Source organism: Musca vetustissima, unplaced genomic scaffold (genome assembly GCF_032173495.1).
Source record: "Musca vetustissima isolate MV318-11 ecotype Yass unplaced genomic scaffold, APGP_CSIRO_Mvet_v1 utg2717, whole genome shotgun sequence".
In the NCBI taxonomy this organism is placed as follows: Eukaryota; Metazoa; Arthropoda; class Insecta; order Diptera; family Muscidae; genus Musca; species Musca vetustissima.
Window position 1 is genome coordinate 247,176 of NW_026880900.1, and position 72,089 is coordinate 319,264.

Sequence of the window (72,089 nt, forward strand, 5' to 3'; positions counted from 1 at the left end):
TCTTCTTTGGCCTTAAACGCCATATACATTAGAACTTTTTACCGGGTTAACCTACTTTATGAAGATTTATTTGACATATATTCAAAGGAATTGACAATTGAAGCCCACTGGGTTTACGAAATCCGGTTAAATGTAAACGTACCGTTACTTCAAATCAGCTATTTGTGTCAAGCGAGCAATACAGTTGAAGAAAATGGAACACAAACCTTAGTATCTATTTAAAATTTGTTTTTAAGGACGTTTTATCTTAATTTTGTGATTTTAAACGAATTATACGCAATAATAACAAATTATTCTATCATCATGTGCAATTTTTATTTCAAAAAAGATTTTCTTTTATATAGAAAAACATGAATACACCCGACTCTCACTATGAAAATGTAAGTGTAAAGAATACACCTCAAATGGGTGTAAAGTGTGTTACAGAACACCTCGGCGTGTGTTCGATACACTTCTGCCCTTGAAGTGAATGCCAGAACATGCCCGTATGTTTCCTACAGTTTCACAAGTAGTGGCTGGCAAATATCATCGACTACATCGCCGGTTATATTAATGCTCAGTGATAATTTGTAGTGTCTCGGACCTTAAGAATTTAATAGTTAAATTTTCAAGAAAATAATTACGTGAATTAATTCATAATATTGGATTTTTTAATTCTATCTGCAACAATCTCCCCACTTTTGTTTGGTGGAATTTGCGCAGCGTACTGAATTGAGAGTATTGTAATGTATATTAAGACTGGTTGAAATATTTATGGCTCTTATATATAGTTCCCATATATACCCTCATTCGACTTTTTGTAATCTCCAAACTTCCAACATTGGTACAAGAAGTAGTAGTCCCATATATACCCTCATTCGACTTCTCCAAACTCCCGAAATTGGTACCAGAAGTAGTAGTCTGACATTTTCTATCATGGAAGAGATATTACGATGGTTAAAGTTTGGATTAAAACAGTTACTCCTTTTGGCAGTTACCGTACGACCCATCTATTCTTAAAATAAGATGTATGATGTATTTCTATAAGGTTTACAAGACTCAAACATATTCTTCATTGGAAGAATTATATTCCATCAATAGATCCACGAAAATCAGTGAAACATTCTATATTTGAAAATAACCCTAAAAAATTGTAATGACACTTCTCCAATGTGTCTTGTATGTGTATATTCTTATTTTCCAAAATGTACTTAAATATATACATAGTAAATAACATATATTAACAATTACATATTTTAAATTTAACAATAGACAAAGTCATATTTATTATTCTAGTGTCCCACATCTTCAGTTGCTTTTGTCGACGATGTTTTCTTTTCATCTTTCACCTTGTCCACATAAATGTTAAGAATTGCTTCAATGCCGGGATATAAAACGAAATTAGTGGTGCGTATTTTTTTATCTATTAAATATGAAGTTACTGAATCCGTATTAAATGCCAAATCTAATGCATCATTATGTGTAACTTTATCGATATGACTTCGTGGTATTTTAATACAACAATTTTCGAAGCCATTCACTTTAATGGCTAAGTCCAGTTGATAGTGTTGATCAATTTCAGGCCACTTTTGTGATAGAACATCATTGTCCCATTGTAATTCAGTTGATGAGGAATTTATCCGATTACTGGCAGATGAAAACTTGGACCATAATTCTGATGCGAAATGTGGAGCCATAGGTGCCAACATAATGATTTGTGACGCTAAGGCTCGTTCATATTGTTTGCTATAACGCATAACATGCTTTGGCACACGCTGGAAAAATCAAATCATAATTATTGTTAATACGATAAAATAATAACGAGCTTACCCTCAGCGAATTTGTCAATCCTTGCATTTTGGATATAGCTACACTTAGTTGATGAGTGTGGCGATAATTGAATGTGGCACCCTTAACATAGAAATTTCTGGCATCAAACATTTTTTCCTCTTCATCTTGAAATTCTTTGGAATTAACGTCAATCTTAGCTTCTTCTGGAGAAGATCGTAGTTCGCAGAATTCGTTAATGGTTAACCATAGACGTTTTTGCCAATTTAAAATTCCGGGGAATGCTGCAAAAAATAATAAATAAATCTAATATAATTCCAAAATCTCGATTTCTGTTTCTTTTTATATTAACAAAAATGTAATATAAAATCAGGTATACCCTAATTTCATTATTTTTATAAAACTTTTACTTTTAAACTACAAAGAAGGGAATATTTTACGTGAAATATAAGATGTATTTTAAAGAAGACAATATAGCCAAAACATTCAAAGAGAATACTATTACCAAAATTACATTACTTGCGGTCGAGAGAGGTGAAGTGTTGCAATTCCCAACAACTCTCTCTAACCTCGATTTCTTGTGAATCAATTAACGAATAATTTCATTTATTCTCGAATGAACAAATGTTTTTAGTCAATTTTACATCATTTAACTGCGAACGTGTACAATCAGTGTACAATAATCAGACCTATATTCTTAACCCTTTCAGTGTTTTTGTCGAATATATTCGACATTTAAAATTATTCCCTTCCTTTGCAAATTTTGGGTTATCCTATGTACCGTTACAATTGATGTCTTTGTTTTTGCTGAAAGACAGACAAAACTGTCCGAGGGTTAAAAGAAGAATTGCTTTTTTTTCTAAACTCTGTGCCTTCATACGATTTTAAATACAAAATTTTAGATTTTTATTCCGACAAAAAAAATTTTTGACACTGAAAGGGTTAATAATTCCGTTTGTCTACATCAGTAGTTACATCTACTTACTTGCACTAGACCAATTCCTATGTGAGGTAGGTGCTACATCTGCCAATATTATCAGTCGTGTGGTGTCGGTACCATAATCTCGAAACATATCCGTAGGATCAACGCCATTCATTTTAGATTTAGACATTTTTTCCCATGTCATAACCACAGGTTCTTTGGTTTCCTTAAGTACTGCTTGATTCTTTTTAGCATTAACAATATCCACTTCATGCTCTTGGACGTAACGTCCGCTACCTTTAACGCGGTACGAACGTCCCATTACCATGCCTTGTACTAGTAGCCGCGAAAATGGCTCCGAACAATTAACGAGACCTTGAGAATGAAGAAAATGGTTCATAAATCGGGCATAATACAAATGCAATACTGCATGTTCTTTGCCGCCAATGTACAAATCAACTGGCATGGCTTTCGATATTATGTTTTCATCGAATATGTTATTGGTATTAGAGGGATCCAAAAAGCGTAAATAATACCAAGAAGAATCTACAAAAGTATCCATAGTATCTGATTCTCTTTGAGCGTTAGGGTTTTGACATTTGGGACAGACACATTTTAGTGCCTCTTCACGGTTTTGATCAATCTTTGATTTCTCTGGCAAAATTACAGGCAACTCTTCATCGGGGACTGGTACCACGCCACACTTGTCGCAATGTATTACAGGTATCGGTGTGCCCCAATATCGCTGTCTTGATATCAGCCAGTCCTGTAGTTTTGATGATACTTTATAACCGCCTAGTTTTAATCTCTTAGCCGTTTCCAAAACATCTTGTCGCATTTGTTCTATATTTTTCTTGGCTATCTTCAAATCCTCGTTAGCAAAAAATGACAAACTTAAAGATTCTTGTAATTCCTTATCCTCATCCCGAAAACTTGGTGCAGCCAGATATACATCACATTTATCTGCAAATGTTGGCACGTCACTAAATATTAACGGCATTATGGTACCGGTGAAAGGGTTCTCAATGGTAATACTAAATGAATTTGTTTTGTCCTTTGCTAGATAGTGACTAGTTTTTAGTACAACAAAAGCATTTGGATCCTTAAAATGCTCCGGATTTGCCGTCCAGACTCTTAAGAGAGTAGAAGCGGATGTTAATAATTGAAAGCCGAAGCCATCACAATCTCCTATCCAATGTCTTTGTAAATTGATTATGTCGCGCCAATCGATAAGAGTGGGATCATCCAAGCCTTCCAAAAGCTGTTTAGCAAATGCTGTGGTTTTTATAAACCACTGTTTCAACAGTTTCTTTTCCACCTTCGCACCCGATCTCCAAGAACAGCCATTGGCGTCCACTTGTTCATCGGCCAAAACGGTCTTATCAACTGGATCCCAGTTAACCAAAGCTTCGTTTTGATAAGCTAAGCCCTCTTTGTGTAGCATAAGGAACAATTTCTGGGTCCATCGGTAGTACTCAGGGCTACAGGTCGACATTTCATGTTTCCAATCAAAAGAGCAACCCAAATCCTGTAATTGTTTTTTCATTTGTGCGATATTTTGTTCAGTCCACGCTTTCGGTTCTATGCCGCGTTGTATTGCAGCATTCTCGGCTGGTAAACCAAAGGCATCCCATCCTATTGGCTGGAAGACATTATAACCGCACATACGCTGGAAACGTGCCACTGTATCACTGATTGTGTAAACACGCACATGTCCCATATGCAGATTTCCCGAAGGGTATGGAAACATTGAAAGAACATAAAACTTATTGTCCAATGATTTTTTGTCAAAATTGCCATCGTTAAGCGAACTCCTCCAGTGCTGTTCTATGCGGTGTTTTACATCTTTTGTCAGTTCCGAGCTCTATAAGAGAAATATAGAAAAAAATAAATATAGATTGCATCACATAAATACTGTCGGCTTACTTTGGATTCCGTGCATGCCTGGGTCAACCATCTTCTTCGGAAGTTATTGTTGATTTGCAGTAGAATGCCTCTCCGCAAAAATATATTCATAGTTTTAAAAATTTAATTGATAATTTTCCAAACTATGACAACAAATTCAAGATTTTTTGATGAATGGCAAGCCGATTGAATATATTATGAATGCCATCAGCTGTTCCGAGCATATGTTTACAATTGTAATAGCTTAATGAATTCGGCTGAAATGTAGGTAAATATTAGCTGTGTTCCTTTGCGCACATCGTTTGAATTGTCAATTTTCTTCATAATAAATTCTATTGTTTCGTAATTGTTTTGCTTGTTTGTATTTTGTGTTATCGAGTGCAAATGTCAATATAGCGGAAGTCACGTAAAGGGATTTTACTGATGTTTCCATGGTAGGTTAATTTTTATCATATTGTGGTTTGCTATGGCAAAGTTTTTTGAAAAATATAAAGTAATATATAAAAATGGAGCAAGAAAAATGTATACTAACGCATCAATTGAGAACGGCTGGACCGATTTGACTCATAATTTCTTTCAATTGTCGGTAATTACAGTGGGAAGGTTTTTATGAAAGAAAATTTTGAAAAAAAATCCGCGAAAATCTTGCAAAAAATATTTAAAAAAAACGGCTGTACCGATTTGACTTTCTGTTAGTTGTCTATAATTGAAATGGAAAGGTTTTATTAAAAGAACATTTTGAGGAAAATCCGCGAAAATATTGCAAAAATTATTTTAAAGAAACGGCTGGGCCATTTGACTTAAAGTTTCTGTTAGTAGTCTTTAATTGAAGTGGAAAGGTTTTAATGCAAGAACATTTTGAGAAAAATCCACGAAAATGTTGCAAAAATATATTTTGAAAGATATTAGAATTTCCACGCATTTTATATCGAACCTTTATGATTTCATCTCTTCGTAGTTCTTCTTGGACATATTTTGGGCGAAAATTGGCAGCGTATAAAATTATTAAGTAATTATCATTTATGGAAAATTCTCAAAATATGTTAATTTTCTAACATCAATTGGATTGTCATTGCCTTGAAAAAACTATTGTATTACTATATAAAAATTAATTGCTGTTCGTTAGTCTCGCTAAAACTCGAGAACGGCTGAATGGATTTATCTGATCTGATTTATCTGATCTTGAAAACAGCGGAAAATTTGCAAAAAAAAAATATTATGAAGCATATTTGCATTTCCACGAATTTTGTACCAAGCTATTTGATTGCAACACGTCGTAGTTGCTTTTTGAGATATTTTGGGCTAGAATTGGTAGCAAGTCAATTCTATAAGCCTTCATTTTCAATTATTGAAAATTTTCCATTTCAATTGGATTGACATTGTATTGAAACTTTTTTTTTTGTGAGAATACAAAAAAAATTGAGAAGTATATAATTGAATGTACACGCGATCATTGTATGTACACGGTTTTCTATAAAATCCACGTAAATTTTGGGACAAATGCAAGAATGAAAATCAAAAGACAGTCGGAATAGAGTTCTGATTCTAAGATTCATGCCCTAGATTATTTTCTTGAAAATAATAATAATAGGGACATGTTGATCCTCAAAGTACCTAAATTGTTGCAATGTCACGAGAAATATCAAATCTTCTCCTAATCGTGGGTTAATGTCTTTGAACTTATAAACACAAAACTTCGCACTTTGTAGATTCCCTAAATCGGTGGGGACAATGTTTCAGCATTATGTAGTAGTAAGTTGTCCATGCTCTGAAAAAATAATGTTAAAAATTACAGGCATACCGATAATTAAACGGGAAATATTTATGGCACCTTTTGAATACGTTAGGCCAACCCAATTCGGTCAACGTCCTAAATAGAAATGGCCCTAAATAGAAATGTTTCCGCAAAAATGTGTTTTACCATCCCGGAATGATATATTACAGCTACTACAATGGGAATGGATATATTCCAAATTAATTATGCCGATTATATTTAAAAACGTGCCCAAATCCCCCATAGCATCGAAAATGTGGAGTACTATTATATAGGCGATATTTGGAGGCTTGGGCGAATATAAAATTACAGCCAAATACCGAATTTTAGGCAGCGTTCGAAAATAAACATTATGGTACCGTTCCATAGTGTTCTGTACCGTACCAAGGTGGATAGGTACACTAAAATAACGTACTGTACCGGTACACAAACACTAAAAATATTTTTAGCGTTACTGTTCCGGAGCAAAACGAAAATCTTAGCGTACCTGCTGCGGTACACTAAAAAATCGTAATGTACCGACAGCGGTACACTAAAAATCGTAGTGTACCGGCAGTGGTACACTAAAAACCGTAGTGTACCGACTGCGGTACATTAAAAATCGTTGTGTTCCACTGGACGGAACACTAAAAATGTTAGTGTTCCGCTGGTCGGAACACTAAAAATCTTAGTGTTCCACTTGCCGGAACACTAAAAATCGTAGTGTTCCGGCAGTGGTACACCAAAAATCGTAGTGTTCCACTGGTCGGAACAATACAAATCGTAGCGTTCCACTTACTTGAACTGTACTGGTAGTGCACCATACACGTCTTTTTTGGGGAAAATGAGATTAAATAATAAAAAAATAATTAAAAATAAAATTATTTGCAATTACAAAAGTGGAAATGTCCATTTGAAATAGGTATTTTGGCCAGTTTTTGTGACAAAATTATACAGCTTTGGATAAATGTTCGTTAATTTACACAACGAACATGATTTGTTCCATAATATTGGGAGATCTCCTTGTAAAATGTTAGTACGAAAATTTTTTTCTTAAAACAATTATACCTGAATCCATCTATGATTCATACTTTTAGGAAATTTTAGCAAAAATATTCAAGATATGGTGATTGTCACACAATCAACATAATTTTACCTGCTTATTCATTAAAATAAGTGTACAAATTACGCGGATATGAAAAACACATTTTTATGATTTTGGGATAAATATTTATGATTTTTGCACAAGTAGTCTTATGCAATACATTTTTCCGATCAGCGCAATCGATTATCAGCCAAAATGTAATCCAATGGAATTTTCAGTTGCGAGTTGGCATCAGATTGAATTTTCACTAGACGACAAATGTAACACTACGATTTTAAGTGTTCCTCCAAGTGGAACACTACGATTTTTAGTGTTCCGGGCAGTGGAACACTACGATTTTTAGTGTTCCGGCAAGTGGAACACTACGATTTTTAGTGTTCCGACCGCGGTACGCTACGATTTTTTAGTGTTCCGACCGCGGTACACTACGATTTTTAGTGCTCCGACCGCGGTACACTACGATTTTTAGTGCTCCGACTGCGGTACACTACGAATTTCGTTGTGCTCCGGAACAGTAACACTAAAATATTTTTTAATGTTTGTGTACCGGAACACTAACACTAAAAATTTTTTAGTGTTTGTGTTCCTGGTACGGTACACTACAATAGTGTACCGTTTTTTTGCGAACACTGATTTTAGGTATACCGTTATATGGGGGATATTCGAATTCTTGGGCCAATATTGATCATTTTAGTTAGGCAGTATTAGTAGTAGTATCCCTATTATTAAATTAGAATATCCAACGAAACTTTAGAAGACAAAAATAGCAAATAGCCCATAATGATAAAATTTTAGATAATGTTATTTTCTATGTGTTCGGGCAAATACCAATATTTTACAAAAATCTGTGGAGGGTATAAAAACTAACCTAAAATGACGAAAATTATAGATCAACTACATTGCTAGGCAAGACAACGTTTGCCGGGCCCGCTAGTAAAGTAATATATTCTAAAATACATTTGTTTACAGATGAATTTTACAACATTAGAAAGAAGAAATTTAAGATTTGTAGATGAATCAATATCTAAATCATGGGTTTTTAGTAAAATTGTATATATATACATATATATATCAAATGAACAGAACGACTTTTTGCATTTGTTTTCTTTTTTATTATTATTCTGACATTATAGCCCACAACGTAGAGGTGTATTTTTTCTTCGTTGACAAAAGATACCCGACCTTGTATGATTGTACCATTTCTCAAAAATGTCTCATGAAAATTTCATGTGAGAAGCTCAACAATTGTTGCATGTGAAAATAATTTTTTGTATAAAAATAAAAATAAAATAAAAAAAACACAACCGGCAGCAATTACCCGAGATGATGTGTTTGCTGCTGCCGGCCAGAAAAAAGTGAGCCGGATACAGTAAGCTCAGTACAGCGGTTGAGAAATTCATGCGTTGCCATCTGGTCTGAAATTTAGGCCTGGCAAATACAACCCTGTCGAGATGTAGGGATCAAGAGGTGAGATAAAGGAAAAATGATAAATGTCGGAAAATGCGCGAGAATCCCAGAAAAGTGGGAAAATGGCATCTGGCTGCGGGGGTATAAAAGACATAACGGGGGGAAAATTCAAGAAAATTTATTTGGTGTTTGGTCGAGAGACTATAATTTATAACAAATTTTCAAAACAAAAAAACAAAAATCCCCAAGATAAACAAAAAATCCCCAAAATTTATTAAGACTTGTGTTTGTTTTTTATTGTTGAGTGCCTTATGCCTGCGAGCGAACAAAATAAAATCCCGCCAACATCCTCATCAAATAAAAAGGCAAGCATTGGCCCCTCCAAGTCGTTGCACGGAGGAGGTCATCCGTTTTTTTTTTTTTTGGGCTTATTCGGCGAAAAAGATTTATGTGGCTCACGGTTTTAGCCGTAGAATAGTTGGCTGGAAGACGGTTAAGCCCAAAGTGAAGACAGCACGTCAACGCAAGCTTGGACGCAGTTGGCCAATAAATTGATTTGTCTGTCCGTCCAAAATAATCCTGGAAAATAAGTATCGGGAAACCAGGTAACCTTTGTCGAAATTTAAAATTGAGATACGAATGCCAAGAGCCTGAGCGCCGAGAGATCTGAAAGTAAAACAAAAAATGAATTAATAATCAAAGACCAAATTAGAACAAAAAAAAAAAATCACCAAATAACGAAAAAATTTAAAAAAAAACCAAACAAAATTATATTTGCTAAATTTTAAGTGTTAGATTAAGTGTGTTATGTGTTAGTATTTAGTGATTAATATCTAAGATTTGAAATTGTGAGAATTTTTAACGCCTAACAAATGCGACAAGTGTAGGGTTACCCCAAATATCTTATTGGAAATTTGCATTTGCTTATTTTGGGGACCAAATGGTAATCTCCCCAATAACGACTTAAGAGAGCTCTTTTAGGTGAGGTAATAGTATAATAGAGTGGCCAGAAGGAGCCGTTTCAATAGATTGTGTGGGTAGTCTGAAACAGTGACTTATCGATAGCTTTAGGTGTTAGGAATTCAGAATATTGACTAAGTGTTCATGTTAGGTTTAAGTAATCAAGAAATAATGAAATTAATAAATATTGTTTATGTGTAAATGTTTAGATTAATATGAATGGCTAGTTGTTTTCTGTGAGGGAGGAAGATAGGACGATGTTGCAGTAAGGTGAGTGTGTGTGGAAACAGGGGCCCTTTAAAATTAAGTGTTTATGAGGACGAAAAGGGTCAAGGTTGGGCGGGCGAAGTGCGGGAATAATGGACACCAAATTCCCTCGTTATGGTCGTATGTGTGTTGTCATTTTTGTATTGTTGTTTGTTGTTCTATTTCCGTTTTCCTTCTTGATTGTTCGACCCCTAGGGCTGATGGTGGTAGGGTTGGGAATTCACCCCTAAAGCGGTGCCCCGACTGAGCTGGTTGGAACCCCACCAGGAGCCGCAGTAGGCGGTACGCAACACAATTCTTGAAGATATATTGCTGATTCATTGTTTCAGCATCAAGCGACGACAACAGTGCTTCGATTCCAAGTTTTTGTATTCCCGGGAGCAAGGAATTGTAATTAAATTTATGTAATAATTATGTTTAACCAACGTATGTTAACGTTTGGCGCTGAATACAAATTTTATTGTAAATTTAGATAATACATTATAGTCTTAAATATTACTTGCTATTATTAGCACACTTTATGATAATAACGTTTTGAAAATAAGGCTCAATAAATCAAATTTGAATTTGATTCCAAGTTCTAAGAGGTTATTCTGGACCTACATCTACAAGAATGTCTCATTAAAATTTTCAAGTTAATTTTAGGTAAAGATGTAAAGATATTGCTGATTCATTGTGTCAGCATTTAGCGACGACAAGAGTGCTTAAATTCTAAGTTTTAAGAGGTTATTCTGGTCCTACATATCTATCGTATGAACTAGGATAAATTCAATCGTAAATATCTTCAAAACTTTCCAAAGAAATACCTTTCCTATGTCCGACATTTTACTAGTTTTCGAGCGATATCAATAATTTTAGTTCATACCAGAGCCAGATATATAGTCATTTGGCATAATTATACAAGGTACTCTCATGCAGTCATACGTTTAAAATTTTTTCATAAGTTTGCTTTTAACAACATTCAGTTTTCAAAATTTCAATGAAAATACCTTCCTTTGAAAGAGCAAAAAATGCTAAATCATTTATTTATAACTATTTTGAAGTTTTCCGTCTAAAAACATAAATATTAGGATGGTGAGTATGAAAAGACGGATTCTTAAGTGATTGTATAAAACTGCATATCTTTCTTCAAAAGCTGTTTATTCAATCAAAGTATGCTTCATTCGCTTTAATACACTTCTCCCAAAGAGATTTTAAAGCGGCATCGGTCTTAAATAATTTTTGTTCTTTAGAATTAATAAACTCTGATATCGAGTTTTTTAGACGGTCTTCATTTTCATAATGTTTGCACCTTAAAAACAGCTCTAAATGCCTGAAAAAATGAAAATCAGTCGGCTAGAGATCCGGTGAATATGGTGGATGCTACAAAACTTCATATTCCAGTTCGTTCAGTTTCGCAATTGTTTTGTGCGATGTATGCGGCCGAGCGTTGTCATGGAGGAGTAGCGGGTCATGCCGATTTACAAGCGATGGGCGTACAAATTTTAACTTATCGTGCATCTCATCTCAGTACTTTCATCCTGATAACAAGTTCCCTCGTGGATTCGGCTGGATACGCTTCCACTAGAGCCTTCAGGTCATCATTCTTCGCAGAAGTTTTGGGTCTTCCGCGCAGCATATTTTGCAGTAAAAATTCTCCAGTCTGAAAATTTTTGAACCAACGCTGCACTTTCCGATCGTTAACCTTATTCTCCCCAAACGCTTGGTTTATGTTGCGTGAAGCTTTTGCAGCACGATTACCATGTTTGTACTCTTTGTATAAGAATATGACCCGAATGTCGGCAGAATTCATATCGACAATAAACACAAAAGAAAAAAGGGGAAGACCTTCTAGAAAACCTATTTTGCTGAAATGAGTCTCTGGCAATGGACAATACGACAATGAATGAGGTTATGCCAAAGACAAAAGTATAACGAAAACAGGGGGTCAAACGTCGGCATGTAAAGAGAATCTGACATTTTACATACAATTTTATGGATTTTTTTCATCTTATTTGAAATTGATATATGAATTATATATTACGAAGGCTTGTCATGATCAATATCTCAAATGAGGCTACCTTCCATAAAGGAAAACGGGATCCAAATACATATTTGACTCTCTTATTGCATTGTAAAGCGTGGTTTTATATTTGTTGGGATCGGGATCGGTGTTGAGAGTTTCTCAGTGGTAAATTGTGAATTGTGTTGGAAAACATTACCACAGGTAGGAACAAAAAAGTACGAAAAGGTACCTAAAATTCTACTTGAAATCATAATAAATCATAATTATCGAGAAATATTTGCCAATATTTAAACCAGTTATTTGCATAAATAATATATGATATAATTTAAGCGTAAGGGTATTCACGAATAATAAAAAATCTAATTTTTGTTTTGGTACGTTTATGTCAATTCGTACCTTTTGTGAACAAAAAGTACGCTTGTTACAAAATTAAAAACAGCGCAACTCTAATTACTCTCTCAAGAGAGAGAAACTCTCAACACCGATCCCGATAAATATAAAACCACGCAAATTGACATTTAATCCAATGCTAACTTAACATGCCATGCCTATTATCCTCGTATGTATTTCTTAAGTTCTAAAACATTTCGTTTCCAGAAGACAAAACTCGGCCGTAAAGGGTTAAATTGGTAAAAAATGTATTATGTTCGGCAGAACAAAACATTTTATACCCGACAGTTCTTTGAAATAAAGAAGTAGGCATCACAGACTTAAATGGAAGGTTTCAGGGAGATTTCCATCATGACATGTTAACCCTTTAAGTGTTTTTGTCGAATATATTCGACATTTAAAATTACTCTCTTTCATTACTATTGATGTTTTTGTTTTTGCTGAAAAACAAAAACTCTGCGCCTTTATATGATCTTAAAAAAAATTTAGATTTTTATTCCGACAATTTTTTTTACACTGAAAGGGTTAAGTTGGCATTATTTAATGTAAAAGAATAAAGAAATCCCGCGTCCGAACTTCAATCTGACTCTGATATTCCCTTATTCTAATATTTTGTATTCTCATTCAAAATTTGTTGTATTCCTTATGATTTGTTTTTATTTTTTACTAGCAGGACCCGTGGCGCTTCGCTGCCTCTGAATTTTGATTTTTAATTTCTTGTATTAACAATACAGAAATGTGTGAAATATCTATGCGTTCTCTTGTCTTCCTATTGGTAACTGACGATATTTGTATAGAAGTTATTGAATTTTTCGCTGTTTTCTGTATTGGTGGTAATTCTTATTTTCGAGTCGATCTATAGACCACAAATGAAAGCCGAAGGAATCTGGAATCTGGACAATAGCTGTACTGAATACTCGAAATATTCGGAAAATATGTCACTGTGAGGTGCTGTTTACCTCTAATCGGGCAAGAGGGGGAAAATATCACGAAATTTTGCCCAGTCTCGGAATAAACATCCGGTCACTGGTTCTTCATAAATTGTTAGAGTATGTTAGGGTCTTCACTTCAAATACTATTTTCAATGAACTTATTCTCAATTAGTCCCAAACGTGCCATTTTTTATATATGACCAACTCTAATATTCGATATTAGGCATTGACATTTTTTCTATAAGAATAATATTGTTTTTGGCAAGGTGTATTTAATAAGGTGTATGCATCAGATACAACAACAAATATTTTACAAAAACAACATTGTTGTTATAGAAATTAAATTGTCATGCTGACAATAAGTTTTTGACAAAGATAAACAAAAACAATAATTAATTTATTTTTGTCAACAACTATTCTTTGAGGAATAATTAATGAATTTGTGTATTCTTGGGTTATTGGCGGTTTTAGGTGAATGAAAAATAAAGTTTAAGACCTGGTCGCGATTAATTTTAAGTTTCCGGCATGCAGCCCATGATTCCTTGTGATGTTGTTTATATTGTGAATTACAATCTATTTTTTCTATGGAGTGGCTTCAAATTTTGCCTTCTTAAAGAAAATTGTATGTCCTTCAATTTCAATCCCCGGCCAAAGATTAAATCATGGAAATTGTGTTAACCGTTTAAATCTTTCTATAGGCGATTTTACCTCTGCCGAGGATTGTGACAAGCACCAAGGGGCCGATTCCAATATAGGCTAACATAATCTCCTCGATTTCATAAGTAGTTGGGATTTATGGACTGATTTCCACCCATAACATAAGATATGTGAACCAATCGGCGAACGGGGTTATAACTGATTTAAGCGTATGTTTCCTTTCCGTCCGCCTCTATGAATGTATTTTCTTTAATTGTTATTATTAAAAATACTACATTTTAAAACCATTTTTGACATCGAAATGTTATATTGAAAATGTTTTTGACAATTTACTTTACAAACAATAAGGAAAAAAGTTTGAAACCATATGATTGTCACTTACACCTTATTAAATACGCCTTGGTTTTTGGTATTTTTTTTTTTTTTTTTTGTTCAAATAAAATTTTTCAAACTGACAAAAATGAAAAAAAGTTAATGTCAATTATTTCTTTCTATTTGCATTACAATACACATACATATGTACATATTTTGTATTTTATGTATTTTAAAATATATCCTCAACGTTCCAAAATCTTCGGATGATGCGCAATTGCAGCCATATTTCTGAAACAAATTTGAAAGTAGCTACATGCTACTAACATACATACAAACATATATTTTTACGCCGCATCCACGCGAAGTTTTAGGAGTTTATCTAACCTATGTTACTTCCATCGCTTGACGAACTCTTGGTAAAACTTTTGCAGTGGTTCTTAAGTCCACAAACAATATGCTTTCGATTTTCTATATACATATGTATAGATAGGAATGCAATGAGGAGTGCATTTTCCGGTTAAATGGATTATGCGTACTTACGCCCACGTTACTCAGACATATTTTGAAGTCGGTATCTGTAACCTTTCTTAGGATATACACAAATTACATGTTCATAATTTCTGAGGCATGAGTACGTTCGATGCTATAACTCCGCATACACGCCGAATCTTAGAGGTTTATATAACCTATGTTATTCCCAGGACATGCCATGACATTCTGTGAAAGTCTCAGTAAAATTTGTCCAGCGATTTTTGAGTCTACGAACGAAATGTTTTCTGTTTTCAATATGCAGATTTTGAAAATGCAGCAGCAAATGTACTTTACGTTGATCATACCAAGCTCGTTTTTGTATGGATGGTGTGTATTTACACCTACGTTATTCACACAAATTTTGAAGCCGGTATCTGTAACCGTTCTTAAGATATACGCATATTACATGTTTCGAAATTTTGAGGTTGGTTTACTATTGACGCTATGACTCTGCATCCACGCGGAATTTTAGAAGTTTAGCTAGCCTATGTTACTTTCAGGGCATGCCCCGACATACAGTGTAAATATCATTAAGAGTCTAAACGCAACCAGAGAGTCACGAGTCAGCGTCATACTTTTTCGCCGGCGTGAAAACCAAACGAAAGAGTTAGCGTTAGCGGCACAAAATGTCAATTATTTGTTTTCATTTTCTGACAGAAAATTTTACGTTGTGCAAACCAAAATCAATTTATTATTTAATAAACAATAATGTCAAGGAACTTGGATAAAATTATCAAAAAAAATATTTTTCTTCCATTTTATTATTAATTCGTTAAAAAACATCCACAATCATTGAAAATATTTGTTTTTTCAACAGCACTGCCATATGTTTTGATATAAATTCTCATTGAAATTTGGTAGCACTGTTGATTTTTACCTAAAATATGGCAACTCAATTGAGAGCAAGAGAGAAATTTTGAATATGACGCTGAGCAAAAATGAATAAGAGTCTAAACGCAACCAGAGAGTCACGAGTCAGAGTCTAAACGCAACCAGAGAGTCACGAGTCAGCGTCATACTTTTTCGCCGGCGTGAAAACCAAACGAAAGAGTTAGCGTTAGCGGCACAAAATGTCAATTATTTGTTTTCATTTTCTGACAGAAAATTTTACGTTGTGCAAACCAAAATCAATTTATTATTTAATAAACAATAATGTCAAGCAACTTGGATAAAATTATTGAAAAAATTATTTTTCTTCCATTTTATTAATAATTCGTTAAGAAACATCCACAATCTTTGAAAATATTTGTTTTTTAACAGCACTGCCATATGTTTCGATATAAATTCTCATTGAAATTTGGTAGCACTGTTGATTTTTACCTAAAATATGGCAACTCAATTGAGAGCAAGAGAGAAATTTTGAGTATGACGCTGAGCAAAAATGAATAAAATCTATTCTAGCGTCATGCCACTAGACGCGAACGTCAGCCGTCGCGATTTCCCGTTGCCTATAAGAAACACACGGCAAACGACTGTCGCTGACTCTAGACTCTATGGTTGCGTTTAGACTCTCAGCGTCATACTTTTTCGCCGGCGTGAAAACCAAACGAAAGAGTTGGCGTTAGCGGCACAAAATGTCAATTATTTGTTTTCATTTTCTGACAGAAAATTTTACGTTGTGCAAACCAAAATCAATTTATTATTTAATAAACAATAATAATTGAAAACCTTATTTTTCTTCCATTTTATTATTAAAACGTCCACAATCTTTGAAAATATTTGTTTGTTTAACAGCACTGCCATATGTTTTGATATAAATTCTCATTGAAATTTGGTAGCACTGTTGATTTTTACCTAAAATATGGCAACTCAATTGAGAGCAAGAGAGCAAATTTGAGTATGACGCTGAGCAAAAATGAATAAAATCTATTCTAGCGTCAAGCCGCTAGTCGCGAACTTCAGCCGTCGCGATTTCCCGTTGCCAATAAGAAACACACGGCAAACGACTGTCGCTGACTCTAGACTCTATGGTTGCGTTTAGACTCTAAAATCTATTCTAGCGTTATGCCGCTAGACGCGAACGTCAGCCGTCGCGATTTCCCGTTGCCTATAAGAAACACACGGCAATCGACTGTCGCTGACTCTAGACTCTATGGTTGCGTTTAGACTCTAACATCTGTTCAGCGGTTTTAGCGTCTATCGGGAACATACACACAAACAAACAAATTTTTTTTTTATTTTATATATATAGATAGATATTACAAAAAAGTTCGTGCTGTCACAATTTTATTTATTTTGTGCTCTCGACATATGTGTCAATTTATAAAAGAATATCAGAGTCAAGCTGGATTTCGGACGCCGGAGACAACTGGAAAAACTTTGACCGAGTTTGTTGAATTTTAGGTAAAGATAAAAAGAAGAATTCTGAACTTCTTTCGTGTGTCTTACCCTTTAGATTTCCTATGTTTACGGCATGAAATAAGATTACCAAATAATTCTAATCAAAAATAACGGCAATTCTTAATATGTGATTGTAAAAGAATACGCATAAACAAAATACAAAACCTTGCATATGGCAACTATTAGAAGTATAATTTTCTATGTTGCCACATTATAGCGTAAATTTTGTTGAAATGCCGACAACTTTGTTGTATTGCAGAAAAATATAAACTAAATAAAAAACTTTTCAAAATGCATTTTTAATTTATAACAATTAAAATATCAGATTTACATTTATTAACACTCTTTCCCTACTGTCCGTTCGTCATTACTTCGGAAAACATGATTATCAACAAAATCCCTCATTGTTGCCACTGGCAACAAATATTTGAGTGTGGTAACATACTTTCTAGTTTTCTGCACAGTCGATTGATTTTCACACCCAAGTGCGGACGTAATCAATCGACGCTCCGCAAAAAAATTGCAAATAGTAAAAGTTTTTGTCGGTCTATAAAAAAACACAATCTTATTAAATCTTATCATTGTAAAATTCTGAATTGTTATGGGTGATTCCTTGGAAAATCCCGATACATCGGTGGAGGCGGTTCAAAATGTTACCATCGTTGACTATGGAGCATTTGCCAATTACATACGCAAAGCTGTAACCATTCTATTGCCGGAGGAGGATGTGGTGCCACCGGCTCTAAATGTGGCTTTGGAAGATCCTGATAATCAAGAAAAAATTAAAAAGTTCTTGTCGGATCCCCAGGTTCAGGCTTTGTACATTCAAAGGAATTGCCTAAAAGGTATGACTTTTTTGTTCAGCTTTTGGCTATAACGGGACATATTAAGCGGTGATGGTGGTGACGCCCAAAGGTTTCTTTTGTTAGAAATGGCGTCAAATAAAATGTTGGTGTTTAAATCTTTAAACATCGGCATAAATTCTGAAGTATTGTTAACAATTTTATATTACATATAAATGAGTATACATATTTATTTTGTACAAATTTTGCATCGTGGCTAATAAGAAAAATCGATACATCGGTGGTTGCTGCAAATTGACGTCATTTTTTCTTTGTGATGAGTCATGCACTAACCTCTATTACAATTATATGACAGCGAATAAATCTATTACGTTTTATAGAATGGCGTTTGCCAAAACCGGTATAAATAAAAAACAGCTGATTTATGTCTGTTTACAAACATAGGTAATGTGGACACTAGGGTGGGTTATGACTTTTTCTCAAAAAATGATTTCCCATAGTTCGAATAAATGAACTTTTACCTATTAATGACTGAAATAAGGTATATTCCACTTAATTTTTTAAATAAGGAAAGTCAAATACGGATTGAATTTATATTAAAGAAATATTTGTGTTTTAATCATACAAACCCAGAACAGAAAGTATTTCAATTTTTATGACTTCCACAAAATATTAATTTTTGTTTATCTTGTAAAATCTTGTTATTCTCTTATAATTTTTTTTATCTTATGTTTTTACAGAAGATGAAAATGAACAACCTGCTGAGGGTGAAGAAGAAAAGGAGTTTGTCACCTATCAAATCAGCAATGATGTTCACTTCACCAACAGTCGTATGGCCTCGTTGGCGTGCATCAAACGCGGTACTGTCATCGAAGCCGACAAGTCTATACATTCCCAATTGCGTCTAATCAATTTCTCGGATGGTTCACCATACGAAACTTTGCATGCTTTCATTAGCAAATCGTTGGCACCCTATTTCAAGTCATACGTTAAAGAATCTGGACGTGCCGATCGTGATGGCGACAAAATGGCACCATCTGTTGAAAAGAAACTGGCCGAATTGGAAATGGGTTTGTTGCATTTGCAACAGAACATTGATATACCGGAAATTACATTAACAGCTCATAACACTGTTAATGCTGTCATTCGTAAGTGTGCCGATGAAAATCGAAAGGCCAAGGTGGCTGATTTTGGCGATAAAGTGGAAGATTCGTCATTTTTGAATCAACTGCAAAATGGTGTTAACCGTTGGATTAAGGAAATCAAGAAAGTTACCAAACTGGATCGTGATCCTTCATCGGGTACTGCTTTGCAGGTGAATATGCCGAATTGTTTTTACCAACATTAATTTAACCACACAAATGTTTTTTCTAGGAAATTTCATTCTGGTTGAACTTAGAGCGTGCTCTGTATCGCATTCAAGAGAAACGCGAAAGTCCCGAAGTAGCTTTGACTTTGGACATTCTTAAGCACGGCAAGCGTTTCCATGCCACTGTGTCGTTCGATACTGACACTGGCCTTAAGCAGGCTTTGGCCATGGTGGCTGATTACAATCCTCTAATGAAGGACTTCCCCATAAATGATCTTCTATCAGCCACTGAATTGGAGAAGATACGACCTGCTGTGCAGCAGATTTTCTCCCACTTACGTAAAGTCCGTAACACTCGTTACCCCATCCAACGTTGTCTTAAGCTTATCGAAGCTATATCACGCGATTTGTCCCAGCAACTATTGAAAGTTTTAGGCACACGTCGTCTTATGCATATTCCATTCGATGAATTCGAGCGGGTTATGAATCAATGCTTCGAAATCTTCAGTTGCTGGGATGATGAGTACGACAAACTCCAAGGACTGCTACGAGATATTGTCAAGAAGAAGCGTGATGAACACTTGAAGATGGTATGGCGTGTATCGCCAGCTCATAAGAAGCTGCAAACACGCATGGAACATATGCGCAAATTCAGACGCCAACATGAACAATTGCGCACTGTTATTTTGCGTGTTTTACGCCCAACTAAACAACAGCAGCAAAACGAAAGTAATGCTGGTGAAACCAAGCAGCCCTACAGTTTGGAAGCTGATGATGCCAACGCCATTGAAGAAGTCAACTTGGCTTATGAAAATGTAAAGGAGGTAGACTGCTTGGATATTTCCAAGGAGGGCTCAGAAGCATGGGAAGCCGCTGTAAAGCGTTATGAAGAACGTATTGATCGTGTCGAGACACGTATCACAGCCCATTTGCGTGACCAATTGGGCACGGCCAAGAATGCCAATGAGATGTTCCGAATTTTCTCTCGCTTCAATGCTCTATTTGTTCGACCTCATATTAGAGGAGCTATACGTGAATATCAAACTCAGCTTATTCAAAGAGTGAAGGATGATATTGAAGCTTTGCATGAGAAGTTTAAGGTAAGATGACAACATAATTTATTTTAGCTGTGTTTGAAATTTTTTATGTCTTATAGGTCCAATATCCACAATCGAAAAGTTGTCGCCTTTCGACAGTGCGTGATTTGCCTCCCGTAGCTGGTTCCATCATTTGGGCCCGTCAAATCAACAACCAACTTACAATGTATTTGAAACGTGTTGAAGATGTCTTGGGCAAAGGTTGGGAATCCCACATTGAAGGACAAAAACTTAAGGCCGACGGTGATAGTTTCCGTGCTAAGTTAAATATCGATGAAGTTTTCCAAGAATGGGCCCGAAAAGTACAAGAACGTAATTTTGGCAGTACCGGTCGTATTTTTACCATTGATTCCGCACGTTCTCGTTCGGGAAAAGGAAATATTTTGAAATTGCGTGTTAACTTTTTGCCAGAAATCATTACATTGTCCAAGGAAGTTCGTAATATTAAAAATTTAAGTTTCCGGTATGTAAAAATACGAGTGATGTGAAAAATCACTTAACCAAATATATATTTATTTTTCTTTTAGGGTTCCCTTGGCCATTGTCAATAAGGCACATCAAGCGAATCAAATTTATCCCTATGCTATTTCATTGATTGAAAGTGTTCGTACATATGAACGGACATTGGAAAAGGTATGCTTTTGAAAATTTTAGTTTATCTATTGACTACTTTCTGAGAGTGCAACAAAGGTTATTCAACATTGGTTTATTTTCAAACTGAAACATTTTTATTAAATGTTTTGTTTATTTTGAAAATGGTTTAAGTCCATTTTAGGTTCTGATACCTATATATTCCATCATATTTAAAAATTAGTACCACTTAATAATATTTTTTAAACAGATCAAACCTTTCAATATCTCAATCTGAGATAAATATACTGACACCACTTTCAAAACAAACGACTCAGTTATAACTTTTGTTATTGTTGTCGCTATTAAAGCAAATAATAATGTGTTGTGATGTGATCATCACAATAATGCGATATTCGAGATCAACAGTTTGAACAGATTATTTCCAAGCCCTGCCTCTAGTAAAATATTGTTATTTAACCTTTGTTTACTCTAACGAGTTTCCTATTTCAAATAAGCCCATTGCATTATACTATTTTATCACCTATACAAGAAACACTTGACACCATGTGTTGTTAAAAAAATTATTTAAATCATTTTCTTTTTGAATTTTGATAATTTCGATAATTTTTATGTAAACTTTAGTCGAGCATGCACCTTTCCATAAAGGCAGCATATAGCTTTTTTGCATTATGTTTTTATTTATTTTTTATTTTTTCGTTTACACAATTTCTACACTTGTTTCCACACGTTTTATACTAAATTCAAAAATTACGATTGAATATATAATACAACCTATATAAGGGTTTATGCATACTATTTAGCGAGCTAAAATTTTAATTTATAAATAAAATTTTGAATTTCGTATAAAATGCGTTTATTCTTTTACCAAAACACAATGGTTGATCCCTTATTTTATGAATATTCCTCCAAAATACCTTCAAACCAAACAAAAAACAATCCTTTCTTATTTACATGCAGCTAAATAATAGGAGTTTAGCACAAAATTCTGTCTTCAAGGTAGTAATAACAAGAGTTTTATAAAAAGTTTCAAGAAAATGTTTTTCATTTTTTTAAATACATTTTAGATGAGTAATTTTTTGTCTTTGTCATAAGTAAAAATACGGCATGCTTTTTCCATAGTTAACATTTCAATAGTTGTTACTTAGATCTAACAATTTTAATATTGACTTGGAATTATGTGTAACCTTTTTTCGTTTATGATCTGAAATGATAGATTGAAGATCGCGCCAGTATTGTCCCTCTGGTAGCTGGTCTACGCAAAGAAGTTTTAAATTTGATATCCGAGGGCATTGGATTAGTATGGGAATCTTATAAATTGGATCCATATGTATTGCGACTTTCCGAGTGTGTAACACAATTCCAGGAGAAGGTAATCGACACGATTATACATATACTAAAAATAAAGCAGCTACTAATGATTTTCATCTCAGGTGGAAGATCTTTTGGTTGTCGAAGAACAATTGGATGTTGATGTACGCTCCTTAGAAACTTGCCCCTACAGTGCTGCAACATTTGGAGAAATTCTTTCGAAAATCCAACATGCTGTCGATGATTTGTCATTGCGTCAATATTCCAACTTGAGCGTCTGGGTACAACGCCTCGATGAAGAGGTCGAAAAGAAGTTGGCATTACGTTTGCAGGCCGGCATTCAAGCTTGGACTGAATCGTTGACGGGCAACAAAAAGGAAGTGGATCTTTCAATGGATACCGATGCTCCAGCTCAGCCAACTCATAAACTTGGCGGTGAGCCGCAAATCCAAAACGCTGTTCACGAAATACGTATAACCAATCAACAAATGTATTTGTATCCATCGATTGAGGAGGCCAGATTCCAAATTATGCAACAATTGTTTGCCTGGGAGGCCATTGTTACTTCGCAAATTCGCTTGCAAAGTTCTCGTTATCAGGTCGGTTTGGATAAGCCTGTATCGCAAACTTATCGTAATTTACTTACCAAATTGCCGGACTGCAAAATTCTCGAATTGGCATATGATGCCATTGAAAGTAAAATCGGCGAGGTCCGCAGCTATGTGGATGAATGGTTGCGCTACCAATCATTGTGGGATTTGCAAGCCGACACTTTGTATGGTCGTTTGGGCGAAGATGTTAATCTGTGGATAAAATGTTTGAATGACATAAAGAAGTCGCGTACAACATTTGATACTTCTGACACTCGCAGGGCATATGGCCCCATAATTATCGACTATGCCAAGGTGCAGGGCAAGGTAACCTTGAAATATGACTCATGGCACAAGGAGGCATTGGGTAAATTTGGATCATTGCTGGGCAATGAAATGACCACTTTCCATGCTAAGGTTTCGAAGTCTAGAACTGATTTAGAAATGCAAAGTATTGGTAAGTTAGATAAAAACCAAATAAATAAATACGAACAAATTGTTAATGCGAAATATTTACAGAGGCTGCAAGTACTACTGATGCTGTTAGTTTCATTACCTATGTACAGTCGCTTAAAAAAGAAATGCTTGTCTGGGACAAACAGGTTGAGGTATTCCGTGAAGCACAGCGCATTTTGGAACGTCAACGTTTCCAATTCCCAAACAATTGGTTGCATGTCGATAATATTGAGGGTGAATGGTCAGCATTTAATGAAATCATTAAACGCAAAGATACTGCTATTCAAACTCAGGTGGCCAGTTTGCAAGCTAAAATTGTGGCCGAAGATAAGGCTGTGGAGACGCGTACACTTGATTTTCTCAAGGATTGGGAAGACAATAAGCCTACTGGTGGCAAGATTCGTCCCGATGATGCTCTACAACAATTGCAGTTGTTCGAAAGCAAATACTCTCGCTTGAAGGAAGAACGCGATAATGTTGCCAAGGCCAAGGAAGCTTTGGAATTGCAAGAATCTGCTGTGGCCAATAACAGTTCCGAGAGAATGAATGTTGCATTAGAAGAATTGCAAGATTTGCGCGGTGTTTGGAGTGAGCTGTCTAAAGTATGGACTCAAATTGATGAAACTCGGTAGGTTTATTTTCAAATTGAAATATCTATTTTTTTCTAACACCCTTTCATTTTTTATCAACAGTGAAAAACCATGGTTGTCCGTTCAACCTCGCAAACTTCGTCAACAGTTGGAGGCATTGATGTCACAATTAAAGGAATTGCCTGCTCGCTTGCGCATGTACGAATCTTACGAATATGTCAAGAAACTCATTCAGAGCTACATCAAGGTCAACATGCTAATTGTAGAGCTAAAATCTGATGCTCTCAAGGAACGTCACTGGAAACAACTGACAAAGGAATTACGTGTCAACTGGGTCATTTCCGATCTTACTCTGGGCCAAGTTTGGGATGTAAACTTGCAAAAGAATGAAAACGTCGTAAAAGATATTATGCGTGTTGCTCAAGGTGAAATGGCCTTGGAAGAATTCTTGAAACAGGTCCGAGATACTTGGCAAAGTTATGAATTGGATTTGATCAACTACCAAAATAAGTGTCGCATCATACGTGGTTGGGACGACTTGTTCAATAAAGTTAAAGAACACATCAATTCAGTCGCTGCTATGAAGCTATCACCATTCTACAAGGTTTTCGAAGAAGAAACCATAACTTGGGAAGAGAAATTGAATCGCATCAATGCATTATTCGATGTTTGGATTGATGTACAACGTAGATGGGTTTATTTGGAAGGAATCTTTTCTGGTAGTGCGGACATCAAATCCTTGTTGCCCCAAGAAACTTCAAGATTTCAAAGCATTAGTTCGGAATTCTTGGGTCTAATGAAGAAGGTGGCAAAGTCTCCTAAAGTTATGGATGTTCTGAACATACCAGCTGTTCAGAGGTCACTCGAACGTCTGGCCGATCTTTTGGGCAAAATCCAAAAGGCTTTGGGCGAATACTTGGAAAGAGAACGTACATCATTCCCACGTTTCTACTTCGTGGGTGACGAAGATCTGTTGGAGATTATTGGTAATAGCAAAAATATTGCCCGTTTGCAAAAACATTTCAAGAAAATGTTTGCTGGTATTGCTGCTATCATTTTGAACGAGGACAACACCGTCATATTGGGCATAGCCTCACGTGAAGGCGAAGAAGTTCGTTTTATTAATCCGGTATCGACTGTGGAACATCCCAAAATTAACGAATGGCTAACATTGGTTGAGAAACAAATGCGTTTTACCCTGGCTTCATTTTTGGCTCAAGCTGTGCAGGATATCAAACAATTCCGCGAAGGTCAAATTGATCCACAGAAATACATGGAATGGTGTGACAAATATCAAGCTCAAATTGTTGTATTGGCTGCGCAAATTCTATGGTCTGAGGATGTAGAAGCCGCTTTGCAGCAGGCTTCTGAGACGAATACAACAAAACCATTGCAGCGTGTTTTGGGCACTGTCGAATCAACATTGAATGTTTTGGCAGATTCTGTACTGCAAGAACAACCACCATTGCGCAGAAAGAAATTGGAACATTTGGTATATGCAAACGCTTCATCATTGGTATGAATATAAACTTTAATCTTTTGCTTTCTTTTTTAGATCAACGAATTTGTACATAAACGTACCGTTACCAGACGTTTAATAACCAATGGCGTAACTCATCCAAAATCATTCCAATGGTTAACCGAAATGCGATTCTACTTTGATCCCAGACAAACTGTGGTATGTTGCTACAGACATTTCTAATTGATCGTGGTATTCTACATCAAATGAATTTTTTCTGTTCTCCTTCATTTGCAGGTTCTTCAACAACTTACTATTCATATGGCCAATGCTCGTTTCTACTATGGTTTCGAATATTTGGGCGTACAAGATCGTCTGGTACAAACTCCATTGACAGATCGTTGTTACTTGACCATGACACAAGCCTTGGAGGCACGTTTGGGCGGTTCTCCATTCGGCCCTGCTGGTACTGGTAAAACTGAATCCGTTAAAGCTTTGGGCAACCAGCTTGGTCGTTTCGTGTTGGTATTCAATTGTGACGAAACATTCGATTTCCAAGCTATGGGTCGTATCTTTGTTGGTCTGTGCCAAGTAGGCGCCTGGGGTTGCTTCGATGAATTCAATCGTTTGGAAGAACGTATGCTCTCAGCTTGTTCACAACAGATCCAAACTATACAGGAAGCTCTTAAGTATGAAACCGATAGCAACAAGGAGAGTATCACGGTTGAATTGGTGGGCAAACAAGTACGCGTTTCCACCGATATGGCTATATTCATAACAATGAATCCCGGTTATGCTGGTCGTTCCAATTTGCCAGATAATTTGAAGAAATTGTTCCGTTCCTTGGCTATGACCAAACCAGATCGCCAATTAATTGCCGAGGTTATGTTGTTCTCACAAGGTTTCCGTTCGGCTGAAAAATTGGCCTGTAAAATCGTACCATTCTTCAAACTTTGCGATGAACAGTTATCGAACCAATCTCACTACGATTTTGGTTTGCGTGCTTTGAAGTCTGTTCTTATTTCGGCTGGTAATGTGAAGCGTGATCGCATTCAAAAGATCAAGGAAACACTGATGCAACGTGGTGAAGAAAATATCGATGAAGCATCTGTGGCCGAAAATCTACCAGAACAAGAAATTCTTATACAATCAGTATGCGAGACAATGGTGCCGAAATTGGTGGCCGAAGATATCCCATTGTTATTCTCCCTTTTGAGTGATGTCTTCCCCAATGTTGGCTATACTCGTGCCGAAATGAAGGGATTAAAGGAGGAGATTCGCAAAGTTTGCCAAGAGGATTATTTGGTTTGTGGAGAGGGCGATGAACAAGGTGCTGCTTGGATGGAAAAGGTATGTTTATTTATATTGTGGAAGGCCAGCAATGGTAAAATATTTCAACTGTGGTGGTTTGATAAAGGAAAGATTCTAATATAATGAAGATTAAAACTGTGCATACGATTTTTTTAATATTAAAAAACTTCCCTACGTCTTAAATGAATCAACAAATTTATTAAGAATGAGACTGAAGTCTAAAAATAGTTTCCGAATATTTATTGTCTATTTTAAAGGCATTAAGATGAAGTTTCGAAATTTATCGATGGCCCATATTTAACCATCCATTACCAAATTAGGGATTAATAATTTTATACCGTTTATATTTATTCAAATTTTACATCATTCTCCATTTTGCAAAAATGTAATTTCCAAATTTGATTAAAACAAAATCGATATATGCCCATTTATTATATTCCTTTATCAAATTCTTTTAATTACAAATGCAAAATAATATCACTTCAATATAATGTATAACACGTTCATATTTGAAACAAACAAAAAATAATTTAATTTTCCTTTACACGTATGTTTTAAAATACTTTTTATTAAATTTCTTCCTTATTAATTTCAAATTTCTCTTAAAAAATATTGAAAACGTGAACAAATATATTTGAAAAAAAACTTGCACAATTACCAACTGTAAAATAATGAACAAATTCTCTTTAATGAAAACAATGTATGAAAAAGGGATTTGGTGAAACTTGGGTTGATAAAGTAAGAAATTTTCTAAGTTCTTATTCATAACAGCTGTATAAATTGTATAGAAAACAAGTTTAAATTATGGATGTAAATATAAATAATATTTTCAAAACAATTTAGACTTGTTAATACTGCTTTCATTGTGATTCACTGTATATCTTTTTTGTTGGGAAGATGAATTATTTTTCTAATAAATATTTTTTGTTAATATTAAATTCCAAATATAGGTCCTACAATTATATCAAATTTCCCGACTCAATCATGGTCTTATGATGGTGGGTCCTTCTGGATCCGGTAAATCGACAGCTTGGCGTACTCTGCTTAAGGCATTGGAGCGCTTTGAAGGCATTGAAGGTGTCGCTCATGTTATTGATCCCAAGGCCATATCGAAGGAAGCATTGTATGGTGTCTTGGACCCCAATACACGTGAATGGACCGATGGTCTTTTCACTCATATTTTGCGTAAAATTATTGACAACGTACGTGGTGAAATCAATAAGCGCCAATGGATTATTTTCGATGGTGACGTTGATCCCGAATGGGTTGAGAATTTGAATTCAGTGCTGGATGACAACAAACTGCTGACTTTGCCCAATGGTGAACGTTTGTCTTTGCCACCAAATGTGCGCATTATGTTTGAAGTACAAGACTTGAAATATGCCACATTGGCCACCGTTTCACGTTGCGGTATGGTTTGGTTCTCGGAAGATGTTTTGTCTACGGAAATGATATTTGAGAACTATTTACTACGTTTACGTTCAATACCTTTGGAAGATACCGATGACGACTTTGTAGGTATTTCCAAACCAACCAAGGATAAAGAAGATGAAGTATCGCCATCATTGCAAGTTCAACGAGACATTGCCATGCTGTTGCAACCATATTTCTCAGCGGATGGTGTTGTTGTGCGCAGTTTGGAATATGCGGCCAATGAGCAAGAACACATCATGGACTTTACTCGTCTAAGGGCACTGAGCTCCTTGTTCTCCATGTTGAATCAGGCAGCCCGGTAAGATTTTAATTTTTATTTTTTACTTTAAAGAATTTTAATTTTTTTCTTTTAAAACTTTTTTTAGAAATATTTTGAACTACAATGCTACACACCCTGACTTCCCATGCTCCAACGATCAACTGGAGCAATATATTACCAAATCTCTGATTTATTCAGTTCTTTGGTCATTCGCTGGCGATTCTAAACTCAAAGTACGCACTGATTTGGGAGATTTTGTGCGTAGTGTAACCACTGTTCCATTGCCTGGTTCAACTGGTGTGCCAATTATCGATTATGAGGTTAGCATTAATGGAGAATGGGTTCCATGGTCCAATAAGGTACCTGTTATTGAAGTAGAAACCCACAAAGTTGCTTCGCCTGATATTGTGGTTCCCACACTGGATACTGTTCGTCATGAATCTTTGCTCTACACCTGGTTGGCTGAACATAAGCCATTGGGTAAGTAATTTAGTGTTTCTCTCCATACAAAACAAATGTTCAACAAATATTCTTTCTTGTTTAGTTTTGTGCGGTCCCCCCGGTTCTGGTAAGACAATGACTTTGTTCTCAGCTCTCAGAGCTTTACCCGATATGGAGGTTGTTGGCTTGAATTTCTCATCCGCCACCACTCCTGAACTTCTACTGAAGACATTCGATCATTACTGCGAATATCGCAAAACTCCCAACGGCGTGGTGCTTTCACCCGTACAAATTGGCAAATGGTTGGTCTTGTTCTGCGATGAAATCAATTTGCCCGATATGGATTCGTATGGTACTCAACGTGTAATATCCTTCTTGAGACAATTGGTTGAACATAAGGGCTTCTATCGGGCCAGCGATCAAGCTTGGGTGTCGTTAGAACGTATTCAATTTGTTGGAGCATGTAATCCACCCACAGATCCGGGTCGTAAACCATTGTCGCATCGTTTCTTGCGTCATGTGCCTATTATTTATGTTGATTATCCTGGTGAGACCTCATTGAAACAGATTTATGGAACCTTCTCTAGGGCCATGTTGCGTCTAATGCCAACATTGCGTGGTTATGCTGAACCCTTAACCAATGCCATGGTTGAATTCTACTTGGCTTCTCAAGATCGCTTCACCCAGGACATGCAACCACATTATGTTTACTCGCCTCGTGAAATGACTCGCTGGGTCCGTGGTATCTGTGAAGCAATTCGTCCTTTGGATTCCCTACCTGTCGAAGGTTTGGTTCGTATTTGGGCTCACGAAGCATTGCGTCTGTTCCAAGATCGTTTGGTCGAAGAATCGGAACGTAAATGGACCAATGAAAATATTGACACTGTTGCTTTGAAACACTTCCCTGGCATTAATTCCGAGGAGGCATTGGCTCGTCCCATTTTGTACAGTAACTGGCTCTCCAAGGATTACATGCCAGTCAATCGTGAAGAATTGCGTGACTACGTACGCGCCAGACTTAAAGTATTCTATGAAGAAGAACTGGACGTGCCCTTGGTGTTGTTCGATGAAGTTTTGGAACATGTTTTGCGTATCGATCGTATCTTCCGCCAGCCACAAGGCCATCTTTTGCTTATCGGTGTATCTGGAGCAGGCAAGACCACACTATCTCGTTTTGTAGCCTGGATGAATGGGTTGTCGATCTTCCAAATCAAGGTCCACAACAAATACACTGGCGAAGATTTCGATGAAGATTTACGTTCTGTCCTGCGTCGGTCTGGCTGCAGAGACGAGAAAATTGCCTTCATTTTGGATGAGTCGAATGTTTTGGATTCTGGCTTCTTGGAACGAATGAACACCTTGCTGGCTAACGGCGAAGTTCCTGGTCTGTTTGAAGGTGATGAATATACCACGTTGATGACTCAGTGTAAGGAAGGAGCCCAACGAGAGGGCTTGATGTTGGATTCTAGCGATGAATTATATAAATGGTATGTTGACGATATATTCCTTTTTTGTTATTTATTTCAAATTTAAATTTTTAATTTTTTTTGCAGGTTCACACAACAAGTCATGCGCAACTTACATGTTGTCTTCACAATGAATCCATCTACTGATGGTCTCAAGGATCGCGCAGCCACTTCCCCAGCTTTGTTCAATCGTTGTGTCCTCAATTGGTTCGGTGATTGGTCTGATTCGGCTCTCTTCCAAGTCGGCAAGGAATTCACCACTCGTGTTGATTTGGAGAAACCCGGCTGGACACCACCCGATTTCTTCCCATCTGTATGTCCACTGGTACCATCACAACCGTCTCATCGTGATGCTGTCATCAATAGTTGTGTGTATGTCCACCAAACTCTTCACCAAGCTAATGCACGTTTGGCTAAACGTGGTGGTCGCACCATGGCAGTTACTCCACGCCATTATTTGGACTTTATCCATCACTTTGTTAAACTGTACAATGAGAAGCGTAGCGATTTAGAAGAGCAGCAATTGCATCTGAATGTGGGTTTGAATAAGATTGCGGAGACTGTGGAACAAGTGGAAGAAATGCAAAAATCCTTGGCTGTTAAGAAACAAGAACTTCAGGCTAAGAACGAAGCTGCTAATGCCAAACTTAAGCAAATGTTCAAAGATCAGCAAGAGGCCGAAAATAAGAAGAAACAATCGCAAGAGCTCCAAAATAAGTTGGCCGAACAGACTATTAAGGTAGAGGAGAAACGTAAATATGTCATGGCCGATCTGGCCCAAGTTGAACCGGCAGTTATTGACGCACAACAAGGTATGTTTTCAGATTCCAATTTACACAATAGATTCTATTTTAAAATAAGTTTCAAACAACTTAAGTTAGTGCTAAGTCTATCAACGTAACTATGTTTAATTTTAATTTTATGAACAAATCTTTAGCTGTTAGCGGCATTAAAAAGAAACAATTGGCTGAAATTCGTACCATGGCAAATCCACCGCCACCTGTTAAGTTAGCTTTGGAATCGGTGTGCGAGCTACTCAATGAGAGTGCACCCGACTGGAAGACAATGCGCGGCATTATTGTTAGAGATACCTTTATATCATCCATTGTCAATTTCCAAACCGAAAATATCACGTACGACCCGTTTATAAACTTTATTACATATATATCTCTTGCATACATACATTTACCTACATCCATGTTTATATTGTCCTAATATCGTATCGCCATTACTTCCTCATTCTAAACAAAATATCCTACTAGCAATGTCCTAATATTTCTAATCCATTTTTAAAAGACCCCATTCTGCTAATTCATCCTGTAATCAAAATTAACGTCTCTGTTGTCTGATGATGAAAATGGTTCCAATACCTAATTGAGTACTTTTATTTGGCTAGGCTGTACATATTTCGTTTAATAATTCTTTCACATTTTTATTTTATTTTTAAAATGCGGATCTATAATGTGGTCTCTTCATACTGAATTCATAGAAATGTATTCCTTTCCCAATTCCTTCAATTCTAAAAACCAACCATCATATGTACTTAAACTAGACACCCATCACCAAATTATGCCAAAGCAAATGCCGTGCACCGAAGTCTATTTTATTATAATATTTTTATTGTCTAGCTAATGTTACAGTTTATGTTTAGCAATATAATTTTTGTTTTATATTAATAATTATTAATATTATGTATAAAAAAACTATATGATTCCGACGACATATAATAAGCATTTTTAGGTTACTCTAACACATGCTTTCTCAAGATATTGAAAATATATTGCTTAAATCTCTATTTGGTTTAGCCTAATTATAAAAATTACATTAAAAAGTGAAGACAGCTTCAACGAAAACAAACGGCACAATACCCATACGAATCTAAAAAAAACACATTCTGATTTATTCATTAGGTAGATATTGTGTACCAAAATATACATCTAGTTTAAGGGAATAATGAAGGGATTGAAAATAATTTAAAAATATAATAAGAAATATCAAATGAAGATAAGACCAAAGAAATCTTTCTGCTGTATAAAAACGAAATTAGCATATAGATATTCTTACAGGAAGCCTCAGGTTGCTGCAGGTACATTTACTCTAAATTGGATACGTCGAAGACAGTAGGTTACTGTCCAGATTTTGCAAACCTTCGAACATATATAAAGACTGAAGGACTTCACACAGAATTCCTAGAATTATAGCGAGACCAGTCTCAATATTTTCGTTTCTACAGCTCACAACGCGTCTTAGTTAAGAGTATGTCCAACTGCCGGACATGTTAAAGTAGAAATCTATATTTTGTTTTATTTTCCCCAACTGCGTTCGTAAATTTATCGGAGTAGAGGGAGACCAATCTCAATATTTTCTGTTACAATACATAATCGAACTCTACATTTCCAAGTCAATTTATTTTAAGCTGCTGTTAGTCAACATCCAAATAACGGCAATCTATTTAAGGAGAAAATGTTTCGGAATGCATTATTTTGCTGAAAAAAATCACCGTTCCAGTACAAAACAATTATAAAGGAATCTATTTTTTAAGAGTAATATTTTCATGTCGAAATAAATAATTGTCATATCGAAATAAATACTTTATTAAGTACTGATGTAAGCAAATGTTATATTTAAGATACATTTATTATAAGGAAGACATACAATTTGTTATAGTGTATATATACATTCGAATTATAACAAACAATGATACTAACCTCTCTTATAAATGTCTACTTACAATCCCTTCCAATTATGCGAATCAACAACAATATTATATATATACACTACACATATAGCTGTAAAATCTATACGCAAACAACAACTTGTCGAAGTGAGAACAATGGCAAATCCACCCTCTGTGGTGAAATTGGCCCTTGAATCGATCTGTTTGTTACTGGGCGAGAATGCAACCGATTGGAAGTCAATTCGCGCCGTTATTATGCGTGAAAATTTCATAAATTCAATTGTCTCTAACTTCAGTACTGAAATGATAACGTAAGCATGAAATGTATCTTCACATTGTTTTTTTATCTATACAATATTTTAAAACGTTTAAGGATTTCTTGTTGTTTTTTCTTTTTCAATTCGTCCTTCCTTTGTTATGTTTCTTTTGTTGTTATTGTTGTTGTTGATGTTAATGGGACATACAAAACAATGAATGATACTACGTTCATAGAATTTGAAGTATGGTATCATTTAAGTTGGTTGACGCAAACTTGCATTCCACGTAGTTCTATTCTTTTATTTTTTTATTATTTGTTTGTGCAAATTTTACGTTGGTTCCGTGGACAGTTCTCCATTGTGGTTTAACAATATTAAATTATTATTTGCATGTAGTTTTACTAATCTCCTACCAATTTTTTTTTTATTTTGGTTTCTGTTCATTATTACCCCGCTTTTTGTTTGTAATGTTTGATTGGCTTTGGGATATGAGCTTGTTTGCTTTTTGCATTTCATCACCTATGCATGTTTTTCATTTCATTTCATTTGAATTCAAAAAATCAGTAAAACTAAAAATGTTTTTTTTTTTGCTGTAACCCTTAGCGATGATGTGCGCGAGAAAATGAAATCGAAGTATTTAAGCAATCCCGATTACAACTTTGAAAAGGTCAATCGCGCTTCATTGGCTTGTGGTCCTATGGTTAAATGGGCCATTGCTCAGGTATGTTTCAGATCGTGACATAGCAGTAATAGAACTTACTGTGGAAGATGGAAGAATATATAACTGAAATGTCTTTAATTTCATAATAAATACAGATTGAATATGCCGATATGTTGAAACGTGTCGAACCACTGCGCGATGAATTGCGTTCACTCGAAGAACAGGCTGCCATCAACAAAGCCAATGCAGATGAAACCAAAGCTTTGGTTGAACAATTGGAGCAGAGTATTGCTGCATACAAGGAGGAATATGCCCAACTGATTTCTCAAGCTCAGGCCATTAAAACCGACTTGGAAAATGTCCAGGCCAAGGTCGATCGCTCCATTGCTTTGCTTAAGAGCTTGAATATTGAACGCGAACGTTGGGAGTGTACCAGTGAAACATTCAAATCTCAAATGTCGACCATTATTGGTGATGTGTTGTTATCGGCTGCTTTCATTGCTTATGGCGGTTACTTTGATCAACACTATCGTACAAATCTCTTTACCACATGGAGTCAACACTTGCAAGCAGCCAACATACAGTATCGTGGTGACATTGCTCGCACAGAATACTTGTCTAATCCTGACGAACGTTTGAGATGGCAAGCAAATGCTCTGCCCACTGATGACTTGTGCACTGAGAACGCCATCATGCTCAAGAGGTTCAATAGATATCCTTTGATTATCGATCCTTCGGGCCAGGCCACCACATTCTTACTCAACGAATATGCTGGCAAAAAGATCACCAAGACCAGTTTCTTGGACGACTCATTCCGCAAGAATTTGGAATCTGCTCTACGTTTCGGTAATCCACTGTTGGTGCAAGATGTCGAAAATTATGATCCTATTTTGAACCCGGTATTGAATCGTGAATTGAGACGTAGTGGCGGTCGTGTTTTGATTACCCTGGGTGATCAAGATATCGATTTGTCGCCATCGTTTGTCATATTCCTTTCAACCCGTGATCCAACTGTGGAATTCCCACCAGACATCTGCTCTCGTGTAACATTCGTCAATTTCACCGTTACAAGAAGTTCATTGCAATCACAATGTCTGAACCAAGTTCTGAAGGCCGAAAGACCCGATATCGATGAGAAACGTTCTGATTTGTTGAAACTTCAAGGCGAATTCCGTTTGCGTCTGCGCCAATTGGAAAAGAGTTTGCTGCAGGCATTGAACGATGCCAAGGGTAAGATTTTGGATGACGATTCCGTTATTGCCACTCTGGAAACTCTAAAGAAAGAGGCGTACGACATCAATCAAAAGGTGGACGAAACCGATAAGGTCATTGCCGAAATTGAAACCGTATCTCAACAGTACCTTCCCCTGTCTGTGGCTTGCAGTAACATTTACTTCACTATGGACAGTTTGAACCAAGTCCACTTCTTATACCAATATTCTTTGAAAATGTTTTTGGATATTTTCTCGACGGTCTTGTATAACAATAAGAAATTGGAAGGCAAAACGGATAACGCTGAGCGTTTGGGTATAATAACACGTGATCTCTTCCAAGTGTGCTATGATCGAGTTGCACGCGGTATGCTGCACAATGACCGCTTGACATTTGCCCTGCTAATGTGCAAGATTCATCTTAAGGGCACATCGGAAATGAACTTGGACTCGGAATTCAATTTCTTCCTGAGAAGCAAGGAAGGTTTAATGGCTAATCCAACTCCAGTCGAGGGCCTAACTGCTGAACAAATCGATGGCGTAAACCGTTTGGCTACACGTGTACCAATATTCCGCAAATTGGTTGAAAAACTTAGCAATATTCCTGAGTTGGGTGCTTGGTTGCAACAAAGTTCTCCTGAACAATGCGTTCCTCAGTTGTGGGATGAATCAAAGGCACTTAGTCCTATCGCAACGTCTGTACACCAGTTGTTGTTGATTCAAGCATTTAGGCCAGATCGCGTAATTGCTGCTGCCCATAATGTGGTTAATGCCGTTTTGGGTTCAGACTTCATGCAGACAGCTGAAGATGAGTTGGACTTTGCTGCTGTTGTGGATAAACAACTGAACTGCAATACCCCGGCTTTGTTGTGTTCTGTGCCTGGTTTCGATGCTTCTGGACGTGTTGATGACTTGGCCGCTGAATTAAATAAACAAATATCGAGCATTGCTATCGGTTCGGCTGAAGGTTTCAATCAGGCCGAATCGGCGATTAATATGGCTTGTAAGAGCGGCAAGTGGGTAATGTTGAAGAACGTCCACTTAGCTCCACAATGGTTGGTACAGTTGGAAAAGAAAATGCATTCATTGCAACCTCATTCTGGATTCCGTTTATTCTTAACCATGGAAATTAATCCTAAAGTACCGGTTAATCTTCTTAGAGCAGGCAGAATCTTTGTCTTCGAACCACCACCAGGCATTCGTGCCAATTTGTTGAGAACCTTCTCCACAGTGCCCGCAGCACGTATGATGAAAACACCTAGTGAGAGAGCACGCTTGTACTTCCTCTTGGCTTGGTTCCATGCCATTGTTCAAGAACGTTTGCGCTATGTGCCTTTGGGCTGGGCCAAGAAGTACGAGTTCAACGAGAGCGATTTGAGAGTGGCATGCGATACTTTGGATACTTGGATCGATAGCACAGCCATGGGTCGCACTAATTTGCCACCAGAAAAAATCCCTTGGGATGCTTTGGTTACACTGCTCTCTCAATCTATCTATGGCGGTAAAATCGATAATGACTTCGATCAGCGTTTGCTGCAGTCATTCTTGAAGAAGTTGTTCACAGCACGTTCGTTCGAAGCCGATTTCGCTTTAGTCGCCAATGTAGATGGCGCTTCCGGTGGTCAACGTCACATCACCATGCCCGATGGCACCCGCAGAGATCATTTCCTTAAATGGATTGAAAACCTTACTGACAGGCAAACACCATCCTGGTTGGGTCTACCTAATAACGCTGAAAAGGTTCTGCTCACCACTCGTGGTACTGATTTGATTAGCAAACTTTTGAAAATGCAACAATTGGAAGATGACGACGAACCGGCCTACACTATTGAGGAAACCAATGAGCAGGCAGCTGCTGCCGCTGCGGCCCAACGTGAAGATGGTAGACCTTCGTGGATGAAAATTCTTCACAAGTCAGCTACAGCTTGGTTGGACTTGTTGCCTAAAAATTTGCAAACTCTCAAGAGAACCGTGGAAAATATTAAAGATCCACTATACCGTTACTTTGAACGTGAAGTCACAATGGGAGCCAAGCTCCTGCAAACCGTCATATCTGATCTACAGGATGTGGTTTTGATTTGCCAAGGAGAAAAGAAACAGACCAATCATCATCGTTCCATGTTGTCGGAATTGGTAAAGGGTATTATTCCCAAGGGCTGGAAGCGGTACACTGTGCCAGCTGGCTGCACAGTCATCCAGTGGATTACCGATTTCAGCAATCGCATCCAACAATTGCAGAAGGTATCACAATTGGTATCCCAAGCAGGAGCAAAGGAATTGCAAGGATTCCCCGTGTGGTTGGGTGGATTATTGAATCCCGAAGCTTATATCACAGCCACCCGTCAATGCGTGGCTCAAGCTAACAGTTGGTCTTTGGAGGAACTCGCTCTGGAGGTGACCATTACCGAGGCAGGAGCAAACACGGAAACCAAGGACAGCAGTTTCGGTGTAACTGGCTTGAAATTACAAGGAGCACACTGCAAAAACAATGAATTGTTGTTAGCCACCACCATTATGATGGATTTGCCTTTGACTATCTTAAAATGGGTTAAGTAAGTATTTGTGCAATTTAACTGTTAGAAGATATTGATACTAAATATTTTATTGTGTTCTTTAACAGGGTTTCAAACGAACACCGTATCAGCAAATTAACATTGCCGGTGTATTTGAATTCTACACGTTCGGAGTTACTATTCACCATTGATATGGCTGTTGCTGCCGGACAAGATCCTCATAGTTTCTATGAGCGTGGTGTTGCGGTTTTGACTTCAACCGCTTTGAATTAAAAATATTGAAATCTAACAGTAAAAAGTATCAACAAAATTATATGTTATATCCAGAATATTTATATCTTACAAGCAAGTTTATTCAATTTACCCTAATAATGAAATGAACTAAGAAATAAAACAATTTAATTAAACACTAATACAATAAATATTATTCAACTAATAATAAAAGGTGTATTATTAATTATCTGTAATGCTTTAAAAAGGAGAAAATTGCTTTGGTTGATTAGCTTATTTTTTGTTAGATGAGGTTATAGGATGCTTAGCCATCAGTTATTTAGAAACTGATTTCACTCGGAGACCTTTGGTCTATTGAGCTCATCCTTAATAGCTGAAAAGGATGTGCTGGAAGATAGGAAAAATTAAAAAGGAAGGGAGTAGATAGAGGGGTTTGTTTTAGACAGACTTTTGACAAGGCAAAGTATTTTTTCGGATATAAATGTCTTTTGCTACTTGAAAAAATGTGATACTTAATTGTTTCCAGTTCTTCCTCGACCTCACAATTGGATGAGTATTTGTTGTAATATAAAGGATTTAATTGGACCTGCGCATAACCAACGAAAATGTTCAATATAATTCATGTCACTGTGTTAGTGTGTATTAAAAAGAATATTTTTTGTTATCCTTTCAAAACCATGTCCTTAACGGGTTCCATGGTGTAATGGTTAGCACTCTGGACTCTGAATCCAGCGATCCGAGTTCAAATCTCGGTGGGACCTAAAAACTTTATTTTTATTCGTTTATTTTGGGATTGGGCAATGTGTTGGACACTACAAACTTTAACTTCATAGAAAGCTGTAAATTCCTAGCCTCATCCTTGCCGTTTTTTATTTTTTATAATAACAATACATTATTATAGATGTCTGTAATAATTGGTGTTACTGTGAACTCTCGATAATGTGAAGACTGAAACTGACATTAAAGTATTGAAAAAATTAGGGAATTAGCGTTATAAATAAGCTGGTAGAATCGAAAATGTGAACAAATTCGAAAATATGAACTATCCCGATATTAATTAGTTCACATTATCGAGATGTCATTGTTTTGGGTGTGCACATTATGTAGAGTTCGCTGTATAGAGTTCCTGTAAGATGTAAAAATTAAAATATATTTAATTTATTTTAAATACAATTTAAAATTATGTTTTTTAGAACATAATACTTAACTAATAATTTATAAAGAGGGCTTTGATATCAGATTTTCTCCGTCATTCTCAAACCTTTATCCATTTCCGAGAAACGAACTTTAATTGTGAGTATTTAGTTCTCGATATTACCTTACGGATGATAGTACTCACGGTTATTCGGAATTTCTGATCAAACTCCCGATTGTTTTAGAATTTCGGATCAAACATCCGATAAATTTCCGATCTAATATACTATTTTTTACAATTACTGAAAATTATCCCAAATTTTTTCCTATTTTCTGTATATTGTTCAAAATAATGAAAGTTCCTGCAAATGTATCATTTTTACCCGAATGTTTCTTCCGAGTTTTTTCTCCGTGTTTTAACATAGTCCCCCATATAAAACCCTGCCCGTTTTTTCCAAGCATTTTCACTATACATATGTCCGACATATCCCCAATATAAATGCCCAGTCTTATTTTACTATATATTTTGTGTTAGGTTCATTTAATGACAAACACCCCGTATAATCGGACTACCATATGTTATAAAAACATGAATTTAACGCAATAGCCATCACCTGGTTCTATGGTGTAATGGTTAGCACTCTGGACTTTGAATCCAGCGATCCGAGTTCAAATCTCGGTAGAACCTATTTTGTGAGTTATTATTTCATAATTATTATAATATTATCAGCTATGTTATTACATTTTAAAATTTATTAAATATATATTATAGTAATTATTCAAAATATATACACTATGACACATATATAAATTTGTGTAAGAGATAGGTAATTTTTTTGATATCAGTTGTGATTAAATATTATTGCAAAATTTTCTTAAATACATTTCTTTAAATTAAAATAAATGGCATATTTGATTTGTGATTCATTAAAACGTCACAGATATTTTAAGAAAAAAATTGCGAAAATTATTTCAAAACATAGAAGTATATTTTAGGGGTGTTTTTAATTTGCAAACATGTATATATGCCATCAGTAAAATCCACATTGTGTGGATGATGTAGATTGTAGTGGGTCACATGCGCATTAGCTCATGGCTTTGTTTATGACAATATTTAAACAGACCACCTGGCAAGAGGTTCCATGGTGTAATGGTTAGCACTCTGGACTCTGAATCCAGCGATCCGAGTTCAAATCTCGGTGGAACCTGAAGGTTTCTTTTTTACCATCGCTTTTTTTTAATTGTTTTAATTTATTGTCGAAAATTTTTCTTACATTATATTAAGAGATTTGTTATATGTTATTGTCATAGAATTTATATTGTAAAATGCGGAGTAAAATATGTATTTGCATTTTTGTAATTCATGGCAAATAAATAAAGAATTCTATGAACTACATCTACATTTTCAGATACAATTCATCTCTAAGTCATCTCAATTAATTTGAGTTTCGAAATATTGCAGTTGTAATTCGCAGATTCCATTTACAATTTAGTATATTTCATTAGTAATTCGAAAGATTTTAAATCCGAAGTATTCAATTTTTTAACTCAAATGATCGCAATATAAACAAAATGGAAAATTTCAATTTCCAATTGAAATAATTTGAATTCGGAATGGAATTATTTAATTTACTAATGGATAACTTTTTTTTTAGATGCTACACGAAACATTCCAGTTATAAATGTAAATATTTGAAGCGGATCAATTATAGTTTTATTCATATTTTATTTGCTATAGTATAAACACATACGTTTTATTAATCATTTGAATACAACTCTAATTTAAATATTTGAAATTAACGGTTAACCATGTAAATATTTTGTATATAGTACCAACACCTACATCACTGACCTTACTACCTTTTTATACAACCAATCCTAGATAAGAATCTTGCTTCTCATAAGTAGTACCTAAGCTCAATCTAATTTCAATAAAATCAGCTACACTCCGAGTCCTGGACCACCCGGCTCTAATTCGTTTATGCGAACATTGAAGGCTTAAGATCATTACCCACGCTTGCCCAAGTCGATGGACTCAGATCATAAGCTGGAGGTAGTTCCTAAACAAGGAGTAGCCAACATTATTGTAAATCTTGTTGTTTTGAGTTTCTTCACTGGTGCTCAAAGTGAGGCCTGCTTCATCGACACCCAAGGCCGAGTTTCTTCAGATTTCATTTAATTTAAATATTTGGGTATAAATTCGTAAATACGGTTCTATTTGTAATTCATGTTTTTAAGTGTAATTCGAATGGTTTCAATAGAAATAAAAGAGAAAGAAAGGAAATTATTTAAAAACCAGTGAGCAGAGTAGTATAGGCGACCATATGATACCCTATACACCCGCCATTGAAGTCTAGGTTTGTGCGAACTATATTCCGACCCAGGGCAACGTTTCGCAACATTTACTCTCTCTTGACCTATTATAGGCCAACAGCTCCGCTTTCTAACCCTGCAATATTTTGCAAATCTTGTTTTCCTGAGGTAAATATTTACAGTGTCGAACAAAACATATTGAACTGAAATTATATTTTTAATATTTTGCACTTTGCAAATCAGCTGGGATTTGCTGTCAACTTTTATAATTGTACCATGATATGTTTATGAAGTTTAATGAAAATTTAAATTCAGCCCAATATGTTTTGTCCGTTACTGTATGTCATAAAATAAAAGTTTGTTCACTTTAGGTTTTCTTTTATTTGAACGTCGGAATATCTAAAAAGCCGTTTTAAGTATTTAGTCAAATCCCCTTCACCGTGTAAAATATGTGCTGTTCTGCATATAATAATGGCCTAGAGAGCGACTAGAAAATTTGACAGAAATAAACTTTTCAATTCATGACACCTCCTAAAATCCTGCAAGGAATCGAATGTATGTGTTACGATTAGAAGTTGTTAAGAAATTTCATGCAAAATAACAATTTTTAATTAATGTGATTTTTTTATATTTCAATCTATTATACATTGCATATTATTTCATATCCCCAAAAAATTAAAATATTCAGTTATTGCATTCATTGAAAAAAATAATAATTAATATTTGATAACAAAACAGTAACATGAAAATTCTTACTGAATAAATTTTTGCCAGTAAGAATTTTTCAATACTCAGTAAACAACTGCCAAAATTTCTCTCTCAACTTCCTCTCATTTACTGAACCTTAAAGTTATCGAAAAAGGTTTATTCATAAGTTTAACAGACAGGCAGGCGAATTCGAAGTCTTCATTGACTGTCAAATTTATTGTTTGAAGAATAAATAACAAAAAATATTTTTATTTGAACCAAAATATATGTGCACATTACTATCATTACGTTTTCCTGAAATATATTTTAAGTTTTTATCCAGTTCTGGTTGGTATTTCGCGATTAAAATGTTGACAACAAGAGAAGACTAAGGCATGAATTCGCCTGCCTGTTAACCTTATGAATAAACCTTGTTATCGAACAACATTTAGTAACAATTTGTACAAATTGTTATAAATTATTGGGATATGAAACAAACCTAATATGAAATAGTTAGAATAAAATAAGAAATAATTTTGATTTATAATCGAAATTAAAAATGAAACAAGACCCGACACCAGAAAAGTGTTTAAAATCTGCTCATATAAAATGTGAAATATGGGGCATAATAAAATATAGATGCCTGTTGATAACTATGATTATTGAAAATTTGGGCTATTTTTACATTTATTGTAATATTTAAAAAATCTAAAAAAAGGTAAATTCTAACTCAGGTTCCACCGAGATTTGAACTCGGATCGCTGGATTCAGAGTCCAGAGTGCTAACCATTACACCATGGAACCCCCTCGCTAGCTACTGACAATATTTAGATTCATAACCATGACCTTGAGAATAATTCTGTTACTGTAAGTGGGTAGTGTTTTGCAAAAATACACATACACACATACAAACTATTAGCTGTGCGAAAATGTTCCTTAGTAAATTCCACAATCAAATAATCGAAATACCACAATATACAGTACTGGCAAAAATATTAGATACATTGTAAATTGTTTGAATTTAACTTTATCATATTCTTGTAGTCTATCTACAATCCACTGTAAAGATAAATATGGTCGCAAATGTTGATAAATATTTGGTCATTGTCTGTATAAACTCAGTCTTAATCGAAATATCTTACTAAACCTAGATTATGTAGGTCAGGTACTTCAACCACAAAGAATAAATATTTTTTAAACTTGTACATTTTATATTTCTCTTCGTATAAAATGTTTTGTTTGAGTTTCGTTTTGGTCTAAACTTTGCACATCGTAATATTTTTTATCAGGTTTAAACCGATATGTTTTTAAACTTTGTAAATTTTGTATAAATATAATTGTATATTCTTTTTGGTCTACCCGTAAATATTATACTGAGCACATTTTTAGTGTAATATGGTTGTTCGGAAAATTTTTACAACGACAACAAACGAATAAAGTTCAGAGTTCAAATATATCGTATATAATATTAATAAATATATATGGAAAAACTCTTCCTTATGAATTTAAAGCCATACAATTAGTCCCTTTGTCGTTTCACATATGTATGTTCCTATCTTGCTTTTCAACCACGTCTGCCACAAACTATTTCATTTTATATAAGGATATAATTTATTTCCTTGTATGACAACAAAATGGGAAATATTTACATGGATATCCTGGATTTTACAAGGGTAATTTTTTGTTTAAAAATCCTTATAACGAATATCTCTTCGTTTTAGATTTGTCCTTGGCATGTTTCTCAACCACATCAGAAGGTTATTTTTATCCTTTTTCGAACATAGGGGTTGTTTTTTGCTGTGGGGATATTTATTTAAAAAATCCTTGAATATCCTTAAAAATGCATTCACAATAACATAAATTATACAAGGGTGCTATAAAAATAGTTTGCTATAAAATCACAGAGATATGGTGAATTTTTTATGTTTGAAACATATAAAAGGAAGCGAGATAGACCCAAGGTTACAAATATGCATAGAATTACTTTCTGTGTCGATTTATGTCTCCCATATAAAATCCGATTTTACAATAATGTACCAAAGTCCCAATTTACAATTAAAACGAAAATTTGCATAACGTACCGTATTGAGTCCAAAACAAGTTAAAACCAGTCCTTTATGGATAAATATATAATATAAAATTTTTGTCATTTTTCATATAAAAGTCAGGGTCCAGATACCCTTCACCGTGGGTTGTGTTGTGATGTCCGGCTTTCAATTATGGCCTAGGTCTACTCGACTCCAAAAAAATACAAAACAATTAAGTTATCGGTCCATTTAATTTTAATATTATTACCGTCTCTATGTAAAAATTCGCGATGTTTGGGTCATGATTGCGTGCTCTGGAGCAACCAGAAAATCAGAAAAAATAAAGTTTTTGGTCAATTTTATTCCCTACATATTACTAAAAATCATAGGGGTCTTCATTGCCCAGAAACCATCCTACATGCAAAATTTCGTGAAGATTGGTCCATAACTGTGGCCTGTATCGTGTTTACAGATTATCAGCTAGTCGAGATATGACCATCGGTCTAGGACCAATATTTCGTGGCTATAAACTTGGTTCAATATCAATCACCCTTATTCCGTCGTCGTCCGTCTGTCGTCGTCGACACAAAACGACGTCGAAGAGAGTCGTCTTTTGAAAATTGGTATTTCCTATGTCGTTGTCGACATTTATCGTTAACTATTGAAACATTTTTGGTATTCCGTAACAATGTGTGACGACGACGCACTATGTCGCGAGTTCATATAAACAGCGGCCAAAAATAGAAGGAGTTATCGCAAGTTAATGAAATTTGGTACATGTGCTTATTATTGGCCTAAAGAGCAACTGACAAAAAATTTAATAGATAGGACCAAGATTTGGTATACCTCCCATATAATGGGTCTTGAGAATGTCACCCTTTTTGGCCTATAAAATCTTTAATATTCAACCAAATTCAATGGAAATTGACAATTTACATTTACATAGGCCTATAAAGCAACTAACCAAAAACTGGAAAAATCGGACCAAGATTTGATATACCTCCCATACAAAGGGTCTAGAAAAATCCGATTTTTGGACCTATAAAATTGTTTTTATTAATACAAATTCCATAAAAATGTTCATGTCTTCGTCCAAACTACCTACCATACCAAAAGTCCCTAAAAAATAACTTTCCGTACTATAAATATATATATATATATATATTTATAGTACGTATATATATATATATATATATATGTACTATATATATATATGGACATTATGGCTGTTTAAGGATATTACAAGGTCGGATTGTAATATAAAATACTAAATAAAATCCTTATTTGACTCGGCTTTAACAAAAGTTCGGGCTGCTACTAAATATTTTGTGGCATGACTTGTTAGCATCTTGTGAAAGTCGCTCAAAAGGTATTGTACTGCACTTTGCATATCCCATACCAAGAAATAATATTTTTGTTATGAACTTTCCACAAAGGTAATTCATGTGCGACCTCTAAATTTAGATTATAAGATTATGTCTCAAATAATCTGATAAATAAGTATAATCTTCAAATTGACTGAGAATTTATTTAAAAGCTATATTTTAAAACCAATTCTCCCATATCTCCGCATCGAATAACGTTTTTACCACGTAATCGAACATTTTATGCAAAATATTGTATGATTACTATGATCTGAATCCATCGTGTCCTTCCTATTTGGTCCTCAATAACTTATTTAATTGTATACATAACATATTGGACCATTCGCTTCTAACCATTTTATGAATATCCCATATTTTTTTTTAAAAGGTGGTCACCAAAGAGAACCCATAATACAAAATTACAGTCAATTCGGTTCAAAACAGTTTTAAAAATCTTACCGTCAATATTAGTAATCTTACTTACTAATATTGGCGGTTTCGTTATATGGAGGATGTACCAAAACGTGAATCGATATATCCCATTTGCAATACCAAAAATCCTAGGATAACTACCAACGTCTGTGCAAAATTTCATAGCTCTATCTTAAATCATGCAATCTCTATCGTTTCTCCGGTGAATATTTCGAAGTGTTGACAACGGAATGACAAATTTGATATACGCTTCACCTTTTGGAGCAATATCTAATATCTAAATCTGAACTGATTTCAAAAAACCTTACCATACTCGGTTCATACGTCATTCTAGACACAAGGCAATACGCTATAGAAAAGTTCGTCTCAATCGGACAAGCATAGGGACTTTGGTGCACTATGGTAAGAACGGAGGAAAGTATACATATGTAAATCGGCAACAATTTTCATCCAATTTACAAATCGGTTTTAGGACAATATGTATACAAGTATACTACTATTCCTTTTTATCTTCCTGCTCCTCGAAATAAGAAAATTTGATCTGAAGCAAATATTTTTTAATGCAATTAAAACAAAAACTGAATGACAAATTTGAATATTTCGTCAATAACTACAAACTATTAACAACCACAAATATAAATATACAACAAATACTGTTTCCGCTTCGATATCCTACAATGAGGATTGTGCAAAAGCGATTAAATCCACGGTTCTGGCTCTTTCCGGCATCGTACGATGCATTTCGTACAGACTTTTCCATACTTTAAGTTTTTCCATTTCCGGCAAATCGATGAATGTTAAGTCGTCGTCGATATTTAAACATTTGTACGCGTCCTCGTTGTTGTGTCGGTGGTGTAGTGAACGCCATTTGTTATCTGGCATTTTAGCACTGTTTGGATTTCCTGTCTCAGCAAATTGTGTCCACAGTGAAATCATGCGTTTCAAACAGGCATATTCACGACTCTGGCGATCCATGGGCGCTGCCAGAACACTGCTAAACAAAAACGCCAGTTCGTCGGTGTGTGCCACACCACTGGTTTCGTTTTGTTCCCCAGCCTGGGTGTCGGCACCCATGTCTGGGTTGCGCATTAAACGAAAAGGAGTTATAAGTTTATCTGATTGGAAATCGAAACGATACAAGAACGTTGGAGTTTTGCGTGCATATTTTAAACGTGCCTCGATGACTTTCTGTATGGGATGCCAATAATACGAGAATGTAATGATCTGTAAAGAAAGTTAAAGTGGTCACAATTGGCGGCCAATGGAGCATGATGATGGCATGCAGCACAAAAGGAGACAACACAACAGGGATGTGGTTTCAAATGACACCAACCTCATAAAAGTCATTCAGCGTTGGCTGTTGACCTTTAATGTGAATTTTACGCAACTTCAAGCCTTTGTCAATGCATTCGGGACTTTCACGTCGTACAGCCGCTGCTTTGGGTACATACTGGGCACAGGTTTCCAAAATATGCAATATTGCCGCTTTGTTCTTGAGGGCAGCTAAAAGAAAAGAAAACGAAAAAGAATTCATTAACAAATTCCTCTTTTGTATTTCCACTTAGTAACTTACTCCTCTTAAAGAATAGTCCCTCCAGAGAATTGGCTCCCAAAATCAATGGTATGCTATTACCCCAGGCATGGGCCATTAACTCTTCCACTGGTTTGCAAATTACTGTATGGGCTGTAAAGTACGGTTCAATGCACGGTGCAAACCCAAATAATTCTCGATCATTACGCTGCAGACATTTTGCCTCTGCTTTGAGTATTTCATCGGCTGGTAGTTTTAGTAAATATTTCAAAATATGCCGTTCCTTATATTCGCCATCATAACCGGCATTTTTGGCCAGGGCATATGCTCGTTCCCTGCAATCTGTAATGGCCCAATCACTAACAGCAGTTCCCGATTGCAGTATGGCACGATGGAACAGACCCCTGGCATGTTCGCAAAGCATTAAATAATGAACCGCTGCTGCTCCGGCACTTTCACCAAATACCGTAACACAGTCGGGATTACCACCAAAGCTTGTGGCGTTTCGTTTTACCCATTTCAAAGCGAGAATAATATCTTTTAGGCCTGCATTGCCGGGGGTGTGTAAACCGGGATCATTAAGGCTAAGGAATCCTTTAATGAAGCAAAAATAATAATTAATATGTTGTTGCTGGTATCGGAATCCTGAAGTCATTCTTGTTTGTTACATATCAAAATGTTTCTCAAATATATCATAAATTATATTTATTTCTGAACAATATAAATTCCGCTACAGTTCACGATTTGGTGTAGATCCCTTATTACGATACCCGCCAATTTGCGCTATTTTGTAGATTTTAGGCGCATTATCTAACCGAAAGGAGAGCTAATTTTAGGCATACCAGGTTTTTGGAGGCTGGCAGGAAATTGTCAATGCAGGTTCATGTTTTGACATAGCCCACATATAAAGGTTCTTCCAATTTTCGGATTTCATACATCATCACAGAAAATTATCATTACAGGTATAAGTTTTGACATAGCCCCTATGTCAAATACCGTTCCGTCGTATTTTCGGTATTATGAAGATTTTAGTCGGATTTTTCCAACAGCAGAGTATTTTGTTTTAATAGGGGTAATACTCGCTATATATAGGTCCATAGTTTGACATTTCCACGGAAGTGACTAAATTTTGGCATTCCAAGTTAACGGAGGGTGTAAAAACAATTAAACCTGACTAAAGGTTTCTTAGGCCTTGACGGAGATTGTACGTGAGAATTTTTCAACCTACAACCCCCCCCCACACCATTACTTACCTAATGCTCCCATACGATATTGCACGGTGATCAGCACCACATCTTGCATCATGAAATAATCCGGGCCATATTGTTCACAATTTGCCTCGCCAAATTGAAAGCCTCCGCCATGAATCCAAAACATTATGGGACGAGGTTTAATCGGTTTTATCTAAAGAACAATGCAAAGCAGTATAAAACTATGAAACTTAATGACGTAGCTATGGATATATGATCATGGGAACACGTACATTATTTGTATAGACATTGACGAAAAGACAATCTTCAGATCCCTCAATTGACATTGGATCCATGGGATTTCGTTGCATGGCCTTTGGACCATGCCAAGTGCAATCCTTTACATGTTTCCATGCTGTCATCGGTTTTGGAGCCCGAAAACGTAATTCACCCAATGGTGGCAAAGCATACGGTATACGTTCAAAACTGTAGTAGACCTTATTGTAGATGGTCAGCCGTTTAGAGCCACGAATTTTACCGGTATGGATTTTAATCGAAACATCCTCATCGGTGAGACGTTTTTGCCATTGTTCGATTCTAAATTCCAAAGTTCTAAAGGGGAAAGAAAAAAAATAAATGTCGGTATTTTAAAACTACAATTACCCCGAGATTTCAGATAATCGCTTTGTTTAACTGATAAGAATAGTGTGTTCTTTAAGTGCATACAAAAATGGTGAGAAATGTTTTAAAGTGTGTTATGTGTTCATTACATTTTATTGTTTATAATAATAAGGAAAAAATAAACATCACACTTCTCATTATTACCTTATTTTTAAATATTGTTTTTGTTGCTCCGATAAGGCGTAATCCATGTTTATATTATTTAAAAAAAAAATACTTATTGTTTTATTCTTTTGATATGTTCTCTCTAGTTATGTTTCAAGTTCAACGTTCAATACAGTACTGAAAAATTCGAATGGTCGACGAAATACTTTCTAGCTGTGTTAAGCTTATCAGTACTTTCAAACATAAAAAATAATTAATTGAAAATGATATGTCACGAATTCTTATCTATCGTTCTATATTTACACCCCCAGCGAGTTAAGTCAGCTGTTTAGGTAGGTAATATAAAATTTAAATAATATGTATATTAGTATGATAATATTTAAAATCGCAACTCAAAATATACAGTATATACAAAATATGCATTCGTGCAGCCATAATAAACTTAAAAGTATTTTATACGAGGGCAGTTCGGAAACTTCTTAGACTAGCACAAAAAGCGCGGTATAAATAGAAAAAAAGTAGAGTAACTTCGGGTAATGTGGACTAGGCGTCTAATGTGGACCACCCCCATATCTAAGAAAATGTTTGAAATCGAATATAAAGAAATTATTTGGTTTCTTGTTTTCTATACAAAAATATATGTCTAGCTGTAATAACAATCGGTGATTTTTAATTTTTATTTATTTTTGAAGCCGATAATTATTTTTAAACAAAAATCTTCAATGTCAATAAAAAGTGGGACCTTTTCATGAGGACGAGTTCGAAATATGGGCGCATTTAATATCCTCTGAAAACTCGATATGCGAAATTACTGGTGCTTCGGTTGGATAATGAAGCAAGGACCTTCAAAATACCACAAATGAGGCGGTACCCTTAAATGGGGGCTATTCCAAAACATGAACCCATATATTTTTGCATTCATTGTTACCCAAGTGTGAAATAAATTGAAATTTATCACAACCAATCCACAACCTACCTTTAACTTATTGATCGTCATTACCCACACATACTGGTCCACATTACCCGCCAAGTTATTTTCATATGCAGTTTAGAGTTTTTTGAAATATAATGTTTGACCTACAATATATTTAGTCAACAAATCAACTATGTTGTGAAAATAATTTGTTTTTATTTTTTAACGTTGTCACGCCCACAATATGAAAAAAAAAGAAAACTGGTGGTCCACTTTACCCGAAGTTACTCTGAATGATTTCGAAACTTCCATCTCGGAAAAATCGGACAAAACTATATATGGTAGTTATATCAAAATCGGAACCGATTTTCACGAAACCAAACACACATCATTCTAGAGGCTCAATTCAGTATGCTATGCCACATTTCGTGCAAATCGGAAGATATATAGGGACTTTGGTGTACCATTTACATAAAATCGGACGGAACTATATATGGGAGCTATATCTAAATCTGAACCGATTTTCATGAACCTTAGCACACATCACTCTAGACTTACTTTACAATTTAACTTTCTTTACAATTCAACAGCGACAGAGAAGTGATTCTATGCATATTCTCATATTCCTTTTGCCTGTTACAAACATATGCACAAAGACATAATACCCTGTACCACAGTGTGGTGAAGGGTATAAAGATTGGGTTGGTGAATTTAAACGTGGTCGTACTAGCAAAAACAGCAACAACAACAGAAATTGTAGCCAAAGTGCATGATATGGTATTAAATGATCGACGAATAAAAGTGCTTGAAATTGCGAATATAGCATTTCCAGATTAAATTAAACCTTTTACAAATTAAATGAAACTTTTTTCAAATTAAACGAAACCTTTTCCAATTAGAATGAAACCTTTTGCAATTGGAATGAAACACTTTCCAAATTATATGATATGTCCCATGGTATAATAATAGAAGGTAACAGCAAGTGTTGTTGTACAAAAAACGATACAACAACCACATGGAAATTTGTTTTTGTAAGTTCTACTAGTGTCAACTCATTTGACAGAAAAATGTAAACAAATAAACAAATTATCATCAAATTATTTTTATTTTGAAAATGAAATATTTTCGAATCCTCAAAATAAAAATTGAAAAACATGAATGAAAATCTATCAAATTTATATTTCTATCGCTTTCACATCTTTCCTATAATTGAGCCATTGCCATATATATGTGTAACACATATGAAAATGCTGGGAATAGCGTGTTATTCCTTGAATAAAGATTTGCTTCCTCAAACTTTCCCAGCAGGCAGATTGAGTAAATTGAATACAGGAGCACATTTAATAAAGAACAATTTCAAATTGTATGCGTTCCCAATTTTCCTGTTGGCCGATTTTTAAAAACATAATTTGTCAAATTCATATTGACACTAGTATTACGTTGGAATCAAATCAGCTGGGACTTGCTGTTACCTTTTATAATTGTACCATGGATATGTCCAAGGAAATGTAATATTTCCAGTAATGTTCTATCCAAGGTGTATTTAATAAGGTGTAAGTGACAATCATATGGTTTCAAACTTTTTTCTTTATTGTTTGTAAAGTAAATTGTCAAAAACATTTTCATTTCATTCGATTTCAAAAATGGTCTTTAAATTGAGGCTTTTTCAATTATAAAAATTCAAGAAAATTACATTCATAGAGGTGTACGGAAAGGAAACCTAGACACAGTTATAACCCCGTTTACCGATTGGTCCACATATTTTAAAATTGGTCCCCATATCATCGAGGAGATTATGTTAACCTATAATGGAATCGGTCCCTTGGTGCTTGTCACAATTCTCGACGGAGGTTAAATACGCCTATGGAAAGTTGTTATACGGTCAACACAATTTCCATGATTTAGTCTTTGGCCGGGGATTTATGTCCTTAAATTTTCTTTAATATGGCAAGATTTGAAGCCATAGAAAAAATAGAACCACAATATAAACAACATCACAAGGAGCCATGGGCTACACGTGGGAAACTTCAAATTAATCGCGACCAGGTCTTAAAATTTATTTTTCACTGACCTAAAACAGCTTATAATCCAAGAATACACAAATTCCTTAATTATTCCTCAAAGAATAGTTCTTGACAAAAATAAATTAATAATTGTTTTTGTTTATTTTTGTCAAAACCTTATTGTAAGCATGACAATTTAATTTCTATAACAACAATGTTGGTTTTGTAAAATATTTGTTGTCGTATCTGATGCATACGACTTTGTTCTATCAATATTTGAAAATTAAATCAAAGAATATTAACAAATATACATAGTTGTATGGCTATGTAATTGTGATTGATTTTTTTTTTGTAATTAACATACATATTCTTTAATTCAGTGTAATTTTGTTTAATATCTTTACTACATAAAACTAAATGAATGTAATACAAACTGGGATATTTCTTGACATTTTAATAAATAAACACTTCAGAACAAGAATTGAATACCTGGTCCTAAATGCGAATCTAAAAGTAAAACAAGAAAATAATTAGTAAACAAAGAATAAATTAAAACAAGAAAATCACCAAATAACCAAAAAATCAAAACAAAAAAGTAGGGTGTAGGGTTACCCCAAATATCATATTGGAATTTTGGGACCAAATGGTAATATCCCCAGTAACCAACTAAGAGAGCTCTTTTAGGTGAGGTAATAAGATAATAGAGTGGCCAGAAGGTGACGATTCAATAGATTGTGTGGGTAGTCTGAAGCATTGAATTATCGATAGCTTTAAGTGTTAGAAATTTAGAATATTGACTTCGTTGTTCAGGTTAGGTTTAAGTAATCAAAAATAATGATATCAATAAATGTTCTTTATGTATAAATGTTTAGATTAATATGGTGTGCTAATCGTTTTTCTGTAAGGGAGGAAGATAGGACGATGTTGCGGTGAGGTGAGTGTGTGTGGGAATGGGGGCCCTTTAAAATTAAGTGTTTATGAGGATAAAAAGGGTCAAGTTTGGGCGGGTGAAGTGCGGGAATAATTGACACTAAATTCCCTCGTTATGTTCGTATGTGTGTTGTCGTTTTTGTTTTTTTTGTTCTATTTCCGTTTTTCTTTTTTGATTGTTCGACCCCTAGGGCTGATGGTGGTAGGGTTGAGAATTCACTCCTAAAGCGGTGCCCCGACTGAGCTGGTTGGAACCCCACCAGGAGCCGCAACAGGCGGTACGCAACACTTAATGAAGGGCTTTCCGACTTGTAGCTTGTGGGATTTTCAAAACCATGTCCATAACGTAGTTAGAACAATCTTGCGGAGTAAGCTGTTGAATACTTCGCTCGATTACATCAACAATGTTATGTTTCATTGAAACGTCACACAGCTCAGCTCTTGCACATAATTTTATTTTTGAAAATGCATTTTCGATTGGATTTAGCAAATATTGATTTAAAATTACTGGAAATATTATATTTCTTTGGACAAAAAAAAAATAGGTTTCATCTAATTTGGAAAATGTTTCATTCCAATTGCAAAAGGTTTCATTCCATTTGTAAAAAGTTTCATTCTATTTGCAAAACGATTAATTTAAATTGGAAAAGGTTTTATTTAATTTGCAAAAGGTTTCATTTAATTTAGAAAAGGTTTCGTTTAATTTGGAAAAAGTTTCATTTAATTTGTAAAAGGTTTCATTTAATCTGGAAATGCTATATCATGGACATCTCAAATGATCGAGTCCATTTAATGAAGAACTACAGATGAAAAAGCTTTCTGCAAGATGGGTGTCGCATTTGTTAACATTCGATCAAAAACGCATAAAAATGAACATTTTTCAAGCTTGTGTGGATGGTTTTAAGCGAAATGAAATGGATTTTAAGCGTCGTTTCATAATTGTTGATTAGACATGGATTCACCACTATACTCCAAAGCCAAATGAACAATCCAATGGAGGAAGTGTCCTAAAGAAGGTAAAAATAATTCAATCGGCTGGTAAGATTATGGCAACGGGTTTTTGGGACTTTAAAGGAATTTTATTGATTGACTATCTGCAAACGGGTAAAACAATAAATTCAGAGCACTATTGAAACCTTTTGGATCAATTAAATTTACAAATTCGAGAAAAATGTCCTGGCTTACGCCACAAAAAATAATTTTTCATCAAGACAACGCAACAGCGTACAAGAGTGTTTCAACAATGGCTAAAATCAACGAATTGAAGTACGAGTTGCTAGACTCCCCACCTTATTCTCTTGATTTAGTTGCTCCCAAATCTAAAAAAAAACCATCTGGCAAGTGTTTTACCTCAAATGAATATACAATTACAGTTGTAAACCACTATTTTGAAGACCTTGAGGAAAACTATTTTAATCATTGGATAGAATTGCTAGAAAAGCGTTGGACTAAATGTATTGAAGTTTTAGGAGATTACATTGTAAATTAAAAAAAAAATGAAAAACTAACTATTCTCTTTCATTTATAGGCTAAAAAGTTTCCGAACCTACCTCGTATAGCCGATTAAATGTATCAGCTTCAAGTCAAGGCATGAGTGATTCTCAAACTTTAAACTCGTTTTTCTCAAAACAGAGTTTTTACGATGAAAATTGTCGAAATTTGAAATCGAGAATGGTTGGGCTATATTGCTGATTTACTGTCCTTCCGTTATACGAGGAATATAAAAATATCCGCCACCAAACTCACAACCACACCTAACACTACATGGATGACTAAATCATATACATTTACTGGGCGCATATACATACAGTGAGTGTAATAAGTATTTCGCCTCAATAAAAATTTGAAAAAATTCCAATTTATACGCCTAAAGCCAGCAAACTAAAGATGTAAAATGAATTATGTATAATGGAGTACGTTTGTGGACATATTTAGACCGTATTTCTGCAAGAATCACAGCGAAAGACCTATTGGTCTCGAAGATATCGGCCGAAATCTGGCAAGTGTTTTACCTCAAATGAATATACAATTACAGTTGTAAACCACTATTTTGAAGACCTTGAGGAAAACTATTTTAATCATTGGATAGAATTGCTAGAAAAGCGTTGGACTAAATGTATTGAAGTTTTAGGAGATTACATTGTAAATTAAAAAAAAAATGAAAAACTAACTATTCTCTTTCATTTATAGGCTAAAAAGTTTCCGAACCTACCTCGTATAGCCGATTAAATGTATCAGCTTCAAGTCAAGGCATGAGTGATTCTCAAACTTTAAACTCGTTTTTCTCAAAACAGAGTTTTTACAATGAAAATTGTCGAAATTTGAAATCGAGAATGGTTGGGCTATATTGCTGATTTACTGTCCTTCCGTTATACGAGGAATATAAAAATATCCGCCACCAAACTCACAGCCACACCTAACACTACATGGATGACTAAATCATATACATTTACTGGGCGCATATACATACATATACATGCACCATGTCCATGGACAATTAGTAGCCACTAGCACAACCACAGAACATACCCCAATGTGATGTTTGTATTTAATGGCCAATTATCAACTTATTAAATTGTAATTAATTCACAATATTGAAAATGTGGTCCTATTCGAGGCGCCATCGAGTTGTCAAATGCGTTTAATTAACAATAGATGAACTATTGTTGTTGCATTTAAATGTTCACTTCCAGAGCCAAATTGAAAAAAAAAAATAGAGATAAATAAATGTCAAATTGGCTTATACAGCCACAAGCTATTACCACCAATAACGAATAATCGAATAAATGTGGTGAAATATTGCAAATGATTTATTATAATAAAATAAACAGAAAATAAATAAATAAAATAAAAAAACAATACATAAATAAAACCAATTAGGAATGGTCGAAAATCGGACGGGTCTCTTTTTAATAAAATACATTTTCTTAAAAATAAATATTTTCATTATTGAAAATATAATATTGACATTTTTAAAAGATTCGTACGATATTAATAAGCTAAATTTAGTATTGAATGAGATGACATTTTGAATTACTTAAAACATTTTTCGTATTATTCATCGAATTTATTTATTCCGTAATTTACTAATTTTTCTCCATTGATTTGGTTTCATTTCTTAACCCTTTCAGTGTCAAAAAATGTGTCGGAATAAAAATCTAAAATTTTGTGTTTAATATCATATAAAGACACATAGTTTAGAAAAAATAGCAATTGTCATTTTAACCCTCGGCCAATTTCGTCTGTCTTTCAGCAAAAACAAAATCATCAATAGTAACGGTACATAGAATAACCGAAAAATCGCAAAAAAGAGAGTACTTTTAAATGTCGAATATATTCGACAAAAACACTGAAAGGGTTAATGGCCTTTTCATTATAGCCCATACACTTTCCAATTGGATTTACATTTCCACTTACAATTGGATGTATAAGTATCAGTTGATAAGGAGAGAAAGTGGGTGGTCATAAATTACGTGATATATATTCAATATATTTACACCTATATGTGTTTGAAAACATTATAATGAACTTATAATTTCATAAAAACGTAAACGGAGTCTTCCGTTCAAGTTGTGGGTAATGTGAATATATGTGTAGTGATTAAAATACAGTAAAAACTCGCTAATCCGGATAATTGATTGAAGATCGCAATACCGATTGGGAATATACCGGATTGTCAAGGATTGAAATTTGTATAAATTAAGTTATAATTTAAATAGTTTTAGGTTTTCATTAAAAAATAAATGTATTCATTGCAAAAATATGAACTTTATAAGTAATACGAAGGCAGTTCGGATAGTTCATTGCCTAGCACAAAAAGCTGTTATGAACACATGTTAAATTTTATTTTCGATCTGGCAACTCCTTTATATTGAAACAGGTGTTCAAAAACGACACATCCGCAATTTTTTACAATTGAAAAATTAGAAATGCGGGCTGTAATTGTAAAAAAAATTCTGATGCGTCTTTTTTGAACACTTGTTTCTATATGAAAGAGTTGCCAGATTCAAATACAGGTTTTATTATTTGTTTTATATAATGTATATGTCTAATTAAAGATGTTTCGGATTTTATGTTCACCAAATATATAATGTTGATCACTTTTGTAGGATGTACCAGAGGAGAGGGCCGACATGATCTAGGTTTTTTTTATAGATAATAGGTTGTCCAACATTTGGTTTAAATCGGGCATTTCATTATAAATATTGAAAATGTTGATCATTTCCCACTTTATAATAGTGTTATCGGCAACCATATTATAAAATTATAGCCACTTTGGCGATGAAAGTTTCTAAACCTTAAAAGAACGCAAATAGGACGGAGGATGGAATGTGGACATATCCAAACATAGGCCTATGTAGAATTGTCAGCGTAAATGTATCCTGCCCACAAGAACCCAGAGAATGCGTCTAAAACCACATTCAAAATAGAGGAGATAGAGAAGTATTTTTAGTGGAAAATTTTGACACACCATTAAAGTCAACATTTTTAAATTACAGTCAATTTGATGGAAAAACGTGCCCAACACCCCTAAAATTCCGTTCTCTAGGACTTACCACGAAAAATAGACCCACATTTATAATTTTTGTTGGGGAAATTTTTTACCTTATGAGAATCCAAAATATCAAATTACAGCCACTTCTACTAAATTGTATAAAATGTGTAGCACTTTTTATTTTTTATCTTTTTAAAATACCGAAAATCACTAAAGTTAGTAACTTTCAAATTATTTTGGATTTAATATCACTTTTTTGCAATGTTTGTTTATACTTAGTGAGATTGCATTCAAAGTCGGACTAACAAATGAACAATCGTCCACATTCAACAGGCAGCATAAATTCTCACATCGATGTGGGTGTGGTTGCGGAATTGCGATATCCAACTATGGACGGTTGGATATCATTTGTTTACTTTTCAAACCAAAAAAAGAAAAGGTTCAATGTACTTCTATGCAGCTGTATTGATTCAGCGTTCTCCACTGGAAATATTGACTTACTTTGTTGACATATAAGAGTTGAGTTTTTTTGTTTATGTTTGAGATTGTATAGAATAAACTTGTTTCGGTTGTATGAAATTTTGCGAATATTGTTAGTCCCCAAAAAAAAAGAATTGAGATATATCACGTTTATATTTTGAGGATTTTTGGCATGGACCCGTAAAACAAGATTGTCATACCACAATCTTTTTTTACGGGTCCATGCCATTAATTAATGAAAGATAACTAAAAATATGGAAATACAATCAATTCTATTGAATGAATTGAATTCGATTTGAGGGATATTTTAAAATAGAATTTGCAGTTCATGTTTACCATGTATGAGTATCTCCCGATTTTGGACGTTAAAATCGATAATTGGTTTTTAGTACAATTTTGTGAGTTTCAGGAGAATTCTTTCGCACAACACATTGTGGTTCAGAAATCCATTCTCCTGGCCAGACCCCAATTTTTTTCATCACCAATATTTAATTTCTATATGGGATTCGATTCTGAAAATTCGACCAATAAGAGTACAGGGTTGCCCATATTCGACGGACCCATCTGGCAACGCCTTAACTTTTGACAGAGATGTCACATCGCTTAATGACATACCGCGCTGAAATAGTTGAAATTTACATTCAACAGAAGAAGTCAATTGTGAAAACTCAACGTGCTTTTAAAACATTAAAAAATGTGAGAAGTGAGCCTTCTAAGAACACCATTAAGCGTTTATACGAAAAATTTTCAACTGGTAAGGCTCTTTCTAATCCGAAGAGGCCATATAAAAGTCGACCAAGGCGATCGGCCGAGAATATCGCTGCCATACGAGCCAGTGTTAAGAGGTCCCCAAGAACATCCCAAAAAAGCCGTTCTCAACAGTTGGGCATGGCTCGGTCCACTTTACATTATTATTCGCATTGATTTGCCTTTGTTCCCGTACAAAATTCAATTGACGCAAAGAATGTTGCCTGCGGACAAGCCTCGTCGATTGGAATGGGCCCAAAGAGTCATCGAAATGGCCGAAGATGACGAGCAATTTTGAAACAAAATTAGCATGTCCGATGAAGCCCATTTCACATTGAATGGAACCGTAAATAAGCAAAATTGCCGTTTTTACGCCACTAAAAATCCTCAGGAGATTCAAAAAGTGCCTCTTCATGACGAAAAAGTCACAGTTTGGTGCGGCGTTAGTGCGAAAACGGTCATTGGGCCGTTTTTCTTCCAAAATGAAAATGGCCATGCTGTTACCATCAATCAGGAGCGTTATCGCGACATGATGACCAATTTTGTGATGTCAATTATTCGTCGAAAGCTTATGAGGCAGTTCTGGTTTCAACAAGACGGCGCTCCACCGCACACAAGTCGCATAACAATCGATTTTCTGAAGAATTTGTTTCCGGGCCGTTTGATATCGAAAAGTGGTGATTTGGACTGGCCACCGCGTTCGCCCGATTTGACGCCGCCTGACTTCTTCTTGTGGGGATATTTGAAGTCAAAGGTTTACGGTGAGAACTGAAAATGTGAATTTTGGAATTAAGATTACTGTTGAAGATTGAGCTATAGAGACACCATTGGAAATTCGTATTTATGTGTACGAAAAGTATTAAGAGATTTGGTACAATTTTTATTTGGGTAAACGGAGAGAGCTGGAAACCTAAAATTTGGAATAATGGTTGCTGTTGGAATATAGAATTGAGATATGGAAGCATAGTACTAAATGTTACTATATTTGGTACTACTTGATTATGTGTGAACGGATAGAGCTGGTCTCCAGAAATTTTGAATTTAAATTATTGTTGGAGTATAGGATTCATATAGTTTAGGAAATTCTTATATATAGAAACAAAAAGTACTAAATGGTACTAAATAGTTTAGAAATTGTTTTTGTGTGAACGAATAGGGCTGAGATCCTGAAATTTTGAATTGAAACTACAGTTGGAGTGTAGCATTCGGATATTTCGGTAGTTTTGAAAATTTGTAATTGTGTGTATAAATGGTACTAAATTTGGTACACTTTAGATTTGAGTGATGGAAATCTTCAATTTGGAATGAAAATTACAGGATTAAGGTAGTATTGGAATATCGTACTTAATAATACGAAAAACACTAAATGGTACTAAATATTGTACAATTCGTTTTGTCTGAGCGGGAATCGTAAAATATGGAAATAAAATTAAGGTTGAAGTGTACGATTGATACATTGAGGTAGCTTTGAAAATGAGTGAACGGATAGAAATGGAAAACTTATGTGTGAAAATTAAATTACTGTTAGAGTACAGGAAATGCAAAGTCATAAGTACGAAAAGTACTAAATGGTACTAAATACAATTTGGATCTATGTGAATGGATCTTGGAATCCTGAAATTAAGATTAAAATTACTGTTTGAGTGTTTTGAAAAGTCGTACTTACGTCTACGAAAAGTAATAAATGCTACAAAATTGGATGTTGGTGAACTGATAGAGCTGGAATCCTTAAATGAGGAATCTTTAAATCGGAGTGCACGACTGAGGTAGTAGTTTTGGAAATTCATACTTATTATGTTTGATGTATATTTTAGATAACGTTTCCATTGACTTGTTTTCAAATTTCATAAAAAAAATTTAAGACACCCTTTTTCTAACACCTCCTTCTATTCTGTCCAATACCGCTACGAAAAAAAAAGTGTTAAATGCTCAAGAAGTACACTTGCCGTCGCTTGATGTTGATACCATATATCCGTTATAAATCCAAGACGAGTTGCGATTTTCGTTTGAAATTTTTAATAGAAATTCTTGAGCTATTGTAGGTTTATTTTTTATTTACATACGATTCTAGGAGTAGTAGTAATGCATGTGCAAAATTTCAAAGCTCTGTTTTATATATATGTGTTAAAGAGATATTTCATGCATATCGTGTTAAGTGCATCAAAAATCATGTTAATATGTTAAGCTGTGTCATATTTTTGATATAATTGTCTAATTGCCCAGAGTGTGTGTTTTAGACGACATGCATAAATATATGTATGTGTGTGGACTTAGTTCACGTTTTGAAATACCGGTTATGCATTTTTTTTCGCAGACCTCTTAATGGACATGAAATTGCAATGCGTAAAATGTTGCAACATGTGCGATTTTCGTAGTTTTTTTATTTTTAATAATATACAAGCTATGGGACAAGTGATTGTGCGGCTTTTCATTCCTCTGCTGCAACGACAGCTACAATAAAAAACCCACAAAAAATGTGGTTCAAAGTGTAACAACTTCAACTTGCTTTTTGGTGGACATAATATTACGTGTATTTAAACCGGATTTCTTGATGGCGATTTGGCAATTATAAACGAAGAAGAAGAAGCCTTTTGTTATTATTAAGCAAAATAATCAAAAGGTAGGGAAACCTGGGGATTGGCAAATAACAAGAGATGGACTGATGTCAACAACCCAAATATAAACTTTTCTTTTAATGGGCACTATCTGGACATAATCTGATAATAAAATTTAAAGTTCGACCAGGGGATCTTTTTATAATCTTCCCCATGAGATTAAAACACCTGAAATCGTTCGTTAAAAAAGGCGCCGAAAATACCGAATAGTTTGGGGCTGCCCCCAAAAGTGAGTTTAAAATGTCATATTGCAACATATTTGGTAGGATTTCGTTCTCAAACACCCCAAAGTACTATGAAGATGTGTTACCCAACGAAAAATCAAAATGCCAAATTACAGGCTTAAATTCGTGCCAAAAATCTACAAAATACCGAATATTTGAGTTTACCTTTATATTGGGGTTTTTTTATCAAACATAGACCGATATATCGCATTTTCAATACCAAACATCCCATCTTGATCAAATGCCTATGTACCGTTTTCTTGGGAATGTAAGTGTCATCCACTATCTCACGCACATTATATCGCGGATTTTCAGCGAGCACAGTCTTGATAAAGTACGCATCTGTCATTATTGCAGTCTTCATCTTGCAAATCAAAATTGCCGGCTCTAAATTTCCTAAACCAATTGCGGACTGTCCTAATGGTCGTAGTACCACTCCCGTAAAAGGTGCAAATCTCCTCTGCAGTGACCTTTGCACTATTGCCTTTTTACAGCAATGAACTATGCCGTACTTCTTTTGGTTCTCCATATTGAACGGGTCAGAAAAAAATTTTAAAAGAGGCTTTGTCAGCAAGGAAACTTATTTTGAAAGAGCTCTGGGATGACTGAATCCGATGCCTGCATGTTTATATAAGCATAGCCAGTCAGACTCATTTATAGCGTGACTGGGAAGAAACTTATGGGACATTGATCAGAATACAATTCAATGTCGATTTATGGTTGTTCGTCTGTCTGATCGTCTACTAAAATCACAATAGAGCTCTCAACAACCGTATGGGCAAGTTTTTGAACCGATATTGAGTATATATTGAGTTCCTATTGGGTAGCCAATCTCACTACTAAAAATTATCGATATCGGTCCACTTTTGGGGATACGAGAACAGTTCGGAAACTTCTTAGCCTAGCACAAAAAGTGCAGTAGAAACAGAAAAAGTTAAGTGTTTTCGAAACTTTCATCTCTGTGATGAACACATGTTAAATTTTATTTTGATCTGGCAACTCCTTAATATAGAAACAGGTGTTCAAAAAAGATGCATCCCCAATTGTTTTACAATGGAAAAATTGGAAATGCGTGCTGTAATTAAATATTTACATATAAAAGGTTTATCGGGACAAGAAATTCATAACAATATGGTGAATGTGTTAGGGGAAAATGCTCCTTCATATGCAACAGTAAAAAAATTGGCTTGCTGAATTTAAACGTAGTCGCACAAGCATAGATGATGAACCACGTAGTGGAGCCCAAAACAGCGACAACAACAGAAATTGTAGCCAAAGAGCATGATACGGTATTAAATGATCGACGAATAAAAGTGCGTGAAATTGCTAAAATTATCGGTATCTCAAATGATCGTGTCTATTTAATTTTGCCTGAAGAACTACAGATGAAAAAACTTTCTGCAAGATGGGTTGCCCATTTGTTAACAATCGATCAAACACACATAAGAATGAACATTTCTCAAGCTTGTTTGGATCGTTTTAAGCGAAATAAAATGGATTTAAAGGGACCCCCCATTCTCGGTGTCAAAAATTTGTTTGGTATAATTCGAATCTACTGTAATTCTAGAATGTCCCTACAAAATTTCAAGTGAAAATCTCAAGAACTCTTGAAGATATAGCCGATTTATTGTGTCAGCATCAAGTGACGGCTAGAGTGATTCTCAAACTTAAAACGCATTTTTCTCGAAGCAGTGTTTTGTGAATGGCGGGCACGATAACTCAAAAACTAATAATCCAATCGGTTCCAAATTTTGACACGTTTCTCTGGGAGTGTATAGCTTTCGTATGAACTAGGATAAAGCCAATCGGTCGAGATCTTCCTTATTTTTTTTACTTAGTTTGTGGTCAAAAATAGGAGATTTTCAAAAAAAAAAACCAAAGTTCCGCCATTTTGTTAATTGTTGAGCGAAGTCAATAATCCTAGTTCGTACGAGAGCCAGACATGTACTCTTTCTTACACCTTTGGAATTTTCGTATTCCGATGGTTATTCCCGCCATCAAAAATAAGGACTTTTCTTTGATAAAAACAAACAACAACAAAAAATGTGTATAAATTATTTTTCTTCCTTTTTATATCCTCCACTATAGTATGGAGGGTATATTAGTTTTGTTTTTCCGTTTGCAACGCATCGAAATAATCATTTCCGACCCTATAAAGTATATATATTGTTGATCAGAGAAAAATGTCCGTCTGTTGTAATCACTCTAGCGTCTAAGCGAAATGAGATAGATCGCCAACATTTTGCATAGAGTCGTCTTTTGTCTGCAGGCAGGTCCACGTTTAGGCATAGCTCCCACGTTTAGGCATAGCGCCCAATTTTCGGTATTTTGAGATTCTTGATCTCGTTTTTCAACTGAATTCAATGAAATTTGGTATTTTGCGTTCTTATTAGGTAGCAAATCTCCCCACCAAAAATTATAAATATAGGTTCATTTTTTCCGATAGCCCCCATATTATGGTACCTCCCAATTTTTGGTAATTTGGGGATCTTGATCGCGTTTTTCAACCGAATTCGCTGAAATTTAGTACATTGGGTTCTTATTTACTTATTTACCAAATATCTACACAAAAAATTGTAAACATCGGCCCACTTTTTCTGATAGCCCCCATATAACGGTACCCCCCAAATTTTTGGTATTTTGGAGTTCTTGAGCGCGATTTTCAACCGAATTCGCTGAAAATTGGTACATTGTGTTCTTATTTGGTGCCAAATATCTAAACTAAAAATTATAAACATCGGTCCACTTTTTCTGATAGCCCCCATATAAGGGAACCCCCCAATTTTCGGTATTTTGGGGTTCTTGAGCGCGTTTTTCATCCGAATTTGCTGTAATTTGGTATTTAGTAGTCGTATATGGTAACAAATCTCCCTACTAAAAATTATTAATATTCACCCCATTTTAGGAGTAGTCCCCATATAACCCCCTTTTTTATATTAAAATAGTTAGCTAATATGTTCCGTGTGTTGGGATTATCCCCATATAGCTGTATTTTAGCATAGAATAGGGGATATTCTGTAGACGAAGTTTTCCGTTCATACCCTGCATAGTATGGAATCCTAAAACGATTTAGTCGATGTGGCCATATGTTGTAATCATTTTTCTATCGGACATCCTACATATTTCATATTTAGCGTGATGCACGGTATTGAGTTTCAAAACTGAATTATTATTATTGGAACTTGAGCTATATCGGCTTTTTATTAGGCATAACCTCTTATATAATGAAAACACCAAGCATTCGCTAATTCCTACACAATGTTGTCAATATTGGTCCCGCCTTAGTATGCCCTTATATAAATTTGCCCTATGTTTCCCTTAAGCATTTTAAGCACTACTACACACCTTGAGACAAAAGAACAATCCAAACACTGGACTGAAGCTGGAGGAAGTGTCCGAAAGAAGGCAAACATAATTCAATCGGCTGCTATGGTTATGGCAACGGTTTTTGTTTGGGACTTCAAAGGTATTTTATTTATTGACTATGTGCAAAAGGGGAAAACAATAAATTCAGAGTACTATTGCAAATTTTGGATCAATTAAATGTACAAATTCGAGAAAAACGTCCTGACTTACAACCAAAAAAAATATGTAATTTTTCCTCAAGACAACGCACTAGCGCAGAAGAGTGTTTTAACAATGGCTAAAATCAATGAATTAAATTACGAGTTGCTCCCAGTGACTTTTAACTTATTCCCAAATCAAAAAAAAATCCTTGCTGGCAAGCGTTTTACCTCAAATGAAGATGCAATTATAGTTGTAAGCCACTATTTTGAAGACCTTGAGGAACACTATTTTAATCAAGCGAGAGAATTGCTAGAAAAGCGTTGGTCTAAATGTATTGAAGATTCAGGAGACTATATTGAAAAATAAAAATATTTTTTGTAAAACTAACTATTCTCTTTCATTGATAGGCTAAGAAGTTTCCGAACTGACCTTTTAGTGACGACACCCCACTTTCCGGTATTTTGCCTTATCCTATCCGTAATCCAATATTGAAAATGTGGGTATATTTTAAGCATTTTATCGGCATTTTATATTCTTCTTTTGTATTGAATTCAAAATGATGGCGATACACACAAGTCCAGATTTATCAACAATAAGAACCTTTAGGTTTATTCTGTCCATTTCGGTCAACCAACATTAAGCCTTGCAATCACAATAATTAAATTTATTATTGAACTTCATTAATCAAATGAGAGAACGTTTAATGGCGGCAACAGCAACAATAACAACCAGTAAAGAATGTGACAAATGTGAGCGGCAAAATGATACCCTACTTGGGTTTTATTTCAATGAGAAATGTTAAATTTTTGGTATCGATTACATCTGAAATCAGAAAATAAAAAGAAAATTGGGACCGAGATTGGTAATGCATGGTTGGGTGAACCACGGGTCCTCAAAATACCGCAATTTAGAGGGCTAAGTTGTATGAAGCTTTACCTAAATGGGGATCAATATTGTTTACCTCTGGTATGGAATATCGAAAATCGGGATGTTGGGAAAAATGCTTAAATGGGGACCGATATAGCTGATTTTCGAACCCAACCTTTTAGATTTGTACCTTCTCGCTAATCTTTGAAAAATATCGACAGTTGCGAGGTATCATTACATGGAGGCTATACCTATCCTGTTTAGTATTATATCCCAATACCCTCCGAAGGTACTATGATTCAAACAGATTTTATAAAATATTAACCCTTTGTGGGGGGAGTAGAGCACCGACTGGTCTCATCTTTGGACTTGTTTTAGGTTTAGTAAATATAAGAGGTTGTGCAAAGTTTGGTTCAAATGGTACATTACATTCGCCTAATATAGAATTTGAAAATATAGAAAATGTTGACCATTTGTGTTAGAGTTACCCGAAGGAGAGGACCAATGGATAGTCCCTTCGCATGATATTATAAAATTAGTTCTTTCCATAACTTGGATTATTTTGTTGCGGAAGGAGAGGTCCGATATTACCCATCTTCGAACTTGAAGTAATTTAGATGAAATCGTTTACTTCCTTCGAGAGTTATCGGGCGTACCAGATGGCCAGACAAATTGTCTCACACTGATTTGGTCCAAAGAAACATGGGTTCTAAACCAATATTTCGGTGAGGTATATTTCTGAGTATCAATGTGTATATATCCTCAATTTTGCATGTAGGAACCAGTCCTACATGCAAACTTTCGTGATAGTAGGTCGATAACTGTGGCTTGTGTCGTCGTTACAAATTATAACGGACGGACACACATGCCTAAATCGACTCAACTAGTCGAAATATAACTACCGATGACAACTGCAAACATTCATATCCGACAGAATTTAGCGCATCATCGAAGCAAGTCAACGTTCTGTATGTGAAGAAAAACTGTAAGCAATATTTTCATGTTCCATCGGATTTAACGCGCTGTTATGACCATCTGTAGAAATTCGAATTTTGGCTCTAACACATATTGTAGTATCAGATCAGCAAAGTCTTGTGTAGGGTGGCGAAACAATAACAATTAACAAAAAAACTTACATTTTCATTTACAATCCGGATATTTTGACTCCCGTGACTTGTCCGTCCGTTTTATTCTGTAGCATCAGCATATTTACATATGAAATTATCCAACAGAAAACATGTGAACTGATAAATCGATGACAGCCTTACCGTACACACACACGCATATGTGAGTTTGTTTGAACTCTGCTAAGCAGGGTGCGAAGAATGATTAAAATGCGCTCTTTCTCACGAATGCTCACGCGCGAGAATTCGAATATTTTCAATTTTTCGCGAATGATAAAGTTACAATGAATGAACAAGCATTTGCGAATAATCCACGAACGATAAAAATTCGCTGCAAGCGTCGTCGACTCGTTCTTTCGCGAGAATTTGTTGCTGAAGAACATTCTTTTGAAAAACTCAAACAACAAAATATTCGTGAATGCTCGCGAGCACTGTTAAAAACGACAACAAACAAAAATATCATAAAAAAGTAAACACACACAAACAATGAAAGAATGTGTGTGTAGCAGAGAGTGTGTGGAATAACAAAACACATATTGAGTTCACGAACGTTTGTTATTATTGTTGATGCTTTTTTGAGCATTCGCGAGAATTCGCGAATGTTTGTTTTCATTCGAGAGAGAATTTCTGAAAGAATTTCTCTCACTTGTTTGTTATGTGTGTGCGAACATTCTTTGGCGAATGCTCGTTTGGTAAAGAATTTATCGCCATAAATTTATTCGTAAAATGAGCACAAAACGAAAAGAATGTACTTTAATTCATTCGCAAGTGAATTTTTGCGCACCCTGCTGGTAAGTGATACATGAATGAGTTTGGAAAATGTCTGTTGTTAAAAGAGATTTTAAATTATCGTAGGAATGATGAACCGTGTATATAAATGTAAATGGGCGAATATTTACGCTCATTGTGTTGAATGAAAATAATGATATTTAATTAAAAGTATTCGACATTAAAAGTATAATAGAGTACATAATAAAAACGCAGAATACTTATAATTGTCAACTGTTGGCAGTTGCAAAAAAACATGAGGAAATAAATGTAGATGTACAAAAATTAATAATAAATAATTCGTCAGCAGTTCTTATCCTCTGTAGGATATTTGATTCTGATTAATCGAAATTAATGTACATTGGCATACATGGAAGTAGGCAGGTAAATTTTTGACACGAATATCTGATATCCGATGAAAATCAAATTAGAGCGAATTCGGTTGGAAAACGCTCTACAAAATCCCCAATAATTGGGATGACTCAAAAGTAGATCGATTTCGATCATTTTTAGTAGGGAGATTTGCTACCCAATGGGGGTTATAGCACAACGTGGACCGAATAATTCCATTTGTAAATGATAATCTATCCATTTTAGATAGATTATCATTTAAGCATGGATTTAAATATATATTATTTTAATGTATATATAATTTTGAGTTCCTACATCTAGATCAGATCCGTATAGACTAATTTAAAATAAAAACCTCACGTTAGTCCAATTTTTTAATGAGTTACAGAGCTATCTTTGGATGAGTACAAATGTACCAGGGTTATTGATCTACGTAGGTAATAACTTTAAAAATTTTTAAAAATTATATATATGGAAAATATTTATAATTTTTTTCTTCGATTATGTGTGAAAATACCTCAAGAATGATTCCTCAAAATTTGATCCAAATATCTCCATTATTAAAAGTTTTACAGTATTTTTATTCGAAAAAAGGTACAAATGTATCCGGTTATTGACCGTAGGGTTAATCAAATTATCTTTTAATACGTTTTGTAGAGCTATGGACACTGATTACGAACTTGTAATCAGATTTTGAAAATAAAACCAGTGAGCGGAGCAGTATAGTCGGACGAGGCCGACCATACGATAATGATTACGAACTTGTAATCAGATGTTGAAAATAAAACCAGTGAGCGGAGCAGTATAGTCGGACGAGGCCGACCATACGATACCCTACGACGGAGTTCTAACTTTCTAAGGAAGTCTATTTCGAACCTGGGAAATATTTCGTGACATTTACACCCTCTTGCCCGATTAGAGGTCGACGACACATCTTCCATACACTGACATATTTTCCGAATATTAATAATATTCAGTACAGCTCTTCTTATTAATTGTCCAGTTTGACTTCAGTGTGGGTTGTATGGTGATGATCGGCTTATAACTGATCGATTTGAAAAATTGGAAAAAATTAAGTTTTCGGTCCACTTCATCCCAAAATTATTATCTGATCATCACCGTTATGTCCTTGACCATAACGGGAACCCCATGGACAATTTCAAATCGATCAGCGTTATATTTCCGCCCTCTAGAGTGGTAATGGGTTACTAAATAGTATCTGAATACGTAAGCATCTGTAATTATTTAAGTTTAACTCCCACATCCAAGAACATATGATAATATAATTGGTATCAATTTAAAGGTCAGCCACTCCTCTTGGATATACTATCAGCTTCTCGAGTCTATGTCCTTTGGAAGTGAATATATACGCCATAGAATCAAAATTTTGTAATTTTTCAAACAAAAGTCAGTGTCCATTTGACTCGCTAAGTATTGGCCGATCTTTATCAAAACATGCATGCTTATTCTTTGGCCTTTGGCCTTTCACGATGTTCGGGCCATAATTGCGGCCTCTGGAGCGACTAGAAAATCAGACAAAAATTAAGTATTTACCAAAAACGATCTTTACCAAAAACAATAGGGGTCTTCATTGGGCCGAGCCTATCCTACATGCAAAATTTCGTGAAGATTGGTCCATAACTGTGGCCTGTATCGTGTTTACAAATTATAATGGACGGACGGACACACATGTCTAGATTGACTCAGCTAGTCGAGATATGACGATGGGTATACTTAAAGGTGGGTCTAGGAACAATATTTCGCGACGTTACAAACACTTGGGGCTGCACAAAGCTATAATACCATGACAACATAGTTGTGTAGGGTATACAAATTTGATAATAATTAATTATTTTATTTATAAACCAATGAGCGGAGCATATAGTCGGACGGGGCCGACCATACGATACCCTAAGAACTCTATCTTTCTGCGGATTTTTATTCCTAGCCTGGGTAATATTTCATGATAGTTGTACCCTCTCGCCCGATTAGAGGTAAACAGCACCTCTTCCTTACACTGACATATTTCCGAATATTACCAATATTCAGTACAGCCCTTCTAATTACTTGCCCATATTCCCTTCACCATGGGTTTCGTTGTGATGTTCGGCTTATAATTGTAGCCTATCAATCGAATCGAAAAACACAAAAAAAATAAGTTTTCCGTCCACTTCAGCCCAAAATTATTATCTGATCATAAACAAAAATTATAGACGTTGTCCTTGACCATAACTGGAACATTTCAAAACGATCATATATTTCCGCCCTTTAGTGTGGTAATAGTTTATTATGTAATATCTTAATACCTGGAAATATTTACGTGTAACTCCCACATCCGAGTACATACGACAATATAATTGGTATCAATTTAAAGGTCAACCACTACTCTTGGATTTACTATCAACTTCTCGGGTATATATTCTTCTGGAGTAAATATATATACGCTATAGAATACAAGTTTTGTCATTTTTCACACAAAATTCATGGACCATTTAATGTTGACTAATCTTTATCAAAAAGGCATGCTTATCAAAATTTTGTCATTTTTCAAACAAAAGTCAGTGTCCATTCGACTCGCTAAGTATTGACCGATCTTTATCAAAACATGCATGCTTATTCTTTGGCCCGATCCCCTTCTCCATGTAAAAATTCACGATGTGCGGGCCATAATTGCGGACTCTGGAGCGACCAGAAAAACCGACAAAATTTTGTTTTTGGTCCATTTCATCCCCTAAATATTAACCGATTTTTAGCAGAAACAATAGGGGTCTTCATTGGGCCGAGCCTATCCTAAATGCAAAATTTCGTGAAGATTGGTCCATTACTGTGGCCTGTATTTTGTTTACAAATTATAATGGACGGACACACATGTCTAGTTCCACTCAGCTAGTCGAGATATAACGATCGGTATACTTAAAGGTGGGTCTAGGACCAATTTTCGCGGCGTTACAAACTCTTGGGGCTGCACAAAGCTATAATACCCTGACAACATACTGTGTATTGTATAATTATTTCAATTTTATTAAATCGTTGATTTATGTATTATGGATATGAAACCATGGTATACAGTAATGAATAATGGTTGTCGGTTTATATGAGACCTACTCTGAAATATTGGTAATTTTTGTGTTCACGCCCACTGATAATTCAAAATACTAATTTACAGAAAATTGGATTGAAAAATACGCATAAAATCGCAAAAAATTCAAATAAATTACATACAAATAACATGAGGTGGCCCATAGTGATATAAAAATACACTGGCGTAAAGATCAAAGCCCCCAGATTTGAAATATATACTTTTTTCTCTCTACCTGAAAGTTACTTTTTGAAAATATATACTAAAAACCGAGAAAAAGTCGATAGATTGCCAATTTGTGAAGGAGATACATAAATCGAGATTTATTCCAGTTTCGGATTAAATCTCGATTTATGATTTTTAAACCCTTTGGACAGTTACCGGATCGTGTGGATCGATAGGCGTGTTTGTGACGACGTGTTTACCACATTGAAGCTGGGATAAGTTCCGTGGGGGCCAGGGTCCTCATAAGAATTTATTTTCGTTGTGGGATTATTCATACAAAGAAGATCGCACTTTTAATATTTTTTAAAACGAGATTTTATTTGAATTGGACTGAGGTCTGACTGTTGGCAGATGTATTTCATTTCAGATTCGGT

The 72,089-nt window shown here is 35.1% G+C and overlaps 3 protein-coding genes and 4 non-coding genes across 10 annotated transcripts; 4 read left to right on the plus strand and 3 right to left on the minus strand.

The window, feature by feature from the left end:
• Positions 1–1,262: 1,262 nt before the first annotated feature.
• On the minus strand, positions 1,263–4,470 carry LOC133326814 (leucine--tRNA ligase, mitochondrial). The gene is made up of 3 exons (XM_061535419.1): positions 2,753–4,470; positions 1,810–2,051; positions 1,263–1,754 (listed from the first exon to the last, which is right to left on the minus strand). The coding sequence occupies exons 1-3, from the start codon at positions 4,437–4,439 to the stop codon at positions 1,272–1,274; spliced, it is 2,412 nt and encodes an 803-aa protein (XP_061391403.1). The 5' UTR covers positions 4,440–4,470; the 3' UTR covers positions 1,263–1,271.
• Positions 4,471–17,840: 13,370 nt separating this feature from the next.
• Positions 17,841–37,970, plus strand: LOC133326816 (dynein heavy chain, cytoplasmic). Of its 4 annotated transcripts, none has more exons than XM_061535422.1 (20): positions 17,841–18,101; positions 18,800–19,374; positions 19,434–20,468; positions 20,525–20,928; positions 20,993–21,098; positions 22,273–22,428; positions 22,490–23,414; positions 23,477–24,041; positions 24,106–25,495; positions 25,559–25,681; positions 25,760–26,812; positions 27,485–27,511; positions 27,724–28,505; positions 28,573–28,946; positions 29,011–30,394; positions 30,461–31,185; positions 31,311–31,506; positions 33,911–34,028; positions 34,124–37,731; positions 37,800–37,970. In XM_061535422.1, exons 1-20 carry the CDS (start codon positions 17,858–17,860, stop codon positions 37,963–37,965), a joined length of 13,956 nt encoding a protein of 4,651 aa, XP_061391406.1. In that variant the 5' UTR covers positions 17,841–17,857; the 3' UTR covers positions 37,966–37,970. The 4 variants fall into 4 exon arrangements, with proteins under 4 accessions (XP_061391406.1, XP_061391405.1, XP_061391408.1 ...); XM_061535421.1 differs by lacking the exon at positions 31,311–31,506 and adding an exon at positions 33,163–33,361; XM_061535424.1 differs by lacking the exon at positions 27,485–27,511.
• Positions 37,971–38,612: 642 nt separating this feature from the next.
• Positions 38,613–38,684, plus strand: Trnaq-cug (transfer RNA glutamine (anticodon CUG)). The gene has a single exon. It is a non-coding gene; the product is annotated as a tRNA-Gln (tRNA).
• Positions 38,685–39,673: 989 nt separating this feature from the next.
• Trnaq-uug (transfer RNA glutamine (anticodon UUG)) lies at positions 39,674–39,745 on the plus strand. Its single transcript has one exon. It is a non-coding gene; the product is annotated as a tRNA-Gln (tRNA).
• Positions 39,746–40,193: 448 nt separating this feature from the next.
• On the plus strand, positions 40,194–40,265 carry Trnaq-cug (transfer RNA glutamine (anticodon CUG)). The gene has a single exon. It is a non-coding gene; the product is annotated as a tRNA-Gln (tRNA).
• A 2,524-nt stretch (positions 40,266–42,789) lies between these two features.
• Trnaq-cug (transfer RNA glutamine (anticodon CUG)) lies at positions 42,790–42,861 on the minus strand. The gene has a single exon. It is a non-coding gene; the product is annotated as a tRNA-Gln (tRNA).
• Positions 42,862–46,550: 3,689 nt separating this feature from the next.
• Positions 46,551–49,095, minus strand: LOC133326812 (esterase B1-like). The gene is made up of 5 exons (XM_061535417.1): positions 48,895–49,095; positions 48,665–48,815; positions 47,454–48,005; positions 47,214–47,383; positions 46,551–47,104 (listed from the first exon to the last, which is right to left on the minus strand). Exons 1-5 carry the CDS (start codon positions 49,021–49,023, stop codon positions 46,553–46,555), a joined length of 1,554 nt encoding a protein of 517 aa, XP_061391401.1. The 5' UTR covers positions 49,024–49,095; the 3' UTR covers positions 46,551–46,552.
• Between the last annotated feature and the right edge of the window lie 22,994 nt (positions 49,096–72,089).

Excerpts from the sequence above, each read along its gene's own strand:
- LOC133326816 (XM_061535421.1), top strand. The coding sequence starts at position 17,858 with ATGGGTGATTCCTTGGAAAATCCCGATACATCGGTGGAGGCGGTTCAA. Across the intron at positions 30,395-30,460 it reads AGCGATGAATTATATAAATG|GTTCACACAACAAGTCATGC; the intron begins GTATGTTGACGA and ends TTTTTTTTGCAG. Across the intron at positions 37,732-37,799 it reads ACTATCTTAAAATGGGTTAA|GGTTTCAAACGAACACCGTA; the intron begins GTAAGTATTTGT and ends GTTCTTTAACAG.
- LOC133326812 (XM_061535417.1), bottom strand. The coding sequence starts at position 49,023 with ATGACAGCATGGAAACATGTAAAGGATTGCACTTGGCATGGTCCAAAG. Across the intron at positions 48,006-48,664 it reads ATATCGTATGGGAGCATTAG|GATTCCTTAGCCTTAATGAT; the intron begins GTAAGTAATGGT and ends GCTTCATTAAAG. Across the intron at positions 47,105-47,213 it reads CGCTGAATGACTTTTATGAG|ATCATTACATTCTCGTATTA; the intron begins GTTGGTGTCATT and ends CTTTCTTTACAG.
- LOC133326814 (XM_061535419.1), bottom strand. The coding sequence starts at position 4,439 with ATGTTTCCATACCCTTCGGGAAATCTGCATATGGGACATGTGCGTGTT. Across the intron at positions 2,052-2,752 it reads TAGGAATTGGTCTAGTGCAA|CATTCCCCGGAATTTTAAAT; the intron begins GTAAGTAGATGT and ends TATTTTTTGCAG. Across the intron at positions 1,755-1,809 it reads GATTGACAAATTCGCTGAGG|CGTGTGCCAAAGCATGTTAT; the intron begins GTAAGCTCGTTA and ends TGATTTTTCCAG.